Genomic DNA, 71,832 nt, shown 5'->3' with positions numbered 1-71,832 from the left:
CTAAGGCTTGAAACATGAGAGCAAATAGAAGAGGGTAGAAATCTAGGCAAAGAGAAGAGCTTTCAACAAGGCTCAGTGAGGAGAAAGACTGTAACTAGATCAGAGAAGACTGTGCTTCCTTGGTGGGCAGGAAGAGAGGACCAAGCCGTCAGGATGCCTCACGCAGTGGGCTGAGATAGATCGTAGGGGCCTGCAAGAGGAGCCACCCAGAGCACAGAGAATGCAGCTAGGCCCCTCCTGGTCCTCGTGCAAAGCAAGGGTGGGAAAGTCCATCAGTGCCTCTCAGGACGGTATCTTGAGCACCAGGCAGCGCAGTGAGGGACTGCAAAGGCAGGGGAAGTTCTGGGAGAGATTTTTCTGGGCCTGGCCCTGCCTCCTGCCTACACCATCATGGCTACTGTTACAGCACAGAACCCCCTCTGCTTCTGCGGGTCCACACATGGTTATTAAGCATGTGTTCAACCCCATTGCTCCAACCCTGCATGCTATGTCAGCACCACCCCTAAGACCAGGGGCTGGGAGGGTCCATGACCCTCTAGCCAACCATGGCTCTTCATGGCTGCTCATGAATGCCAGGTACATGGGCCTCAGTCATCCTACCTTTCACTGGAGCTCAGAAAGAGCATGGACACAGGGGCAGGAAGCCCTACTGGTAGATTCCCTTTGGCAGCACAAAAGCTCCTGTCAGAAGATGGACCGAGATGAGGTAGTGTAAACTTCCCCAGTGCTTTCCTCAGCTCTGGTTTCCAATTCATAGGATGGAGCAGGCTCACTGGCTCCACATGACTCCAGTGGAATTCTGAAACCAGAAACACTGGGGATCAGTGTGGTCTCCAAGAATTAAGCTTTCTTCACAGGGGGTAGAGACTATCCCAACTGCAAGGAGAGGGGATCCCCCTGGTTCTCCAGGGGGCAAGCATCCCTAATGCCTACAAGTGATAACTAAGTCAAGGTTATGCCTTTCCAGGGAGCTATAGCCTTGTGAGAAAGTGCACAGTAACCCAATGGTGAGGGGTGGACTTATGGAAGGGTACACTGCAAGAACTGGGCTTGGCCAACACAGGCTCTTGCTCAAGGCCTCTCCAAGGGCTCATCCCCATAACCAACAGGAGGAGACTTGGGGGACCCCAGCCTTCCTCAGGTGTCCCCTATGGCCTGGGGCTCTAGACTTCCCAGTGGGACCCCAGTCCTCCTCTACATGAACACTGGCTCCACAAGTTTGCTGGCAGCTTAGAGCAGGAGATGAAGAGCAAACACTCTTTCCAGCATGTTGAGCTTTGCTTTGCTTTAGCCTCCCTGGGTGGCCAGCTGGTTGACCTTACATGGTTGCCATGACTTGAGGCAACCTCCCTCATCCAGCTCAAATGCCCAGTTCTTCATGAATCTTCATATATTTTTTTAAATCCTGCTTTATCCTTTATCAAATGAGCTTAAATTTAATGGCATTATAATGAAAGGTTAGGGAGTGTGGGATGGCGAGGTCTGAACTGAATATCTCCTATGGGGCCCCAGTCATTCATTCGGGCATCTCCTGGAATCCCACAATCCACAGAAGTGTTAGAGGAATGAGACCCTGCTGACAGAGAAGGAAATCAAGCCAGAAAAGAGAGGAAATTTAAGTTCTATACAAGAGTGAATGACTTATCCACTCAAACCATATGACTCCAAAGTTCTATTTTATCAGTATTAGTGTGGCCCACCTGAAGAATAAAAAGATAAAGGTGGTATCTTTAAAAAAATTCTGTCTCTCTCTCCCTCTCTCCTCTCTCTTTCTGTCTTTGATTCCAAAAGCCGTAACCAAAAGCACAGCTTCAGGATCTCTCATCTTCCTTCCAATGTGGATGCTACGAAAAGAATCTGCACTGGCAAGAAGCTTCTGTGGAGGGAAGAAGGTGGATCCTCGTAGCCATGGAGTGTTCACCTGCTGGCGGGTGGGGAGAGTTTTCCTGCTTCACTCCCAGCATCCACTCAGAAAAGGCAGGAGGGGGTACAGGCTACAGGTAGCCCCCAGCCCAGCATGGAGAAGAGGAGCAGGAAACCATGCCATTGGGGTCTGGGAGTCCAGAGCACAGGAAGAAGCTGCCCAGCTCTCCATTCTCAGGGACCTAGCTTCCCCCAGAGGCCCATGGAAAGGGAGGAGGGGGGACAGGGAGCAAGTCGGAGTCTCAGTGCTGCAGCTGCTGCCACAATGGAGGCATTGAAGCGGGTGTGAGCAAAAGTGGGCAGGGACAGGGAAGAAGAGCACAGAGGGACAGGGCCGCCAGGAGAGCCCCCACAAGAGGGTCCGGTGTCCAAGGAGCCACAAAGAAGACACTGCACTCTGGGGGAAAGGGGCCTCCTGACCTTTAAGTCTGCCCTCAGTGCCACGAGGGGGGCAGGTCGGACCCCAAACAGCCCCCCTGGGCTCATGCATGCATCTCATTATCTGCCCTGCCTCCAGAATCATCAAATGCCCCTTGTTCTCAGATCCCCTACGCTGCCGCCTCTCAAGTCCTCGGCAGAAGCATGTGTTGCGGGCACAGTGAAGGTGGAAGAAAGACTGGATGCAGACCCACCCCACCCCCTCCCCATCCCCACCTCTACTCTTCCTCACACACCCAGATGCCCTCATACTCAGGGCCCAGGGGCATCAGTGCCCTGGAGGCTGGAGACTGGGCTCCTCTTCTCTCCCTGTCCCTGGATCCCATCCTGTGGCCCTTGAGCAGGAGCCAGCTCCATGGACAGGTGTCGTCACCAGGCCCCAGTGTGGTCCCCGAGAGTGGGCATTGGCCTCTGCACCTACCCTGCTGTGTGCCTCACACCAGTCCCCTCACACTCAGGCCCAAGGGTCTGTCCTGGTCTGCTCTTGTTTCTTTTAGGTGATTGCCAACAGTTGAACAGGCCCTCTGGCAGAGGCAGGTTTGTGTTTGCAACTCCTTCAACCTTTGAACATCCCTCAAATCTGTCCACTCCTTTCCTCTCCACCACCGACACCTTGCTTCTGGCTGGACCCTTGCCGTGCTCTCCAGACCTCAGGTCCTGACTCTCTAGTTCAGTCACATGGGAGGAAAAAAAAAAAAAAGCAAACCTGGTTGTATCACTCACATATTAAAATCACTTCAAAATTTCCCCATTGCTTTTGACCTGGAGACCCAACTCTTTCCCATGTCGCAGCTTTCAGTACCATCTTCTAGTACCTTCTTCACTTCTCTGCTCTCCCGTACAGACAATAAAGCCCTGAGGTCAGGGTCCATGTCTGGTTTGCTCTTTAGACTATTTCCAGTTGGTGACTTCATCCCGGGTTCAAGCAGTTGTAGGAAGGGAACAAGTAAATGAATGAATGAATGAGCACCTGATCAAAGAAGGAAGTTGTCTCTGGAAGGTAAAGAGGTAAAATTCTCCTTGCCCAAAGCACGCCCTCAGTCTGAGGATCAAAGTTCCTAGAAGCTGGATTAGATCCCTCCCAGGTATCTTTTCAACTCCACAGAGGGGCACAGTTCGCCCTCTCACAAACAAAGTCCTTGAACTCCATGCTCCACCGGCCCTTTGATTCTGCTGCTTCATGCGTCTGCAAGAAGGACCCATGTGTCTCAGGCCAGGACCACGTGTGAAGAGGGAGCCTGACGCTGGGCCACAAGGACACAGAAGAGCCTTTATTCTGGTGTACTCTTAATCCTTCACTCTGACTGAGCCCATTGGTGCACTGCATGGGGAGGGGGATAAAAAGAAAGGTCTTGAGGAATGCTGGGGAAGGAAGAGAAGCCGAGTGTCTGGACTATGTGACCCCGGGCTACAACGCTACAATGACTCTCAAAACATTCTCCTTTATCAAGAAGTTGGAAAGTGAGTCACACTCTGCACTCTCCCCCAAGGGTTTCTTTGCTGAGCAAAGGACTACAAATTGTTCAACTAATTGGACTACATTCTGAACTCAGCCTCAGAGCCTCAGGCCTCTGACACAGAGGACAGATTTACAGGGACTCCTGCCCTCTGTGGTCAGGAGAGCGAGCTGCAAGGGGGTAGATGCCAACATGAGGAAAGAGGAGCTCCCAGTCATTCAGTGGGGCCCAGGAGATAATGAATAAAAGGACAAGTGGTCCAGCATTGGTCAGTTCACAAAGATGTTACCATCTACAATAGTTGAATCCTTAAAACAATTCTGCTGCATGCCTGAGTGGCTCAGCAGTTGAGTGCCTCCCTTCGGCCTAGGACATGATCCTAGAGTCCCAGGATGGAGTCCCACATCAAGCTCCCTGCAAGGAGCCTGCTTCTCCCTCTGCCTGTGTCTCTGCCTCTCTGTGTATCTCTCATGAACAAAAAAAAATAAAAAAAAAAACTTTAAAGAAAAAGAAAAAAAAAATCCAGCTGAACAAGATCGTACAATCATTGTTTTGCATATAAAGACAATGAAGCTCAGATCTAGCCTACAATGTTCATGGTTGCAGAGTCAGGGGGCGGGGGGTAGGGGTGGGGGAAGCTGAGTCAGGTTGGCAGCATCCCTAGTGGGTGCTATCCCACTACAAGACACTGCCCTCTGGGGACTTATAAACTCCCCAGCAGAGGTTATGGGTAGATTGTGGGAATTCTTCACGAGGTTTTTAAAAAGCTATCATTGGTCTAAGTTGGTTTGATAAACATCCCTAGAAACAATAAGGAGAGCTAGATAAGCCATAGGCTAGTGGTAATTGCATGGAGCTCATACCAAAAGCCAAAGATAGCCAGAGAGATTAAGAGACATAAGACAGGAGCCCCAGACCTCTGTACCTGACATCAGGGCCTCTGTGGGCTACTGGGGAACAGCTGCAAACCCACCTCCCTCAAGACGCTAACCAGCCCAGCTAACAAGGATGGGCATCTTTGGACTAAAAGGAGGAACAAGGTGACAGATAGAAATGTTATTGGTGTACATTTATTTCCCACCAATGCTTGTATACCACCAGGCCTCCAGCCCGTCTTGGTGGAAGGAGAATTAGGAGCAATGTAGCAGGAACACAAGGGAATAAGATATTCAATATTCCATTTTTTGAACCTCTAAACCAGGCCTTAAAACTCACATATTAGACAATAGTGAGAAAAGCCAACACTTTTGATTTCAATAACCAAGTTGTGGTGCCAACTGTCGTAGGAGGGGTGACCCGCATACCATCAAGCACTGGGATACAGAACTGAGGATGATGGTAAAGTGAGCTGACGTTTGTGGCCTGCCAGGGACCTGCCACGCCTCACTGATGTTCTCCACACGTGCCCCCTCGCTCAATCCTCAGATGCCCTGAGAAGAAGTAGGTTTCCAGATAAGGAAAGAAAGGCTTGGAGCCAGGAGCCAAGCCTGATAAGCAGACAATCCAGGAAGGCACAACTGAGCTCCCTGAGAGGCAAGGTCGTTCAGGTCCTTTGCAGGCTTGCAATTCCATGATTCTATTTGTCTGTTGTCATGAGTACAAGAGAGTGAGCGTGTGCGTCTGAGGACACAGATGTGAACAGTAGTTTCCTGGTTACTTAATCCTGGTGAAATCACAGAACACAGAGGCTTAATGTCTACACGTATTCCCTCAGAGGCAACATTGTCTCTATTAAAATGAGAAAGAGCAAATGAATAAACAGAATGAACTAGTTTTGTAGAAGGGATTCAGAATGTTTGCATTTCTAGCTTCTAGGTTTGACATACTTGGAGCTTGCCTTTTTCTGAGCTTACACATCCATGTGCACATACGCACATGTGCACATATACGTGTGTACACACAGACAAGCATACACACACACACACACACACACAATATTCCGGGTAGCGTGCTGAGCTACTTCTGGCCCTGTCTTAGTCACATTCTTTCTTACAGAGCAATGCCCCCATCCCTTTCTGGGCTGATTGTCTTTCGTGATTAATGGATGAATAGTTTAAATACTCACAAATACTGCAGACTGGCTATGAAGAGCACTAAACAATCTCTCAGTTGCCCTCAGAATGGGCTTTAAAGTCTGCAAGGAGAAAGTGCACAGATGAAAGTGGGGAGACAGGGGTCCCAACACATTGTCCAGAGCCAGGCTACTGGGGTCCTAGTCATCTGACTCACTAGCTGTGTGACCTGAGGCAGGTGCCTTAGCCTCTCTGAACCTCAGTTTCTTCATTTGTAGCTGGTGATAGGATAGCATGTGCTTCCTAGAGTAGGTGTGGGGATTATATAGTTAGAACAGAGCAGTGTTTAGAACAGCATCTCTGATATGTAAGGCAGGAAATCCAGACCCTCCTTCTGCAGGCTCAGACCCCCAGGATCTAAGAGCGACCTGAGAGGAGGTTTGGATCTTTGTGCTCCCCAGCAGCCACACACCAGATTGAGTCTGGAGCCTTTGGTTTCCTGAGTCTTCAGTTTCTGGGTAGTTGGGGCTCCGAGTACTGGTTCCTTTATCAGTTTTCCAAGTGAAAGTTCCCTGTTAGGCCTGTGAACCGTGCCCTTGCACCCCAGCGCATCTGGTTCAGCATTGACTCCATATTTGCCCAGCTCAGGGGTCTGTCTCATTCCCATCTTTGTGCAGGAGCTGTTTCTCTAATACAGATCCTTCCAGATTTGCATTGCTACCATCCCTCAGACTAAGAGCATAACCCCTGTTCAGAGGCTCCTGTGGCCCCTAGCCATCCCCACCTGGAGAAAGAAGTAAGCCAGAGCAACCTCTTGAGACAGTTCAAAGACTAAGAAAACTATGCCATTTAACTCCCCTGGACAGAGTTTTAAATACAGTGGCCCCTGGAGAATGTCAAATTCTCATTGGGCCAAAAGTGGAGAAATGATCCTGCCCACCCTACATGCATCATGCACGTGGCACATTTGAATGTGTTGAGATTCACAGTAACTTGACAGAGACCTGAGAGTTGAATGGCCCAGCAGGATGCATCCTGGTGGTCCTGGCACACGTGCCTGTCATTCCCACTGACACCACAAGGCTACTGCAACTTTTCTGAAAGATGAGCATATTCTTGTTCTGCTTTTTAAATCTTTTAATGGCTTTCGACTTTCTTTTCAACACACAATAACAAAAACCTCACTAGCAACAAAATGTAATAATTTCAATGGCTTGAAATTATTGAAACCTGCATGCCCAGTCCTGTGCTAAGAACTTTATTTATGCGGCCTTGGCTAATGTTATATGATATACATTAAGCAAGGTGGTATTTTCACTCCACTTTACAGAGGAGGGAACTGAGACCTGGGGACATAGGCACACGGCCAATAAGTGGTGGAGGCAAGATACAAACCCAATTCCTTCTCCATAACTGATTTTTCTGGATTGCCTGTTGTCGTCAGCATCTCCTTGTCCCTACTGCATTGTCCTCTGCTTCTGGAGTCCCAGTATCACTGCTCCCCATCCCTTGGGTCCAGGCTAGGTCAGTCTGTGAGCACAGACGCAGGGATCTGGACTTCAGAAGTGGAGAAATAGTATGTTTCTTTGTCCTGCGGGGTGCAGTCACTGGCCTCTGGGTGCTGCAGGGGGGTGGCATCTGTGGATAGGCAGCTCTCAAGTATCCAGGCGTCCTCCTGGCAACATGTGCTTTGGCACTACAGGCCCTGTTGTCACTGGTAATGACTTCCCTTTGATTTCTGTTCTGGAAGTCCTGAGGAAGTCTTCCTGACCACCACTCCCCAGTCTCTCCCATGAGGGAAAAAGCCCCCAGTTGCCCATGTTCAATCTCTCTATACTCAGATGACCTAGCACGGTTCTGCTTCCCTACAAAACCCCGAGCAAAGCCCCTCAGTTATAGCTCACAGAGTCCGAGGCAGTACCAGCTGGAGAGACCATCCATACTCCTCCCCACACACCCTCTGCAGGAGATATCTTGCTCATACCAGTTACTCCCTGATGCCCAGCCCTTTCCACCTGCAGGCTGAGAGCTCATTTCTCCAGGAAGTTTTTCTTGACCCTCGGGTCCAGTTAGGTCTCCTCGCTTCAGGGTCGCTGCATCCTGAGCATTGAACATCCTGCTTGATGTCAAGCTCTGTGAATAAGCAATTATGTCTGTTTTGCACACCATTGTACCAGCACAGGGCCTAGATGTATATTATGCATTAACGAATCAATAAATGAAAAATGTTGAAAAGACTTTGAGATCGTGATGCCCCATATAGGGAAAGAGAATATATGCAGCTTAAAGCCCCTGAAATCTGCTAAAGAATGCATATTGGCATGGACTTTGAGCTGGGCGGGCTCCATGGGGTACAAAGGTGAACCCACCAGGAGCCCGCATCCAGGAGGTATGAACATGTAGAGGAGTCTGGTGGTCTCTGCAGCTACATTTGTTAAAGTTTCTGGTGACTCTGCCTCCTTTGTCCCGCTAGGATCCGTATTTGTGCTTGGAGAAAGAGCAGTGCCAGGAAGGAGACCACTCCCAGATGTCAGGGCTCAGCGGATCGCTTATTTTAGTTCCAAAACTTTCAGCAAGAGCAACCAATTGATATCAGTTCCTTGAACAGTGTACTTCAAGACTGAGTAGACAGCATTAATATTTTTATGTATTCCATCAAGGTCTTGGAAAGCAACCTTTTTTCTTTTCTTTTCTTTTCTTTCTTTTCTTTTTTCTTTTCTATACGTGGTGTAACGGTCCCACTTGGTCGTGGCTGTGTGTGCGGAGTTGGGTAGCTAGAGTTCCACTGGACCGCCAAGCCCTATTGAAGCCATGACCAGGTTTTAGCCTGCGAAGATCTGCAAACATGCTTTAAAACCGTACACGATTTTGTATAAATGACAGTGCAGGGCGGCGGGAAAACAAGCCTGTGCGCACCAGGCAGGCATCATCTGCGGCTGGTTGGCCCCTTTGTCCAGGGCTCTTTACCTGCTACCCCCGGCGGTGTCTCTAGGGCTGCTTCTCGGCCCACCACGCAGGAAGCACAGCCGGGGGCCACGAAGCTGAAAGCTGAGAAATCACAGGAGTGGACACGAATGCGGCGACAGGCCAGGAGCCAAGAACAAGGATCAAGTGTAAGAAGCCACGGGCGGGGCGGGGGGGAGCCCCCGGCTGACGGGAACACGCTGGACCTCTGCCGCCCCCTCGCGGACCTTCCGAGGAGGCCCTGAGGCTGGGCTCCTCGCAGACCCACCGGGGAGCTCGCGACTACGGTCCTGCGGAAGCTTTCTCATTTGTCGAGTGGAGGCGACACTAGTCCTTGCCTCCTATAAGACGTTCAGGAGGCTGGAACGGCCGGGATAGAGTAACCCGGGCTGGACCGCTCCTCCACCCGCCCCTGGAGGAAGCGCTGGCGGTGGGCGCGGGGGCGGGGGCGGCGGGGCGGGCGCGGGGGGGCGGCGGCTGGCCGAGATGTGAGACAGCAGCTGTGAGCGCGGGGCGCCCCCGGAAGTGCAGGGATCCCCAGACTAGGCCGTGACCCCGACCGGGCCGGGAGGGGAGTGGGGACCAGGGGCCCGGGGCAAACGCCGAAGACCTGAGCAGACGGAGCGGCGAGGAGACCCCCGCGCGAGCCCAGCGCTCCCGTCGCCAGCGCGTGCACTAAAATGGGGACGACGCACAGAGAACTAGCGTGGCCCCCGCGTAAACATCTGACCCGAAATTCGTGGAGCTCCAGAGACCTCCAGAGCAAGGGCCCCGAGTACGTAGCGGAGAAGCGGGCGGCGCGTGGGCAGAAGCCGGGCCCCGGCGGCGCGTCCTCCCTCCGGCCCGACCGAACCCTCGGCGAGCCCGAGCCGGGAGGTCCTAGGTGGAGTCTTGCCTCGGGGCAGGGAGCGATGACCCCCAGGGAGACACGGCTTCAGCCGCCCCTAGGAAACGTACACCGTGACCTGAGCGGGCCAAGCCGTCTCCAGGTAGCTTAACTACATCCCAGCCACCGTTGCGTCTCATTTGGGTAATTCAGGCCCTTTTCTGATTTCCCAGCTCCCATCCTCGCCTCCGCAGAACTGTCTGGAAACCAGAATATCCCTGTCACGTCAACTCTGACATCTCTCTTTTCTTTGCTCACAGCGCTGACCGGACTCCGAACACCACATCAAACAGTGCAATGGGCGTCCTGAGCTTATTCCTAATTTTGAAGAATATGAATCTAATGTTTCTCCATTAAATATTAGATTTTTATAGGATTTTGAATATATGACTTTTGCCAAGTTGAGAAAATTTTCTCCCATTCCTAGTTTGCTGTTTTTTAATCATGAAAGTTAAACTTTGTTAGATACTTTTCTACATTAATTTAAGTTGTCATGTGCTTTTCTTTAGAAGTATTTTAATGTGGGGGTGCCTGGGTGGTGCAGTTGGTTAAGCGACCAGCTCTTGGCTTCGACTCAGGTTGTTATCTCAGGGCCAAGAGATGGAGCCCCATGAACAGCACCGCACGAAACTGTCAGAAAACTAGGTATAGAAGGAACTTCCTCAATCTGATAAAGGACCTCTATAAAAAATCTACTGTAGGTAGGAGTATACTGTAGCAGGAGTGTGCTTGGGATTGTCTCTCCCTATCCCTGCCCTTCCTACTTATGCTCTCTCTCTCTCTCAAATAAATAAATAAATAATAATAAAAAGAAGTCTTTTAATGTCGTGGACATTGTTTTACCAAGAGGTTTTACGATGACTTTCTGGATGATGAACCACTCTTGTAGGTTACACTCTACTTGATCATGATATATTTTTTAAAGTATTATTTCATTCAGTTAGCTAAGATTTGAGGTTTTGCTTCTACAGTAATAGATAAAATTGGAGTACTGTTTTCTTTACATTTATTGTTTTTATATGAATTTTGAATTAAAAATTACATTAGACTTATGAAACAGACCAGAAAACTTTCTCTTTTGCTATTGATAGAATCACTTATAAAAATTAGGAATTAACTATTCCTTGAAAGTTTTGTAAAACTCACCAAAAACCCACCGGGACCTGAGGCTTTAAAGATAGGAAGTCTTTTTTTTTTTTTTTTTTAAGATTTTGTTTATTTATTCATGAGAGACACATTGAGAGAGAGAGAGAGAGAGAGAGGCAGAGACACAGGCAGAGGGAGAAGCAGGCTCCGTGCAGGGAGCCCGATGTAGGACTCGATCCCAGGACTTCAGGATCACAGCCTAGGCCGAAGGCAGGCACTAAACCGCTGAGCCATCCAGGGATCCCGAAAGTCTTTAAATACCACTTCAATTTCCTTAATGATTATTGTTTTCCATAACTTCTCTCATTTCTTTATGAACTAATTTTGGACCTTATTTCTCTAAAACTTCATTCATTGCATTTGGTTTTATAAAGTTATTAGCACAAGGAGCACCTGGGGGCTCAGTGGTTGAGTGTCTGCCTTCAGATCAGGTCATGATCTGCCTATGTCTCTGCCTCTCTCTGTGTGTCTCTCATGAGTAAATAAGTAAAATCTTTTAAAAAATAGAATAAAAAGTTATTAACAAAATTAGATATATAGTGCATGTTTCAAGGAACAAAAAGGTTTAGCCTTTTCAGGCTATGCTAAGTTCACTTGCCAACCCTTGCAGAGGCCAGTTTTCTTCACAGGTGTAAACATCATTTTCTTTGATAATGTTCATACATATTTCTAGAATTATGTACAACTTATAATATCTCCAACAGATTGTGCAGCCTATGTCCTCCTTTGAAAGTCTATATTATTTTAATGGCAATTTCAAGAACGTATGGCTTGCCTGGGTTCTTTCTACAATAAAATATGGATGGACCCTTCACACCCTTCTTCCTTGCCTTGGCATTTCATGCCACCAAAGACTGTTACTATGTCTTCCATGTTCTTAAGATTTATCCCTACCCCTTCAGTGCCTAGTGCATTGCCCAAATAACTGATAACAGTTGGAAGTGTTATCTCTGCTACATTACAGGATTAACCAGAGAGCAGTTGCCTAGAACTCCCAGTGACAGTAGTATCTCTCCAGGATACCCTCACTTTTAGAAGTAACCAGCTAAATAATAATAGCTATCAGTCACCAGATGCCTACTATCTGCTTGACATAAATTGGTGGTCTGGATATGCTAGAAGCTTTATTAAAGCCATTGAAGGAAAAAAATCTTACTAAGAAACTAAATGTTAGAAAGAAAATGTGGCTCACGTGTGACTTGCCTGAAGCCATCTAGTGAGTAAGTAACAGTAGGGACTCAAATTCAGATCCATTTGGTTCTAAACTGCTCACTGAGAACAGGAATTTTTTTCAATAAAGAAGCTTCCAAGGAATGACCCAAATCAAATGGTTTCTGCCAAATCAGGTAAACCTATAAAATTCTGAGCCCCTAGTTAATAATTTAATTCCAGGATAGCTATTAAGTTTCATGCTTATTGTAACTTTTGCCTAATAGAAGTAGCTATCCACAGTCTTGTACTGAGGAAAACTGTGCAGCTGATTTTGGGCTAAGAGAGAAAGATTGCAGAGAGTGGATTCTAATGCTGTTTGTATTAGTCAAAATTCTCTGGAGAAACAGAGCCAATGGGATGGATAGATTAACAGAGAGAGAAAGAAGGAGAGGGAGAGAAAGGGCTGCCTGGAAGACTGGAAATTCCAGCAGGAGGTGATGCTGGGGTCTTGAGTTCCAGGGCAATTTAGAGGCAGAATTTCTTCCTCCCCAGCGGAACTCAGTCTTTTCTCTTATGCCCTTCAACTGATTGAAAGAGGCCCACCCATATTATGAAAGCTAATCTCTTTACCCAAGGTCTACAGATTTAAGTCTAAAAAATACCTTCACAACAACATCTAAACAGGTGTTTAACCAACCAACTCGATGCCATGGCCTAGCCAAGTTGACGCATAAAATTAACCATCACAGTCATAGACCAGGAAGACAATCTTCTGAACAACAGTGGATCTCAAGCTTTGGCATGTATGGGAATCCCTTGGAGGGCTTGTGAAAACACAGGTCTTGGAGTCCCATCCTCTGAGCTTCTGATTCATTAGAGTGGGGCTGTCTTTATAGCAAGTTGCCTTGATGCTGCTGATGCTGGCCCAGGGACCATGCTGAGAATCCCCATTGCATAATGTTGCTACTTTGTTTGAAGTGATGACATTGAAGTATCATGAACCATCATCACAGAAATGTATATTTCTGATCTGTATTCTTTGTATAAATAACAATTATTTGAAGTTTTCCTAACATTAGTTTTCAGCAAGAAGGACTTTCTTAACCGCCAGAAAAATGTCCACCCAGCCCTGAGCCCCCCATACAATTATATTTTTAAAAATTACATGACTACTCACATACCTCTAATCAGTTAATCAACAATTTAATTAACTTAAATTTATTTAATTTATTCCAAAGCAGTGGAGACACATCTGTGCTGGTCAGCCTGGTCATGGCTGAAGTGCAGTGGAAGGACACCAAGACTCAGAACATTGGGTTGGTTAAGGTCATGGATCAGTTTGTAAAACTGATCCATGCCAGAGCTGTTGGTCCTTGCAGGTCTCTCCAGACCTAATTATCCTTCCACTCGGGTCTTACACATCTTCATTCAGTTCAGTACAGACACTCAGACAGTTACTGCTGTCGGAGGGGAAATGGGCGGCTCTGTAAGATAGGAGCTTCCCCATGAATGGGGAATACAAACAGGAGGATGCTTGGTGGGAACTTCATGGAGAGAATTCACAGAGAAGACTGGACATATCCTCCCCTCTCACACTGTAAAGTTCTATGAATCCCTGAATTCCAGCCCAAATTCCTGGGATGGAGTTTAAGAGAAACCCACCTTAAAGAAATACAAGAAGGTGCCATTGTTACTAGAATTATTATGGATACCCATTATAAAATATTAATCATACTCATGCACCTTATGTGCAGAAACCCAAAACCATGATGTTAAAGGGGTTTCAGAAAATAAATAAAGTAAATAAATAAAGTAAGTAAATAAGTAAAGAAAGTAAATAAATTAAGTAAGTAAAGTAATATCTCTACACCTGCAGGAAAACTGTTTCAACTTGGATTAATCTGGAACTGAATGTAACATTTAATCCTGCCAAGGCTTGGCAGGGCCCCAGGCAAGGAATGCTTTGCATTCCATCTAGAAAAGCAGCTTGGGTGCTGAAGAACCAATAGTCTCAGTGGGGCCCCACCAGGGTGGCCAGACCACGGTGTTTGGTGTTTCTCGAAGTGGGCTCATGTAACACAAGTGAGATGAGGGTCAGCCAGTCAGAATCCCAAAGGCGGTTCCCTACCCCTGGCCTCAGCCTGGCCCTGCTCATCCCTCTGGATAATGGGTATCCATAAACATACACATTTCCCTCAGAAATGTTACCAGCTTGTGCAGCAAAACAAAACTACATTTATTCCAACCAGAAGCTGTACCATATACAGGGCTAAGGCTCAGTGCCTGTGTTCTAAGAAATAGTGGACATAGCCTCAAACTCGGAGCCAGAGGACCTGGGATGAAGACCAGGCTCCACCCTTCAAACACCTGTGATTTAGGCAAGTCCAATCACCCTCCTGAGCCTTCACTTCCTCATCAGTTAACCAGGGATTATCAAGATGTAACCTATATTCTCACATTGTTCAATACTTACCTACAGGTCATGCAGTCCAAAGAAAGCTTCAGGTCCAGCTTGAATGGGTTTTATAGCATATGTCACAAAGATGGGAATATAGCATAAACTATTCATAACTTTTCCTCTCTGTCACCTTCAGTGGAAGCATGAGTAAAGGTGGGATCCTGAATCTTTTGTGACCTTCCGCCAGGGAACCAAGAGGATAACTGTAAAAAGGTGGGAAGTGGTAGTGAAACGGGAGCTGGCCAGAGCTTGGAGACCAGGAGAGGGAAAGTGGCCCATGACAGGGATGAGAGAGCAAGCGCTGGTGACAAGGACTGTAATGAAGCCTTATTCCTAAAGACAGCTGTGAGATCTTCTGCTGAGTGGCATGTTCCCCACAAGTTTCCAAAAGACTAAATTCAAGTCTTATGCTACTCTGCAGAGTTTTGGAATTAAAACTGCATTTCTTTTGATTCATCACAGTGCTGAAACTGCACCCTAAGGCCAGGCAGGCAGACTCAGATAGTTTTTGGTTGTGTGGACTTAAATGAAGAGTCAGTGCCAGAGTCATTTTGGGTGAAGGACATGGTTCCTAGATACACACATGTAAGTACAACGATCATAACGATGCTGACATTCCTATATATTCTATCATGTCCAAAATGTTTTCACATATTCCATACATTTTCATTCCATGTATTAGGCAAAGTAGAGATTTTATTCCCATGTAAGAGCTGAATGTTGAACACACAGGTCACTTTTCCTAAGCAGAGTGAGTCTAAGAACCTCATGTCTGATGAGAGCTGATAAGGGAGACTGAGTTGTCAGGTGACGGGAAAATGCTAAATCCTCCTGCCTATGTGAGAAAAGAATAAACTCTGATATCCGAGCTTGCATTGTGGTCATGTTTGTATGGTGACCTGCTCCCACATAGACATCAATGTGTGTTTCATCTTCTTACATAGATACATACATACACATACTGCTCAGTTAAGTAAACACAGCCTCATCTGGCTAGAGAGAGTGGTTTTGTCTCTCATGAGTTCTGCTCTTCCAGCATGCAGTGAGGATCGGCAAAGGTGAATTAATGAGGATAATGGTGCTGAGAAGAATGGTGGGCTTCTCCTGTGTTCCTAGACTGTTAGATGACACCAAAAGCCTTTGTCAGATGAGCCGTGTCTTCACAATGACATGAATGGCTTGAGGGAGGGAAGGCGACCAGCATTGTCTCATTGCAGAAAACGAGAGCTTTTATCCAGCTTTAAGAGAAGGCCTGGCCCCAGCCTGGTCCTCAGCCATGTCCGGGCCTTCATAACTGGGCTCTGGCTAAATCTCCCTCCCCTCTCTCCAAGGAATGATGTTCCTGTCATTACCTGAAGGCACTGTTTTCTCTTCCAATATGCACATACTTATGGTTCACCCCCATTCCAGCCCCACATCAGCCCAATTTGTCTAGAAACTGCCCTCTGGTATCTTCATATGACTTGAGAAAACACAACAGCAGCAGCTGGTGGTTGGTTACAGTAAGGAGAGAGAGGGAAAGACTTACAGTGTGGGAGGATGGAAACCAGCAGCACCACTGCAGGGTGCAAGCCTCTAGAATGTAGAGGAACATCATGGTCCCAAGAATGGGCCAGGAAGGGGAGGATGGACTCAGTGGGTGACTGGCTGAGGCCCTGACCTGGAAATGAAACCTCAGATTGCCCCTCTGGGAAAGGTGATGCCTCCCCACCAGGACGATGCCTGAAAAACACCCATTATTTGTGACCAGTCCTTGTCACTCCCTGAAAGTACGTGGATTGCGAAGCAAAAGCAAGAGAATCAACTGGGCGGATCTTCCTGCACACACTGGGCCAAACCATGTACAAAATGTGAGTATAAAATATAAACAACCACCACTGTGTCTGTGGAGATGCTGCCCAGTATGAGACGATGCTACTGGGTCAGGCAACTTCCACCTCCCCACGCCAGCAGGGTACTATTTCCTCTGCTCCCCACCATGTGCTCCACCACACCAGGGTGGCACAGGGTTCAAGGGCTTATGTCCAGCTCCGTGCACTGCAGCTCACAGTCATGTACAGAGTGGAAAGGCTTCTGTTCTGCATTGCCACCAGCAGTAAGCTTGTGACTGTGAGGGGGTCACTGCTCCTCGCTCTGGAGGATCTCTAGCACTCCCGTGTGGCCAAGGGGGACTGCCGGTGGAGTGTCCCATCCCAGCAGTGGGAGTGACAATGATCTGGGTCACAGGTTGTTTCACTTCTACAATGAAAGACATATAGAAAGTTGGCATTTCCCAGGATCCTCCCAAGAGGAAGGAAAAACTAGCAATTATCTTATTAACCATAGTACTAGGCAAATCAGAGAATTCACTAAAGCCATACTGAAGCCTGAATTATCATTGGGGAGAGACCAGTATTCCATCTGACCACAGCACATCAAGCAACTGGATAATTTTCAAGTGTGTATGTGTGGGGCTGGACCAAGATCTAGAAACTACCTCAATGAAAACAAATCCATCTGAACTTGACATTTTCCACTGACTGAATGGCTGGTCTGCATTTGATCCACTGATTGATTCCTCTTTAGGAGACAAGCAGAGAATTCCATGTAACAAGGTCTCTTGTCTTTCAGAGTGGTTATAGAATTTCCAGATAGCATGCTGGAAGGCACGACAAATGGAGGCAGGCCTGGAAATGAGATAAAACAAGGGTGCTTGAAGGCCAAAATTAGATGCCACACAGCAAGGTTTGACTTAATAGCTGTGCCGGAAACAAAACAACCCCTTGTGACTGTGCTGGGTTGAGAAAACAGCCAGGTCACAGGACCCATTCCTGTAGGCCCTAGAGCAATCAACAGCTGGGAATGTGCTAGAAACCTGGGAGGGAGCAGTCTGGTGCCATTGAAAGGCCAGTGCAGAGGAGGTGGGGAAGGCCCCCCCAACCCTGCCCATGCTGCCCACCCAGCTGCAGATATGGGATGTCCAAGGTGGAGCCTGGGCACACCTGGGCTGGATGGGAAAGTCACCTTGATGCAGCAACACCTCTGTCCAGGGCAAATGACCCCTTGGCCAAGAAAGTCAAGTCCTTGACCACCCCCAGGCTCTCTGAGCCTCAGGTCCTGAATCCATATGCAGAGAGGCTGCATGGAGAACAGCACAAATGACCTTGAAGCACAGAACTCTGTGCTCAGATCCCAGGGTCCCATTTTCTAGCTATGACATTGACCAAGGTCTCAATCTTTCCAAGTCGGATGTCCTCATCGGTGAGGGGGACAGTGACATCTACCTCACAGAGGACCCAGAACAACCTAGCACTCAATAGGCTCACCTACTTGCATCTTCTCCTATCGGTTGCCCTTAAATCTCCCAGCCTATCTCAGGGCCCCTGCCAGCCTGAGAACACTGAGGACAGGTCTGGGGCTCATTCCTCTGGCTCCTCTAGTCCCCAGTGTGGCTGAGGTTAAGTGTTCTTGGAGAACTTCTTCCTGCCTACACTGAGGCTTCAAATCCCCCACACAAAACCCCAGAGCCCACGCAACTCAAGATTGTTCCCCAGGAACCACCTCTCACCCTCTGCTTCAAATCTCTGACATCATTCTGGATTCTAACCACTTGTGAAATCTAATGTGGCCTCCTGCCCACCTTCCCCTCTTTCCTCCTTGTGTATGTATCTTCCTTTCTTCCTCCTTTGTCACTTCTCCACTCCCTGTCTCCCTGTCCCTCTTCCTTCCTCCCTCCCCATTGCCCCTTGCCTTGCTTCTCCATTGAGGACTGTTTGCATGGCCTTCCAAGCTTTGATTTTATTTGCCCCCCAAAGACACTGCCCATTGTCTCATCCCCTTACTCCCAAACTCTTCACTGAGGGCCCTGGGAAGTCATGCCTTCAGCAAGTTCTGCTCCCTTACCTCCTAGACACTGTCACACAGTTGGCAACTGTAGTGGACATTCTATTTCAAAAGTAAAGTGGGGGGATGCGGGTATATTCTCTCCAGTGAGACCCTCACATCTTGCCAGCTGTCCCTTCAATCCTGTGGGCAAATGAGGTCCCTTCTGTTTAGGACTGATCCCTGTTGCTTCCAATCAGAGAACTCTTACTGCATGAGCCAACAGAGGAAAAGGCACTCAGGACATCAGCTGCAGGGGAACCTTGTCTGAGCCTATTCCAGTTGCAGCAGTGAGAATGTTTACTGCCCAACCAGAGGCAAGAGCAGTGTGTGCACAGAGAAGGAGATGGATCACAGAGCTATTAAGAAGGCAAGGGTACTGGAATTAGATGTAGAGGAGGAGCCCACCACCAAGCTCTAGCTCAGGGAGTTAGGTGGAAGGTGAAGCACTTGCAAAGCTAGCAGGTAAGGGATGAGAGGTAATATGATCTGTTTCAGGCACAGAAGGACTGATCTACCTGTAGAACACTGAGGCAAGAAATCCCAGGAGCAGGGGCCTGTATGGTTCTGAAAACCACCCCAATAACAGATTATTTGCCAAGGATGTTGAGCAGATGTTGAGCCCAGATGCCTGGGCTTCCAGTGCAGAACAGGTAGTTAGTTGGTGGGGAACTTTGGTGCTGAGGCTGAACAAGGAGCCAGAGTGAGATGGCAGAAATCCCGGAGGAAAAGCCTGAAGGCCTGGCTTTGAGTCAGGATCTCCACCACCCTGTGGTCTCAAAGGCAAACTAATTACTGCCTCTGAACATCAGTCTGCCCATCTGTAGAATGCGGAGAAAACAGCCCTCCCATCCTCTCTCAGGGGGAATGAGGAAAGTGGGAGGGCTCTATGGGAATAGAGATGGTCCTGCAGGTTAAGTCAGGTCATGGGCAAGGACCAGCAACTTTAGATCAGGGCTCAGGCTGCAGAGAGGAAGAGGAGGAAGCTGAGGACCCTTAACATACACAGTGCTATCCTATCATTTCACTGAGCATGGCCTGCCTTGAGTAACATAGCACAGACTACTTCTTCTCTTCTCAACTAAATGCAAAAGCTCATCAGATATTTGCTCTAGCCTCCAAGTTCTTATGGAACCTCTGTTTTTCTCTCTAATTTTCAGATTTAAATGTAAGCCAAAGAAAGTCTGGTTAAAGACAGGTTTGCTCTGATCTCTGGGATTGGGAACTGGAAGAGCCCCGGACAGTAGCAAAGTCTCATTGACAGCCAGGGATGTTCCCTTCTGAGACTGGCTGCCTGAGGCTGAAAAACTTCTCTGTGTCTGGAGGACCATGCAGTTCCCCAGCCCACATGTGGCACAGGAGACTCTGTGGAAGATACTGCAACATGTGATGAAACAGAAGGCACCTGTTGATGAAGCTGCAGATGCTGTAGGTGAAAGGAAGGCATGATGGACTGCTGTCACCCTGAAACAGCGGTGTTCCTTGTGTGGCATCCACTTTTCAGAGCTATAGTAAAGCCTAGAGGAAATGGAGGCACATAATTCAGGACCAGCCTGAGCATCCCCCGCAAGGACAAGAGGGAAAGGACCTTGGTTGATCAGGGACCCGTCTTAGAGCAGCCAACACGTTCTAGAATACTGAGGCTGGAAAGACCCCAAATCATATCATTGCTTGGTCAACGATAAGTGAGACTGTCCAAACTGGAGTGAAGGCAGCATTTACAGAGCCTGTCCACATGCCAGAAACCCACGCACTTGACCTCTGACCTTAGAGAACTCGCCTCACTTTTCTGGGGCTCAGTTTACTTCTCTCCTATGGCTGGGTATTCAGAAAGCATTGGCAGAGTGCTGACACGTGGTAAGTGCTCAGTAGATGGTAGCTTTCATTTCCTGACATTACTATTCTATCTTTGTCCTTCTCTCTAGCAGCAAAAGCCCAAGGAGATGGGGTTCTCCTCCCCTTCTTTGCTGGTGACAAGCTAGACTTAACTAGTACTTTACCTCTTCAGGTTTAGCTTCTTGTCTACCAATGAGTGGTGAAAACAGATGATGTATAGGGCCCCTCTCTGCAAAAATTTACAGAACTATGAGCCCAACACTGTGTGGTTCTCTGCAATACATGCTTATGTATGTACCTGTGGAGTCTCAATGTGCCAGGAGTTCCCCTGGTACTTTCCTGGGCACATAACTGAAAGTGCTGTCTTAGCAGCTTGGCCTGATTACCTAGATATCCTGGTGATAAAGTCAGCTTCAGAGCCTAAACTGCAACAGACTCTGGGCTCAACAACTCAGTTTGAGAGACGAAGTCCTAGGCCTTCTGGGAAAACATCACTTCTGGAAAAACTAAAGCTAGAAAATAGTCTAAATAACATTAATGGATATTTTTGATGAAAGAAATCAAGAGTGTCCCTCCGTTCCTGTTATTAGTACTTTAAAATGCACAACATATTTTTAAAAATCACGAAGTGTCACCCCATTGCCATCTAGTCTTGCTTGTTGATGACATCTCCATTCCTATGAGAATATTCGTACAAGGCTTCTCCATATCATCTTCTTCAATTCACGGTTGGCAGCTTATATTGTCTATTTCTCCTCCTTGGCTCTGTGACAGACTCTGGAATTCAGCCCTCCCAAGAGCCAGTCCTGAGAAACCTGATAAATAGCATCTGGCTAATTCATGGAGATGTCCGCTTTTATCATGAGAATGTTTTTAACACAAGCATCGGTGCTTTTCACACAGCTCCACAAGGGCTCTCTCACCACTCTTCAGTCCTAACACTGGCAGGTCCCACCTTTTAAAGGACATCTTAGTATTATGTGCCCACAGAAAACAGAGAAACAGTCAGAGGAGTAACTAAGGGCCAACCTGTGGGGTTTTTCTCACGTAGCATACAACATTTCAAAACTGATTCTCAGATTCACCAACATCAGCTGGAGATCCAACATTTCAATTCAATTCTGACACTACCCAGAGCTAGTGTAGACCCCACAAGTTAAGAGATCAGTCCCACCACAGAGATCCCAGCTACAAATGGAGTCCCCAGGCAACCTGCACTTCTGCCCAGCCAACTATAAACACAGGGTTCCCACAATGCCCCTCAGGCTTGATAATTTGCTAGAATGATTCACATAACTCAGGAAAGCAACTCTAATTACAGTTACAGTTTTATTATAAAGGATACAAAGGAACAGCCAAGTGAAAGAGCTGCATAGGTAGAGTAAGGAATGTAGATGGGGTGTGCAGAACCTCCACCCCTTCTTTGGATGTGCTACTTCCCCTGCAGAAGCTCTGTTAGCCTCATTGTTCCAGAGTTTTTAACCCGAGTATTTTTTAATCAATTATTTCTTTATTTTTAAATTTATGATGGATTACATTATGGCCATTGGTGATTAAAGTCAATCTCCAGCCCCTCTCTTCTCTGGAGGTCAGGGGGTGGGGCTGAAAATTCTAATCCTCTAATCCCTCCCCACCCTGTTGGTTGCTCTGGCAACGAGCCCCCATCCTGAGGCTTTCTAGAGAACTGCCAAGATTCATCTCCTTTAGCGGAACTCAGGAAAGTTCAAAAGTAGGGACTCCTTATGAACAATAAAAGACACTCCTACCACTCAGGAAATTCCAAGTATTCTAGGAGTTCTGTGCCAGGAACCAGGGACAAAGATCAAATATCTAGTTTTTATTGTAAACCACACAGCCATAGCTGGAGGGGAATGCTAACTCTGCCTTGTATCACCTAGATTACTGGCCAACCATCAGCTTCCTGAGCTGTAAATATCCCATGAAATCCTCAAACCTACCTAACAAGTAGGCTGTGTGCATCTAGGACTGTGTAAAAGGAGCCAAACCAGTGCAGCAAACAAGTTAAAACTCTCCACAATGAGATACTATTTCACAAGCACTAGTGTTGCTAGAATCAGAATCAGCCAGAGCTGGCCTTCACATAAAAGTATAGGTTGGCACACCCACTAAGGAGACATGTTCGTTAGTTTCTATAAAGTTACACACATCTACGCTATGAATCAGCAATACCACTCATAGGTATTTACCACAAGAAATAAAAACCCATGTCTACAAAAAGAACTGCACTGCATGATAATTATAGGGTATTTACTACAAATCCAACATTATATCAGCCACTGGACCAAGGGGACTAGGGTATATTAAATATGATCTCTGCCTCCCAGGAGCTCCGAGTACAAAGGGTAGAGGGACATAGACATAAAAGCAACTCAAATTGCCCAGCTCCATGCTTTTCACCTTGCAAGGACTCACAAATACTAGTAGCCATGATGATGATGACAATGATGACATTATAGTGTGGTAAGGGCACCCATAGAGGTATGGATGAGGTTTTCTGGCAGCATAGAAAATGAATGACCAAAGTCTGTCAGGATGGTCGGGGAAGGGGTGTTCAAGGTGGTGAGGATACAGGGGACCAGAAAAAGGTCCCAGCCAACTGCAAAGGCCCTGTGAAGACTTCTAGGAGCTCAAAGTCTCTTATGGAGAACTGAAGGGATCGTCCAAGAACCCAGAATCCTGACCCAAGGATTAAGCCAGTTCACAAACGAGCTTGCGGCTGCACCACTGCTGTGAGCAGCCTTTAGGGAACACTATGTGGTTATTTTTTTCCCTCCTTGAAAGGGAATCCTTCCATTTCAGCTCCAGATCTGAAATGACGATCAGAAATGAAGGGTGACTGACAACAAGGAAAAATTCTTCTACAGTGATCTGTGCGATGCCAACTATAAATCTCACCAACCCCTTGGACTCCACATAATGAAAAACCACAGACTGATTTCTGGCATTCTGTCAGACTTTCTATCAGGGGCTTTCCGATGCCATCTGCACTTTGTTTTCCATAAGTGAAAAGGATGCATGGATTAAAGTTTGAATATTGAGTATGTGATGCCTTATAATTCAATTCCACAGATAGCTTTCTCGATCCGGACATTCTGGGATGATCTGTACCTTCAGGCTCTCAGACTCTGGAATATGCCTCTAGCACTTACTTCTGTCTGAATCCAAATCAGAGTATAGCTTACCAAGTGTGGACAAGCCCAGAGGAGGATAAGACCAACCAGGTAGAACTCGGTCATCAGAAACCAGGGAAGAATCCATGTACAAGCTGATAAGGCTCAACTCCCAAGCCAATAGTTCTTCATTACAGCCCCAGTCAAGGCAGAAACCAGCTGACTCACAGGCAGTTATGTGCTCGAGTTGACTTGTGTAGTCTTGTGGGAGCTAATGGTTAAATTTCCAGGTATTTAAAGAGCTCACTGTTAAAGCCACCATTTAAAATTAAACTTTGTTCAAGTAAATATATAGTGATATGTAAAAATATTCAAAACTCATCACATTCTAATTAATTTATTACATTTTACTCTCATCTCTGTTCTTGAAGTCATTAGCAGCCACTGGAGCTGCACCCAGGAGACACTGCATAACGGTGTCCTACCAGGTATCTCTTCCCAGCTCTGCATTCAATGGCATCACATTAGTAGCTTGAAACCAGCCATGGTGGGAGTATTTACACCACAGAAATTGGCAAATGCTACAAATAAGAGAGCCTTCTCTGCACGCCACCCCACCTCCATCCCACCACCAATAACTGTTGTTGAACATTAACCAGCCAGCTCGTTATAGTCCCTAAGCCTGGTGAGAACTGCGTATGTGTCATGCAGCAATTGCTGAGATTTTACTCTGGGGAATGATGTGATTCATTCTGTGTCTCTGAATGACCCCCTCTGGCTGTGGTGTTGCATCTGGAATGGCCAGAGGAGGTGCCAGAGGGACCAGAGACACTAGCAGCTGATGGCCAACACCAGAGGGTCAACAGGCAGGCCCCTGGGGCTGGCACAGCTGCAGGGATGTTAAGAAGCAAACTGGGAACCACAAGGCTTACACTGCACTGGGAAGGACTGAAGGGGAGCTGGGAGCAAAAGTTGGCACTGGATTTTTGGCTTTTTGTTTGTGTTTTAAATTACTATTGAACAGATCTCATACTCCTCAAAACCTCTCACTCAAGGGGAGGTGTGTGTATAGTCCAAAGGCCCTGGCTTTGGAGTCAGATAAGTCAGGGTTCATATTGGATTTGGCTTGTTTGTTTGTTTGTTTTAATTAGAGAGGGGAGGTAGGGTCTCCTACCTCTCTCTCAAAAGGGAGAGAGAGAGAGAATCCTAAGCTGACTTCACACCCAGGGTGGAGCTTGACACGGACCTCCATCTCATGACCCTCTGCAATCATGACCTGAGCCAAAACCAAGAGTCTGATGCTTAACCGACTAAGCCACCCAGGCACCCCAACTCTAGGGGTCTAAGCCTGAGTGATCCATAGATACTGATGTCATTGGCCAAGTTAGAAGTCTCAGAAGGAGGCTTCAACCAAGGATCAGGACTGAGAAACGATGAGTCCCTTTGAGCTGTTTTGAAGCGGAAACAATAGGTGCTGCCCTATGACCCTGACCTGAGGGTGTTGGCTAGGCAGAGATTGGAGGAAAGACTTCTGCGTCCTTGGCTAGAGATTAGTGCTGCCTCCCTTGCTCAGCAAGTTTTTGCTTCATTTTACAATCTGAGGGTGTCAGAGCTGGAAGGATGTTTGTGACCCTCAGACCCTGTCACTTCATCATACATATGAGATCATCATGGCCAGGGGTTTGAGGAAGGTAAGCAGGCCCCAAACCTGTCATTCCCAGATAGCCCCTGCAGCCCTGACATGCCCCAAACCCAGAGGAGGGACTGGGGTCTATTAGGGACTCTACCTGCCATTCAGTGGGGGGAAACCTGATTTACAGTCAACCTTGACAGGACGGCTCACTGTGCTGGAGACGGGGTGAGAACCAAGTAGCAACCGTGGCCCCAGGTTGCTCTGGGCAGGAAGAAAGCACTAGAGTGAACGAATGGGGAGAAGGCTGCTGCAAGGAGCTGAGGGCACACTGCAGAGGAGGTGAAAGCTGACCCTGCTGCGAGCATGCTGGAGCAGAGAGGGTGGGCTAGGGCAGCAAACCAGGAGGAATTCCAGCCGAGAAAATGGGGCGACCCCAGGGGGAAGCCCCGCAGCCATCAAGAGAGTGTTTGTGCTCAGAATGCAGCTCTGTGCAGGCCACTTATGCCACCTTGGAGCAGGAGAGGCCGTCACGATTATGGGGTCCCCACTCGCCCATCCAGGCAGCCTGAGATGACAGAAAACACAGGGAGCTGGAGCCAGAGGACTAGGCGCATCTTCTGTATCTGCTCCCTGCCAGCTTCACATTCAGCATCGAGGCCTTTTGTGTACCAAGTACTGTTCAGTACTGGGTGAGCAGTTCCTCATAGTCCCTGTCCGGGGGATGCACATCCCAGTGGAGGGAGAACGAACAGGAAGCAGACACACAAATGAGAATTCATGTGTGTGAGCTATGAAGAAACTACAGAGAATAATAGACCCTGAGCAAATTCCCTGGGCCCTGGGCCCTGGGTCCTATCTACTCATTTCTAAAGTGAGACTGAGGCGGCCGCTGACTTCCCCATCTGGTGAAGCGCAGATGGGACCTGCTGGTGTCTGCGGCAGGGCAGGGTGAACAAGCCGAATTCAACCACAGGTGCTTTTGTCCTCCTTTTTTCTTTTTCTTCTTCTTCTTCTTCTTTTTTCTTTTTTCTTTTTTCTTTTTTCTTTTCTTTTCTTTTTTTTTTTTTTGTTAATTGTGAGAAAATAAACATGAATTTACTAGTTTAACCATTCTTAAGAGGCCTTAAGTACATTCACAATGTGATGAAACTATCACCACCATCTGCCGTCCCAGGACTTTTTCATCATCCTGAACAGAGCCTCTGCACCCATGAAACCTCAACTCCCCATTCCTCCTGCCTCCAGCCCCTGATAACCCTTGATTTACTTTCCTTCTCTATGAATGTGCCTTTTGTAGGTACCTCGCATAAATGGAAACACACAGTATGTGTCCTTTCATGTTGGACTCATTTCAATTAGCCTCACCTAGAAGTGGAATTACTGGATCATGTGATAATCTATGTTTAGCTTTTTGAGGGCCTGCCGGACTGTTTTCCAAAGTGCACTATTCTCCATCCCTGCCAGCAATGCATGAGGGTTCTCATTTCTCCACCAGATATTTTCCATTTTTCTAGTAACAGTCATCCTAACGGATGTGCTCTCTTGCTCTCTTTTACATAACGACAATGAGATATCATCTGATTGCATCCTGCATGTATGCCCATTACACATTCTCCATGGCTCTCTACATTATTTATTTATAGGACACATTTTTGTATAGGGTTGTATATCCCAATCTAGGTACTTTGTGCCCTATGGCCAATTTAAGGCATCATCAAAGGTAATCATAACAAATTTATAACCGTGTCTATGTTTCTTCCCATAGCAAGAATGGTGACGGGGACTGGCAGCCTGTCTAGAAAGCTTGTGATGGGTCCCAATCAGATCTAGGAAGTCTAGGAGTCAGTTCCAGCCCTTTTTCCTCCTTTCCTCCCCACAGCGCAAGCCGTGTACATGTCACAAACCAGTGTCTGGGAGGATGGCAGGACCAAGGGCAACATGAACAGCTTTCACACTCAGATTTATGGGCCAGTTTATGCTCAGTTTCAAAATGACCAGAACCAATGAGTGGATAAATACAAGGAAATAATAATACAAGGTCTGTAAAGTGTCCCTAGCCAGACTGACCTGGTTGCCCAAATCTGATCCTCCACGTTTCTTAACCTCTAACAGTAAATAACTCGTGTCCTGGAATGGAAGACATGGGAGTAATTTATATCTCCAAATCCAAATAAGTGGCAAACTGCGGTCAATTCTATGAATATAAATCTTGCTTTGTTCATATGCTGACTCTCCATGGTCTGAAAAAGAATAACGGGCAGGAAGGTGCTTTCCTCAGAATTCCAAATAGTCAGGTCTTGAACTGGAGCACTTTTAGGGTCTTCAGCAAGGGTCAGGCAGAGATTGGAGGAAAGATGTCTGTGTTCTTGGCTAGAGATCATCCCCCCTCCTTAACAAGTTTTCACCTCGTTTTATACTCTGAGGGTGTCAGAGTTGGAAGAATGTTTGTGACCTTCAGACCCTGTCACCTCATCATACAGATGAAATCATCATGGCCAGGGTTGATGTGAGGTAAGCAGGCCCCAAGCCTGTCACTCCCAACCAGCCCTCAGGCCTGGCATGTCCCCTGAGCTCTATTAAGAGCAGTATCTGCCATGCTGTCCTAGGCTGAGAACCCGCAGAGAGAGTGTAGGGGGGCAAATAACTCTTGACTCTGGGCATGAGTTGGATTCTTTTCAGAAAGTAGCAGCAGTTCTATCTCACTCTGCAGTCTCAGAGTGGGGAAGGCCACTCCGCCAGCTGTGACTAACACCCCACAACTAAGTGATTTAAAACACAACCACTTATTATCTTATAACTCTGTGGGTTGCAGCTTGAGCTGGGCTCAAATACATGATTTTCTCTTCTGTTGTTGGGGCGGCTGGGGGCTGGCTAGTCTGAGATGGCCTCAACTAGAACAACTCATCTTAGCTCCGGTCCTCCAGCAGACTGGCCGGGGCATGCTTCAACAGCAGATGGGTGCTCTAGCCCTGGATGAATTCAGAGAAAGAGAGAACATGGAAGTATGTAAGACCCTGAGGTCCAGAGCTGGCCCACCTTCATTTCCACCATGTTCCGTTGGCCATAGCAAGACACAGGGCAGCCCAGATCTGGGAAGAAGAGAAGCTACTGCAAAGGCACATTGCAAAAAGCCTGGATATAAGGAAGGAGTCCAGGACTGTGGCCATTCTTATACTCTGCCACCAGCCCCATGACTTGGTACAGATGATTCAGAACCACTTGCCTTTGAGAAACTTGAGAGTTTGAACAAAGAGAATTTCAGTGGGGATTAGTGTGGAATGAACACCAAAGGGCTTCTTCTGAGTGTTTGGGCTATTTAAATCCCCCACCCCCTTACTCAATTCTATGGAGACAATGGTCCTCCAACTGGACAGAATGCATCATCTACTGGCTTAGTCGTTAGAAGCTGGTACAGGTTATCTACTTTGGAGAAATGTGACAAATCTTGAGTGTTATGGACTGACATCTTACCAAAAACAGCTGCAAGTGACAAAGGCCCAGAGAGATAGTAACTTGCCTAGGGTCACACAGCTAGTAAGTAGCTAAACCCTGAACTGCCTGCCAGCCTTGCTTATCAAGCATACTACATGATAACCTCAGTGCCTGTAGCTGTAGGAAAATGGTCCACTGACTGGGAAAGCTATAGAATGAACCGCTCCAGAGAGAAAGTCTCTGGGAGACTCCCAGCAACCGGTCAGGAAGAAAGGAGCACTGGGAACTGGGTGTCTAGCCCCTGCCACCTCACCTCCTTCCCCAGACAGAGACTTGGAAAGTATGTGTGGCTTCTGTGTTGTCTTATCTGCAATCCCTGAGGAGTAGCCAGTTTTTCTGTTCTATTGTCAGGTTTCTCTGTATGTTATATAGAACTGCCAGAACAGAAAAGCAGAGAAGAGAAAATGAGAAACAATTTTTGCAATCCATCAAAATATAAGTTACTAGATCTTCACCTTAAAAAAAAAAAAAAGAGTTTTGACTAAAACCAATCTCAGATTATATGGGTCACCTTGGGACACCTCTCAGGTCTTGTGTGGGGCCCACCCCTTTCTTCTAATACAGATTTCCTTGCTAGACATGAGGAAGAGCCAATCTAATAAAGGACAAACAGACCTTGACTGAGTGCTGCCATGTGCCAAAGCTGGGCCAGGTGCTGCAGATCTTGAAAGTAAATGGTGAGGACCCTACCCAACAAATGGGTGGTTGGTGAGAGGCACACACACCACCAAGAGATAGCACTGCTCTCATTAGACCTGGGCTTTCATTCTGGCTGAACCCTACTGGAACCCCCTGGGGAATTCTAACACAAACAGTGCTCCAGCTGGCCTCCCCAAAGACTGGTCTAGGGCACGGAGTGTCCTGCTTTTCATTCGTTTGTTTCCCAGTTGATTTTAATGTGTGGTCAGGATTAAGAGCCACTGTGTTAGATGTGTTCTCAACATTGCCTGCATGTTACGGCTAGGGAGCTTTAAAAAAGGAATGGAGCCTGGGTCCCACCCACAGACATTCTGATTAAATTAGTTGGAGTTGTGACCTGGGCATCAGGACCTTTTGAGCCTCCCCAGGTGATTCCTATGAACTGTCAAGTTAAGATCCACTGTCTTAGGAACTGAACTTAGGGAAAGAGTGAGCCTGGATTTCTCAGAAAGGTCAAAAGACCCCATCACCTGGGTGTTTCACCACACAGGGACTCACCCACACCATTCTCTGGGGTCATAATCTCTGGTTTCACTGACTCCTCAAACATCCCGCACACAGAGAACCCATCCAGCAGCACTCCAGAGCTCAGGCTGTCCTGTGTCATGCACCAGAGCTATCTCGGAGGCTCTTCCCCTGCAGTCCTGACTTCCCACGCCCCCGTCTGAGTTGTGAGCCCCGCTGCTTTCCCAGAAGACTCTGCAGAGGCTTTCAGTTCTTCCTGGTCAATTTTCTGGGTCATGTTACCTTTGCAGGGAATTAGCAGCCTGACTTCTGAGGAAATCGAGTTCCCATTTCTCCAAGGAGGCCCCAGAGTGGCTGGGGAGCACTTGAAGCCTAAGAAGAAGAAGCCCTTAGTAGCCAAGCACAGTGCAGAGAGGGAGATTCAGCATAAGGCCATGCGATGGGCCAGCTCAGAAACCACAATGAGGCAGGGAAAGATAATTATTCTGGAACAGGGTTCCAAACCCCAGATTGCTGGGCCCCACCCCAAGAGTTTCTGATTCAGTAGGTCTAGGTGGGACCCCTAAATGTGCATCTCTAGTAAATCTCTGGTAATACTAATTCTGCTGGTCCAGAGAGCATCCTCTGCAAACAGCTGATCCAAAGGCTTGCTGGTTTCCACCTTTACCACTGTTGCAACTTTTCCTCTCACAGGATTCTCTGCAAGGCTAAATAAAATACCTCAAACAACATTGTGAGACTTGTCCCTGACAAGTTAATATTTAGGTCTTCTCTGGGCTACTCACACTCTCCAGGAAAAGTCCTCCAGCTGCCTCTTTGGGGACACAGGTCAGTCTGCTCTTGTTCTAGAGTCAAATCAGGGAAAGAGCTAAGGAACCCACATTCAGCACAAGTCTGATGTTAATGCCTGTCCTCTGTCCCCTGCTTCACCTAGCCTCCCAGAGCCTGACACATCACCATTCAGTTCATCTGGATAATAAACCTGTGATCTCCATTGAAGGGAGAAGCTGGAGACAAGCAGGGTAGAAAAGAGGATGGGAGTGGGGTAGGGAAAGGATCTGAGAGTCCAACTGCTTCAGTTTCCAGACTTTTAACTATTCCCTCATTTTTAGCCCCAAGCCTGACCCTAGCTCCTTGCTCCTTACTGTTCCTGGGTACTGAGCCTTTCAGGAAATACCTACTGTGGGCAAGTAGTTCAAACCTCACTATGTTCTGCAAAAGCAGGTGCCACTCTTCCATCCCCCTTCACTTGAATGTCCCCTGTCTGCTCTTCTCTTGGAGTAAACAGCTTTTACATTCTCACGCTCTATCTTAGTGGGGAGGAGCCAAATGCTTACCATTCTTAAAAATGCAACATTCACCTGGAAGCCCCTGTGTTTTCAAAACTAAACCTGTGTGCTTGTTTGTTTAGTTATATCAGAAAAAAAATGTTTTTGGTATGTGAACTAGCAATTGGGTGATGGTGGATGAATGAAAGGAATCAAATGAGTAAAATATGATTTTAGCACTTAGCGATAATTAAAATGACTTTGTTTGACTTCTAAACAAAATTCACCAACAGGATTTTCATTTTTCCTGACAGAGCCGTAGACTCTTTTGCCAATTAATTTAAACCAAAAAGTCAAAATGTTCAGAGACACTATCATGAAAAGCGCTGACATGGAAGGAAAAATTGTAGCTTCCCCTCCTAATTTCACCCCTGCCCTTACATTTCACAGCGGGTGTGGTTTTCTGGGAGAGCACAGCCAGGACCCTCACGAAGGAGCCTGTGTTCTTTCTCCTGAGCCCCCCCTGGGGCTCTGATTGATGAGGAAACCCCTTCCTCACAGCAACAACAGAGGGGGATCTTGTCTGCAGCAACTCGGCGCCTTTGACTAAAATATTATTTCCTCCACATGTTGGAGTTCACTCCTGGGAGCATTGGGGATTTAACCTTCTAAATGCTACAAACCTGGGTAGGTATTTAGTCTCACTGTGTCCCCTGGGAGGACTGATGTCAGAGACCAATTTCCCAAAATCTGTGGTCATCAAGAGGGCAAAGCCCGTGAAATGTTTACAATCTCCTATGGCCCCACACTGTAAATCTGTGTCTCGACAGATGATCCCAGGAGAGCCAGCTGCACTAGCAGGGCCGTCTGACCACATCCAGTGAGGCTTGCTCAGCAGAGCAGGTGGTCCCCGTGTCAGGCCCCCATCAGGTACGGCAATCCCTCACCTGTCATTCTACTCTTTCAAGACAGCTTAATTGAAATAGAGTTCAGAGTTATAAAGACCACAGCCTTAGTGACTTGGAAAGATCTGAAGGGTTCAACTGCTTCATTAGAAGCACAGAAAACCCAATCCCCAAGAAGTATGACCTGTCCTAGTTCACACTGACCATTAGAGGCAAGTTCACCCCCAGGTAACCTGGTCTGAAGACCACTGAACCATCCTCTCTGCCAGAACCAGGGTGCTAAAATAACAGTCACAAAGCCCTTCCCTGAGCTGTAGCAGGGAAGACCCAGTGGGCTCAGTAGTGCTCCCACCCATCCAAAGCAGGTGTTTCACCCTGCCCTGTACAGATCAGCACCTGGTGGAGCCTGGGCAGCTCTGCCTCCCTGTGAGCTGAAGACTGTGTGATACCCACATCACACTGGTGAATAGAGCAGCAGGGTCCCTAGCACTCTGCTTCATGTACTACTGTAATCTGAGGCTCCCTTCTTGCTCTTCGGAGTACTTCCTACACTCTATGCAGGTCCCTCACAGCCATCTGCCATCTGGATCCTTCCCTCCATTCTTTCTCAAGCCTCTTAGAAGCAGAGTTCCCCAGGCAGTCCCCCAGTTTCTCGGGAAGATGCCCCTTTCTTTTTCCTCTGGGCCCATTGGTGACTACAAAGTCAGACTTTGATGTCTGGGAACTTCACCACCTTCACAGTCAGCTTCTATTTCAGGGCCTCTGGCCCTTGGTTCCTGGAACTCTTTTCTCTGAATTCTGAGATGTCTGAGGATCTTGTCTGCCAGCCAGATTTCTCCTTTCCCCATGAAGCTCCACAAATGGCTTGATGGTAGTAAAAGGGGCAAGAAGCTCTGCCAGAGTCCTCTTAACAGTCTCTTCAAGATGACACACACTGGGGTTCCTCTACACTGTGCTTCTGCAACAAGCTATACCCTGCTCTCACCATTAGTCCAATACTCTGCTTCCGTCCATCTTAGCGGGCAGCCCTTGAGAAGCAGAAGTACCGTCGGGTGGAGCTCTTTGGTTCTAAGTCTTTCCAACCCAAGTCTGGTATGCAAGAAAGAGCTTCCTGCAGAAAAGTCTTGGCAAGAACTCAGTTCAGGCATGACCCACCATGTTAGGCAAAATGCTTTGAGCTATAACCCAAACCTAGGTCAACTGGCTTAACAACAAGGAACAGGTAAGTTTAGCAACTCACTAAGGACAACGGGTGCCCAGTGTTGCTGCCATATCACTGGCCAGACTCCAGATGCTGATTGTGCCCTTAGCCTTGACCCTCTCATCTAGAGAGAGCTGCCCGTCCCTGATACAGGTGCACCCAAAGAGAGGGAGCCCACCCCGTCCTCAGGCCCCTTGTTAAAAGTGAGGGACACTTCCCCAAAAGTGCATCAGCACATGCTCCTTCCAGGCTGTTTGACCAGAACTGAGACCAATGCTCATTCCTAAAACAAAGGCATGAAGCAGGGGAGGCTATAATCAGGACTGAACTAAACAGACCTTGTAAAACAAGGCCTGGAAGGACTCTACATCTTTTGAGCAAGGAGATGTCAGATACTCAAGAAAACTAGCTGCTGTGATCAAGGAGGAAGCAAGGCATGCTGTGGGGGCTGACCAGAGCTTCCCAAAGAGTTCAAAGAGAACGGGATCCCACAGGGCATGGAGCCACAGGACTACTAACCCTGGCCTCCAGGAACAACATCTGTCTGCTTCAGTGTCTGCCACAGAGACCCAGGTACCAGCACGCGGGAGAAACGATGCATAGATGCACAGGTGCCAAGACCTGTAAAAAACTGGGAAATTTGGGGTTGCTAAACACAGTCTGCTGTTAAACACAGTCAGCTGACCCAAGAAATAAACAGGTCAAAACACACATTTTTTAACTTGATCACATGAATAAAGAGATTCTTAAACTCATTCAAGGGGGGAGATGAAAAAAATGATAGTTTTTATGGAATATTAATAAATCTTGATCAAATTAATCACATTGGGATAACTTTTTTTTTCATCATAAGTATTTAATTCCCATCTTCCATTTCCCCTATCCCTCCATCCACCTCCCTCTGGTAACCATCAGTTTGTTCTCTACTGCTAAGAGTCTGTTTTTTGGCTTGTGTCTCTCTTTTTTTTTTTCTTTTGCTCATTGGTTTTGTTTCTTAAATTCCACATATGAGCAAGATCACATGGTACTCATCTTTCTCTGACTGACTTATTTCACTTAGCATAATACTCTAGTTCTATCCACATTGCTGCAAATGGCAAGACTTCACTCTTTTTATGGCTGAGTAATAATCCATTGTATATACTTACCACATCTTCTTTATCCATTCATCAGTCAATGGACACTTGGGCTGCTTCCGTATTGTAAATAATGCTGCTATAAACATAGGGGTGCTGTAGCCCTTTGAATTAGTGTTTTTGTATTTGGAGGCTAAATACCCAGTAGTGTGCTTTCTGGATGACAAGGTAGTTCTATTTTTACTTTGTTTCGAAAAGCCTCCATATTATTTTCCAGAGTACTGCACCAGTTTGCATTCCCACCAACAGTGCATCCCTCACCACATCCTCACCAACACCTATTGTTTCTTGTGTTTTTTATTTTAGCCATTCTGACAGGTGTAAGGTGATATCTCCTTGTGGTTTTGATTTGCATTTCCCTGATGATGAGTGATATTTAGCATCTTTTCATGTATCTGTTCGCCATCTGGATGTCTTCTTTGGAGATATGTCTGTTCATGCCTTCTACCCATTTTTAATTGGATTATTTGTTTTGGGGGTGTTGAGTTGTATCAGTTCTTTATATATTTTAGATACTAACACTTTATCAGACATGTCATTTGCAAATATATTATTCCATTATTTTTAGTTTTGTTGTTTGTTTCTGTCTCTGGAAACCTAGAATAATTTTAATAAAGAAAAATATCTATTCATTATATGAGGGCATATGATCCTCACAAAGCAATAAGCAAAACGGATTATGCCTGAGCTTTTCATTATTATTATTATTAGAATTTGGTTTTGGGTTTTTTTGTTTTTTGTTTTGTTTTGTTTTTTACCTAATGTGGTTGTTTTGCTGTCTATCCCATTTGAGCATAGGATAAACGATTTCAGAAAAATGCCTGAGAGGAACCCTAAAACTTGATATCCTTCAATTCCTTGTATCAATGAGTAAATTGAGAATTTAATTGAGTAAAATCCCACAATTGTCAGCTTTACAAGGCTGGGCTTCTTGGAGCAGCTCTCAGAATATACTTTGAGATCCACCAATCCAGCCAAATCCTCTCATTTATTTTCTGCAAAATTACTAAGGATCACAAATATCTTTGGCTTTCCCCAAGGTCACACAGTTAATTATTGACATAGAAAGAACCCTCCCAAAGAATCATAGTGATTTCCCACGTTACACATCAGGATGCATGTCAGGGAGAAAGGAGGGTCCGTGTGTGGCATCAGCCTGAGCTAGGTTCTCTATTGTTAAGAGTCTGTTTTTTGGCTTGTGTCACTCTTTTTTTTTTTTTTCTTTTGCTCATTGGTTTTGTTTCTTAAATTCCACATATGAGCAAGATCACATGGTACTCATCTTTCTCTGACTGACTTATTTCACTAGGTATGTCTGGTCGAGTCCAAATCCAAGACTGCAGAGCTTTCTAATCCTCCTATATGCAGAAGAATAGAAGCTTAGAACTTATTTCAAAAGCTGTTTCTGCTAGTAATTTAAAGACACATCTTTTTCTCCTACACACAGACCACCACAGACCTGTCACCTCTAGACGCCAACCGTCCTAGACCTTGTGGGCCTGAAGCCCAGGTGTGACTTTCTCAAAGCTGACCTGTAAGAAAGGGCCGGATCTGGCTCCTCGACTCTCCTCCCACCCAGAAATGGTTAATTGCCAGCTCCAGGCTTCCTCCAGCCCAGCCCTAATTGGCCCGATCTCAAGCGGCTGGCCGTGCTGGAGCTGCAGCAGCTCCAAGCCAGGCTGGAGCTGCACAGAGCAGCAGGGGCATTCTTCCAAGGTAATGATTAAGCCAAGTGTCTGGCAAGGGCACAGGCAGCAAAGCCGGGAAGGTGAGCCCTATTCACACCTCAGCCAGGCTGAGGTGGCCAGGACTGGTTTGGAAGGCAGGGCCCCAGGGCACGGGGGCCCAGAGCCGACAGCCACAGCCTCCCTCTGCACACGGGCATCCAGGAGTATCTCAGGCTGAAGCCTCCACTGCCTGCCCCACTGGGACCCTGCCCTCAACCCTGGCACCATGAAGCTGCAGATGTTCTGGACTGGTCTGGAATACACCTGCCGGCTCCTGGGCATCACCACTGCTGCAGGTAAGACCCGCCTCCCAGCTGCCATCCCCTATGCCTGGGCACTGTCACCCAGGCTGCTTGAGGGGTGGGAGCCAGCCGGCTGGGACAGATGGACACCTCTGGCCACATCTGCCCTCACTTTTGTTCCCAGTGCCTCCAGAAACACTACTCTGCAGGGCAGCAGCAGGTGCAGTGGGGTGAGCCTGGGTGATGGAAGCACTCTCCACTTGGCAAGCCAGCACCCATGTGACCTTGGGAGCCTCAGTGTCCTAATCTGGAAAATGAGTTGAGAAGATCTGCACTACCTCCTTGAGGGCTCTTATGAGGTGGATATAGGAGCTGAAGGTGGAGGTATAAAAGGCCAAGACAAATGTGAGAATCAGTCACCTCACTGTATAGTTTTGAAGATGGTCAACAGAGATCATCATGTTTTATACAGACCACAGCTCCATTTTATGGAAAGAGAATTCTCAGTACTTAGGACAGGCCAAGCTCTAGCACTGGCCATGGAGATCCTGAGCTTCCCTTGGCCCACGTCCACCTCATTAACAGAAAGTCCTGTAGAAACCCAGACCCCCTCTCTGTGGCCTGACTGCAAGAACACACTGGGTTTGGAGTAGAAACGGTTCCCTCTGCTGGGCTTCTCTCCCTCATCCAGCCTGAGGCTGCTCAACTCCCAGAGATGAACCAGAGCAACCACAATCCTGAGTTATGCCTGCTTACTTCCCCAGCCCAGACCCTTACCTTTAGCCCCCCAGGACCCCACATGGCCAGGGTCTGCATGCAGGAAGTGAGAAGACAGCATTCTGAGCTCTTAGCTCTGGGCCCCATGTCCCTTGGGAACATGGAAGAGACACACATTGCTCACCAAGTCCATCCTCACCATTGGACAAAATCTAATATCAGTCTTGGCAAATGGGAAATGTCCCCCAGCTCAGACTCCAGTCAGGCTGGTTCCTGCCCCCACCCTGTCATTTGCTGATGTGTGACTTTGGGACAGCTGAGCCACCCAGACCCTCTGTGATGCCACTCTCTGATCTGGACCTGCTGACCAGGTGTTTTGGAGGATCAAGGATGCACAAACTGAGCAGAGCTCAATGGAATTAGGAGAAGCCTGTGTGACCTGGTTCAGAGCTTGGTGGGGAGGCTGGCCAGTGGGCTCTTCTAGTGTCTAGGTCCTCAGCACAAAAACTTAGCTGTTGGAGAAGATCTAATGCCACCCCTCCTGTTACAAGATGGAACACTTGGGCCCAAATACAGTCAATAACCTTGTCCAAGGTCACACTGCAGATCAGAGGGACAGCTGATCTGGAGCCCAGGTGCCTCAATTTTTTAAAGGGCCAGGACTCTGGCCAAAGAACGCCCTGCTTCCCAGACTAGGAAACCCCACCCAGTGGACACCAGGAAGGGTCTGGAATTTCTCTGCTGAGGGCTCTGAGTAAATGGGCTTGTGGGGGAGCCCATTCCAGCCTCTGCCAGAACCATCTTATCACCTACATGTAAGGGAATGCCTGCCAAGACCCACAACTTCTCATCTGAGGATAAGAAGGTAAACCTAAATAGGGTTTCTGTGTCTGGGGTTCAAGTCCTATTGTACCCCTGTTGATCTGAGCACACCCAGCTCTCCTATAGGCCTTGGCTTCCAGAGAGGTAAAATGCACCCTTTTCAGCTATCAGGTATCTTGGTAATAATTTCCCTTGCTACATTCTGCTCAGAGCTGAGGACTGCCTCCTGTCAGAAAGCTGTTTTTAAGATACATGTGTTTTTCTAATAGCCTAGCAAAAGACAGTTTAAAAGTTTGATTTATCTTCAGACACACACACACACACACACACACACACACACACACACACACAATTCCTCTTAACCACAACTCTTATCTCTGTGCAGAGGGCTGCCGTTAATGCTGAAGATGGGCCTTCTGCTTGGTTTTGATATAGGATCCAGGCTAAAAATAGGGCATCAGTTGCCTTTTAATGGCCAGGCTTTCCAATAATCTTGTTTGAGCTTTCTAGAGTGCTGGGAGCAAGTGGGAAGCTAGAGAGAGGGGCTTTGATACTCATGGGCAAATCTCAAGTTTCTTCCAGCATCACTAAATTCCTGGACTGTTTCCAGCGGGTAAGATTTGCAAATTCCTTATTCCCTTAAGCCTCTTGTTGTTGAAATCTCTGTTGAAAATCTGGGCCTCATTTATAGTGGCATTGCTACTAGAAAGGAAGTAAGACTTGAGACAGAGGCTGTCATTTTGCAGAAACCCCAGGAGACCTAAGGTAGCCCCTGGTCCTTCTATGAGAAGAAGTATTAGATTCTCCAGAAGCTAGGAAAAGTATGTGGCCCAAGGTTACCCAGAGTGTCACATGCAGGAACCAAGCAGCTGCTAATCCAGCAGCTTCTTCTCTGGATCCCTTTCCCCTCTGTGGATGGAATCTAGGACTGTTACAGATCCCAAGGGTATCAAACCCTAGAAGACTCCACCAGGATGGCAAGGCCCAGTGGTGATGGCCTGGCTGGATGAGTTCATCTCTTCTTCTCCTCCCAGCCACTCTGGATGAAGCTTCATCAGGATGTCCAGTTGTCCCATGGGCCATTGCTGCCCCAGCCCCATGCCCAGCCCCATACCAACAGTGGGCACAGAGCATTGCCACTGCTAAACAGAGGAAGACAGGCCACAAACAGATAGCACCCACTGAAGCACTGAAAGTGTTTCTAAAATTAGAAAATTGTCTCCCATTAGACCTTTTTTGTGACTTTGAGCCAGTTATAAGATTTCCAGGTCATGACAGAGCTTCTCCCCAACATTTGTCTTACACTTGGCTAGCTTCACTCATTTGTATTACCTCTCTGGTATGGAAGACTCTGTGTGTGTGTGTGTGTGTGTGTGTGTGTGTGTGTGTGTGTGTGTTAATGCACACATGTGTGACCACTAGTGTCTCTCCGGCTGAGATGTGGCTCCAGGAATCACCCAAAGAGACAAACACAACTGGGGAACTACAAACAGATTGTGAGTGCTCCACACCTCCCTGTGCCAGACTCCCACTTGTCCAACCTTCAAAGCAGGTTCTCACTGTGTCCACATAAAGGCAAGGCCATGACATCCTGAGTTAGAGACTCGGGCCTCAAAGGATGCTCAGCCCTGTGATGTATTTTCACTACAAATCAACCATCAGAGAAGGGAACCTGGGAAGTGGGTTTTAACTGAGATGGGAGCACAGAGGTATGGGGTACCCTTTCTCTGTCCCACAGGACTAGTCCCCATCCCTGTTCTTAGAAAGCAGAATTGGCTTCCCTTTGAACTTCCACAATCCTCTTAATCCCTGAGGGACAATCTCCATGAAGTAGCTCGCCACTCCTCAGCCCCAGTCCCAAGTCTGTGGGGAAGAGAATGGAAAGAACCCACTGTGTCAGCCCTTTGTTGAGACTCTTGCAACTTTCTCAGAGCCAGGGTACTCAAGACTGAGGTTCTTACTGCCAGCACTTGAGGGATTTCTTCACTCTTCCAACTCTACTCCGGGGTAATAACTGATAACGACTATTATTTGAGTATTCACTGTGAGTCAAGCTCTGACTGCATGTTTCAAATGTAGTATTTCCTTTTACCCTCATAACTACCCTTTGAATCATCATCATGCTCATTGTCACCCCCACTGTATGTGAGGGGAATCTGAGGCTTGGTAAGGTGAAACATCTTGCTCGGGGTCTCACAACAACCAGGAACAAAATGGCAAGACTAACTGATAAGGATCTATTCCTGAGATCTTACTCTTAATCAATGTGTCCTCCACCTAAATCAGGCTAAAGGATATGTCTTTCTATGTCTTGGCAACCCCAAGATACAAGATACAAAACACACAAAGGGTACCAAGGAGGCTTGTCTGAGACCATACCAAACACAGGCTCAAGCAGGTAGGGTCATGGTGAGGTTGGGCACAGTTACACTGAAGGATAGTAAGCATGATCAAATACTTCCTAAATCTAAAGACACTGATATTTGATCCATATGCTCATTTTCTCTCTCTGAATAATTGCTGTGCATACTTTGACTGGCACTACCGTAACCATCCAGCCAAATCCTCTCCTGGACCTCATCAGAGGACAGACAAATCTGTTCACATTTCCAGAGGGAACTATCACATCAGGATCTTCTATTTGTGGGTCCAGAGATGCATAACTGAGAACAACAGTAAGATAAAGTAATAATCTGGCTAAAACCCTACCAGTGTCTATGAGGGCCAAATGCTGATCTTGGTACTATTTTACAAGTGAGAAAACTAAAGATCAGAATGTTCAAGTAGCTTGACACAGGTCGCACAGCCAGTAGACAGCAGATCTGGTGTTGGAGGTCCAGTCTGCCCACTCACAGGGCAGTGATGCAGGGGCACATCCGGGGACTGTCAGCATACTGCTCCCAGAGAAGGGCACTACACAGCCAACAGGGAAATGGGCTGTGGAGACAAAGTCATTTTGAACGAGCCCCATTTGCCAGGCTAACGTGCTCTTTCTCACAAATCAACTATTTTAGAGCAACCTGGAATCACTTAGGGGTTTTGTTTTGTTCCAGGTTTTTGACCCATTAACTTCTTTTCTACATAAAGGACAGAACCACATTCCCAACAGCCCCACTCCTTGCCAACACTCAGTTTGAAATGGAGATTTGCCTTATTAATATAGCCTAAGACAAAAGAAACATTTAAAACCAGATGTTCTCATTATTTTTTAAAGAGTACAGCAAATGCATAGTTTGACCTTAGCCCTATCAAAGCCTTAAACAAAAAAAAACCTAATGCTTCTGAGGCAACCACTTTCGGCCTTCTATGCTAACTTCCATCCTTCTTAAATGTATCCCCGTGATGATCTCTTGCCATCTAAGGAAACTTCAATGTACTTCAACGTGTCCATCAGTGGATTTATTACCCAAGCAAGACCATTGTTTTCAGATCCTCCAAATGGATGTTGACTGTTTTTCTTTTCCAGTCTGATTGTCTCAATAAGTAAATGAAATATCTCTACCTCTCTTCCACTGTCTTACCACTGGTTTTGTTCAAACATTTTTTTCTTTACTTCCTTGTGCCTATGTCTTTCTTAGATTTAGAACAAGGAAACTACATTTAGGACTCATTTATTCAACAAACATTTGCTGAGTTCCCATTTTGTGTAATGTAAACACATAGATTAGGATAGTGTGACCCCTACCCTTGAGAAGCACATGATATGACCAAGAAGACAAGCTCCAAAAATACATCCCAGCACAAAGCACTGCAGTTCAGAGTTTGGAGGAGTGAATTTGTGTCCTACTAATTGTGAGATGTGTGACCTTAGGCATGTGACCTAACCAGTTTAAACATCAGTTTTTTCACCTATGAAATGGGGATAATGAGTGTATCTACCTGCTGGGGTTGTGAGAATTCAACGAAACAATGACTCAAGCAGCAAACTGCCTGGCACATAGATTCTCAGTCAGTGCTGGTTAATTTTTAGAGGAAATATGTAGAACACAGGGACTATGTAGCATGAGTGATGAGCTCTTCCAGAAGAAAGACCAGAGGAAAGGAACAAAGCAGGCTATGACCCTTGAAGCTGCAAAGTGAGGAAGGAGTTAGAATGTGAAGTCTTTTGCTGAGTAACATTTTTCTTCACATTTCAAGGTTGGGTCATTATCAGCCCTCAGGAAATTGATTACTTCTATACTACATACAGTAACCAAATCAGAAGGAAGATGGTAGCTTCATTTTTTTATGGCCAGACAATTCTCTTAAAATTGTCCTTAGTTCTAAACAACCAAAGAGGGCTATTATCCAAAAGGAATGTCCTTAGATATAAGTGGCAGATGCTGAAGTGAGAGAGCCTTCTGTGGGCTCCACCTGAACCTTCCTAGATTGCAGATACCAGGTGAAGATCTGATGAAGACACATGGCTCATGCGGCATAGAAGGAGAGTAACTGGAGGCATAGTCATTGTTTCTGGCACCAGGAAATCTGTCATGTGAAAGAGTGATCAGATGCATTATTTTTGAATGAGAAAGAATAAGAAGCAAATACCTTGGGCTAATACTCTGACCTGAAATTAAGACCTAGAAGAAATTTTCCCCGTAGGTCCTTGCCAGAAAGATGCTATTCTGTGTTACAGGCAATATCCTTAATAGTATCAGTGAACCCTGCAGGGCTGTAAAAATCTCATCATCAAAAAGTAGCATATCAGCATACTATTTATTCTACACAAACTTTCCTGAAGTCTGAAAAGGAAAGAATACTTTTCAACTCATTCTATAGGACTAACATTACTCTAATACCAAAACCAGACAAAAGCATCATAAAGAAACTACAGACATATATCCCCCAAAACACAGTGGTAAAAATCCAAACAATGTTTTAGCAAATCAAAAAAAATATATATGTTAAGTGGATAGTATATCATAAACAAGTGACATTTATCCAGAAATTAAAGTTGCTTTATTTTTAAAAAATATTATTTATTTATTTATTCATGAGAGACACAGAGAGAAAGGCAGAGACATAGGCAGAGGGAGAAGTAGGCTCCATGCAGGGAGCCCAATGTGGGACTCGATCCCCAGACCCCAGGATAATGCCCTGAGCCAAAGGCAGACGCTCACCCATTGAGCACCCGGTCGTCCCATTAAAGTTGCTTTAATATTTGAAAATCAATATAACTCACCATGTTAACAAACTAAAAAAGAAAAGCTTTTTATACTTTATATATTTATTTATATTATTATCAGAATAGACACAGAGAAGGTATTTTACAAAATTCAGCATTGTTTCCTGACAAAAATCATCATCAAACTGGGAATAGAAGAAAACTTTCTCAACTTAGAAACGGCATTAAAAAAAAAAACAAAAAAACCTACAAGTACTTACAAGTAAAAGATCAAATGTTCTTCCCCTGAATTAGTAATAAGACAAGGATGTTCACTCTTGCCACTTCTAGCAAACTCTGTATTAAAGATTCTAGCCAGCAAAATAAGGCAAGAAAAAGAAATAAAATGCATACAGACCAGCAAGGAAGAAGCAAAACTTGTTATTCACAGAAAACATGATCATCTATGGAAAATCTGATGGACTCTACCAGAAAAGCTACTAGATCCAATAAAGGGTTTAGTAAGGTTGCAGAAGACAAAATCAATACACAACAGCCAATCATATTTCTATATACTAGCAACAAAAAATTAGAAAATGAAAACTTTTAAATACAATTTACAATAGAATCAAAAATATAAAGTACTTGGGGATAAATATGACCCCAAATGTGTAAATAAAGTTTCCTGTACACTGGAAACTAAAAAATCGCTGAAAGGTAGTTTTTACTAAAATAAATGGCCTTAAAAAATGGAGAAATATACCCTGCTCATGGGTCAGAAGACTCAACATTGTTAAGAGGTCAATTCCTCCCAAAACTGCTGTATGGTTTAAATGCAAACCCAATCAAAATCCCAATAGAGTCTTTTCTAGTGCTCGCTTCGGCAGCACATATACCAATAGAGTCTTTTCTAAAACTTGAAGGTCTTTCTAAAATTCACATAGAAATGCAAAGTTCCTAATACAACTAAAACAATTTTGCAATCAAAGAGCAAAGTTAAGACATTAACACTACCTGATATCACTTACTAGAAGTCTACAAAATCAAGGCAATACAGTATTGTAACAAAGAAAGACGAATAAATTAATGGAACAGAATAGAGTACAAAAATAAACCTATACATATATAAACAACAGACTTTTGACAAAAATATGGAGACAATTTAGTGTAGAAAGGATAACTTTTTCAACAAATGGTACTGAACAATATCCATTTACCAAAAAAAAAGTCTATTTATACCTTATACCATACACAAAGAAAGACTAAAATGGATTCTAGACCTAAATGTGAAACCTAAAACTAGAAAATGTTTATTTTTCTAAAGCTTTTAGTTTATCTATCTATCTATCTATCTATCTATCTATCTATCTATTTATTTGAGAGAGAGAGAGACAGAGGGCAGAGGGAGGAGCAGAGGGAGGGCGACAAACAGACTCTGTGATAAGCCTGGAGCCGAACTTGGGGCTCAATCCCATGGCCCCGAGAGCATGACTTGAGCCTAAATCAAGAGTTGCACATTTACCCAACTGAGCCACCCAGGAGCCCCTAAAACTACAAAATTTTAGATAATAAACCCTAAGTAATGAGTTAGGCAGCTATTTCCTATTTATAATATCAAAAGTTCAATCCACAAAACAACAAATTGATAAATTGCATGCCATCAAAATTTAAAACTTCCCGTTTTGAAATACAACGTTAAAGAGAATGAAAAAACAAGTTAACAAAGTGATATGATGGCAAATAAGCCCATGAAAAGATGTTCCACATCATTAGTCATCAAGGAAATGCAAATCAAAAGTAAAATGAGCTACGACTACATAGTACTAGAATGGCTTAAAATAAAGAAACTTACCATATCAAGTGCTGAATGTTGGCAAGGATGTGGAACTCTCATATACTACTGATGGTAATGTAAACTGGTGCACTCACTTTGGGAATGATTTTGGCAGTTTCTTAAAAAATTAGACATATACCGGGGCACCTGGGTGGCTCAGTGGTTGAGCATCTGTCTTTGGCTCAAGTTGTGATCCCGGGGTCCTGGGATTGAGTCCCACATCAGGCTCCCCACAGAGAGTCTGCTTCTCTCCCTGACTATGTCTCTGCCTCTCTCCATGTGTCTCTCACGAATAAATAAAATCTAAAAAAAAAAAAAAAAATTAGACATATACCTACCATATAATCCAATCATTCCCCTCCAGCTATTTATATGATCTAATCATTCTGCTCCTAGCTATTTATACCCAAGAGAAAAGAAAGCAAAGTCCAACAAAAGTTGTACATGAAAGTTCATAGCATCTTTATTTGTAATAGCCAGAAGCTAGAGAAAATTCAAATGCCCGCCAACAGGTGAGTTATAAAATAACTAAGGCATTCCATACTACTTACAATAGAAAGGCATCGCTACTGATACATGCTACCACATGGATAAACCTCAATATAATCATACTGATTGAAAGTAGATAGGAAAAAAAAAAAAAGAGTACATACTCTATGACTCCATTTTTGTAAACGTCTAGAAAATGCAAACTAATCTCTAGTGACCAAAAGCAGATGGGTGGTTGTCTGGGGGTGGATAGAAGCATGAGAAGGTATTATTATAAGGATACAAGGGCCATTCTGCTTTCTGATGTCCCTCCATGTTTGGCTCAGGTAGAGGTGCATGATAATGGCAGGTGCAGGAGAGAGCAGGCCCAGTTCATGAACCCATTTCACATTTTTGCTTGCACGGTGCCTGATCATATCCTCTTCCCAAAGCAAGTCAACATTGCTAAGCTCAGATTCAAGGGATGGGGAAACAGGCTTCACTTTAGTGAGGGGGACTGCAAACATAACAAAGAGTGTGGACATAGAGAGAGGCATTATTACAATCTACCACAAGGCCTCCTTCAAGTCCAAACAAAATAAATCTCCTCGCTGGTCAACTTTGGTCTATAGCTCATGTTTGGAGAATCAAGTTTAGAGAATCCAAACTGGTGCACTCTCTTGCCTCCAGGAAATTCTCCCTACACAAGCTTGTGAGAGGTGCTGGGGTACTGAGTGCCACACTATACTCTAAAATATCTTCTACTTGAATACCTAGTATTTTCTACTATAAAATCATGGCATTTTCTCACAGTGCCTCTGAACCCTGGCTCATACGCATCAGCTAGACCTTTCTGCCATGCTTAGACTCTGTCACAGCTTCTCCCGAGTTAAGAAGCCTACAACTACTACTTTATTATCTCAATGGGTTCTTAGCCACTGGTTCCAACATCTTCATGTTCTTAGAAATGGCGCAAACCTAGCTTTTACCTCTATAAGCAGCCTTGACTCTTTCAGAACCTAAACTATCCCCAGCCATTGTCATCAGCTGGTATATCCTTACCTGAAATGTCCTTAAAGACCCCAAGACCTGTAGGAGACACACTATACTTGAGGATGAAGAGGAGCAATGATTATAATAACAGGATGAGTTATGAGGCTGCCCTCAACAGCAGTGAATATGACATTCTCACCCTTCCCCCAGGCATCCAGAGCCAACATCACTGCCTGGTATGAAAAGCGGGAACTGTGACCTCTAGTGACCTCTGTTGCCCGCAGAGCAGTGCACTAAATGTAAGACGGACATTAAAACTCAACCTAGTGATGAAATAAGAACCAACCATGAGGCCAGTCACGGGACGAAAGCAGCAAAGGACCGGAGGCCACCAGGATAGCCTCTTGGCAGTCAGCACCATGACAGGCCACATCCTCATGAGCACACCAGCCTAAGCCCTTGGCATCCCTAGCAGCTTGCACAGAGGACATGACACAAGAGATGTTGAAGTGGATGGGGCTTTGGACTCTTGACATCCCAATCAGGCCTGCAGAAGGGACCTAAGACAAGAAATCAATGAACAACATCAGTGTATAAAGAAGAACCCTTTAACCATAATAAAAATGCGCATTAATGGAGGAAAGGATGAGAATAAACCCTCTCCTCCCCCTTGAGAATGCTTGCCTCTCTCAAGCAGGAACAACCTTCTTTTCCTGATAATTCTATTATCAGGAAATAATAGAATTTAGATAATAGAATAGATAATTCTCATCATCTACATTTGCACAGTACTCTATCATTTACTAAGACTGAATGTTCACAGCCATTTACGCATGCTTTTATTATCCCCATTTTCTGGAAGAGGAAGCAGATGAGACAGTTATGATTTGCTTGAGGAACCAGGACTCGGCTTTCCTGATCAAGCTGTGATCTCTCTCTGCTACAGCACAGCACCCTTGAAGCTTCCACCCACATTCTGAGACCAGAGCTTCAGGATGCCCAGGAGGATGCACGGAAGGTGGTGCACCATGGGGTCTTGGTCCAGAATCTCTGCTCCCTGCTAACCTGAACTAGAACAAGCCACTCAGGAAGGTTATTCAGAAGAAAGCCCTGGCCCCTAGGAGAAGAAAATGTTGTGCCTCGACCCAGACAAGAGGGATAGAGAGTAGAGGGAAGGGGACAAAAGGAGGAGGCCAGGCTTATGCACAAATGTTTGTGGAGGAAGAGCTGGCTTTGACTGGCACCAAGTAAGAAGCCTACCAGGGGGCTGTGCAGGAGGAGTGAGACAGAAGAGCAGGGCAGATGGCACCAGAGTGGGCTCATAACGTGGTTCTGGGATGAGGAATAACAGGACCCCAAGAGACAGATAATAAGGACAGATGGAAGGAGTCAATGGGCCACTTAATGGTGGTATAAAAGCAGCTACCTTGCAACTCTACCCAGGACCCCTCCCACCTGCAGTGCAATCAAACAAACAAAAACAAAAACAAAACAAAACAAACAACAACAACAAAAAAAAAAACAAAACAAAACAGGGCAGCCCGGGTGGTTCAGTTAAAGGTTTAGTGCCGCCTTCGGCCCAGGGCATGATCCTGGAGACCCAAGATCGAGTCCCACGTCGTGCTCCCTGCATGGAGCCTGCTTCTCCCTCTGCCTGTGTCTCTGCTGCTGTCTCTCAGTCTATGTCTCTCATGAATAAATAAATAAAATCTTAAAAAAAAAAAACGCACATCTAGGAATCATGACTGTCCTTGGGGGCAATTTTTTCTTACCAAGAATTTATTATAATGAAGCCCTGATTCTGGGGCCATGTATAATATTTGTTTCCACTGTCAAACTCTCAACTCCTCTGTCTCCATGCCCAGCTCTGGGAAAAGGCCTTGGAGTCATTTGTTGAAGTGAATTGTTGGTACAGATTGCTCACACTGAACTAGAGTCCTAAGGAGGCAGAGTTTCAGAGATACCAGCCAGGCTGTCTTGTAAGGAGGAAGGAGGACCAGAAGTACAAGCCAAATTCCATGAGCAGCCAGAGGCTCCTGATCTCTGGGCCATGAACATCTCCAGAGGCCTCGGCTGGAAGCAACCATTCTGGTGGTCACCAAAGGGCCAATGCTGCCACTGCATGCCCTAGGAGTGAACACCTCCTTCCATGTAGGTTGAGCGCCTCTTTAAATTTATGGTGTGCCCCTTCTAATTTAGAGTGAGTACCTTTTTAAATTTAGAGTGAGCACCTCTTTGAACTTTCTGCCCAGGTGCCCTGCTCACTTCACCTTAGTCCTGGCTCTGCCGGACACAAAAACTTCTCTGTGTCTTACAGACAGCCCTGCCTCAATCTGGAAACCTGGCAGGATTTCCAGGTCCAATTCCACAAAGCAGAGACTGTACCCATTCTCATCCATGGGAACAGGAGGCCTCTGAGAGAGCAAGTGGTCTACATGTGCAGTCCTGGGGAGACAGACACACAGGAGACAGGATAAATGTCTTCTCCCAACCCAGTCCCATTTTTCACCTAACGCTCCTCCTTCCAATTTAAGGCCACACATCATGGTCATTTCGTGGCTTCTGAAATACTCCAGTTCTGGAAACTAGTCCCCTGGAAAAACATTTAGGAAACTGCAGACCCCCAGTCAAACAGTCTTGGGGTCCTATATCTATGTCATGTGGAACTCTAGTGCCTTCCAAAGATAGTTCATTCCCAGCACAGTTCAGTGAGAACAGCAGGCTAAGAGCTTCCATGGCAACGGCCGCTGTGGTTGTCCTGGCTGAGTAGTGGATACAATTCACAAAATTCTCCTAGAGTAGGGGGTCTCAATTTTTGCTTTCCTCACTTTTTCCACTGGGAATCTTCGTAAAATGAATCTGTAGAAAGGAGCTGCTCTATATTAGGCAAAGCCTCATAGATCCTACATGCAATCCTAACGTATTATACCACCAGTCGGATTCTACAGCCCAAAAGTAGTCGCCAGGAGCCACCCTGCTCCTGGGAGACTGCATCTCTCAGGCTGTGCCTGAATCTGAGCAGGAGGAGAGGTGCTGCAGGACCTAGGAGCCCACAGGCTGGCTTTCTGACAACCAAGCTGGGGACCAGTGAGAAGAGCCAAAAGCCCAAGGGGTCCTGAGGGCATGCTCACTGCTGAGAGTCAGAATATAGACCAGACACAGGGGCTTCTAGTCCAAAAATCTCAGGTAGTTAAGAGGATAGGATAAACTGCTTTTCCAGTTACCTGTGGCTGTGTTATAAAACCACTCTGAACCTGAATGACTTACAGCTACATCAATTTTATGATGCTTGAAATGTTGTGGCTTGGGAATTCAGTCAGGGAACAGTGGAGATGGCGCATCTCAGCTAGATGAGGGCTGGGATCTCAGGCGGAGTGGCTGCAATGGGTCCTCTAGGGCCAGACATCTGAGCCAGCTGGAGCTGGCTGTGCATCTCCGCCCACCCCACCCCACCCCCATCTCTTTCTCTAGCATTCTCTCTGCATGGTTCACTTGGGCTTCCTCGCACATGGTGGTCTCACGAGCATCAGACTTCTTAGGTGAAAGGGAGAGTGGCTGCCCCCAGAACAAGTAAAGAGGGCTGGGCAGAAACTTTGTGAATTAGCAGTGTAAACTCCTGACCTACATCATTCTACTGGACAAACCAGTCACTAAGCCCAGCCAACATTCAAGGGGAGGGGAGTTAGACTCTACCTCTTGATGAGGGGAGTTGCAAAGAATTTATGGGTAGCTACCATCTAATGCATCCTACTGTATTGCTATAATTAGGGGTATCTCTGTTACCTAACAGTGGAAAGTACCTGGGGGTCGATTCTTATTTTCTGCCACAGAGCCACCAATTACCTTACTAGGTCTGGTCTCTGGAAGTGTCGGCACCCCCAGGGAGCAGCAGGAATATCTTCACAAGGAGACCATTCCTGGCTCACTTACTTTAGTCATGGCAACTGGTGTGACATTCCGAAGCCCAGGAGACCTTTGAGGTTGAAAAGTGCTGGGGAGGAGAGTGAGTGCTCATGGAAGCAGGTCCAATCCCCAGGCTGATTGTCTGTACCCGGACTGTGGCATTAGAGGTTTCCCCGGCACCACCGGGCAGAGCTTTCTCCATGGACTTGGCTCCCTGAAGGCACAGCAGGAAGTTGCAAGGTGCAAGGAGACTTGAGGGTGTGGGCCCTGGAAGCCACACTGTCACTGCCCCAGGGTCGGACCAGTGATCTTACCCGGTTTCAGGAAGTGCACAGAGAAGCCCACAGAGCCACGGCTGCAGCAGCGGTTGCAGACTCTTATTCCTGCCACTCCGTGCTCCCGGCAGCACCTTGCCTTCCTTCTAGGGGAGGGGGGCGGGCTGTCTTCAGTTTACAGACAGAATGGAGCCTGCACTCAGCCTGCTCACAGGGTGTGTGGCCTCTTCCCTCCCTCCACAGCTCTTCATTTCCTGCATCCACAACAGTCTGCCCAAGCTTCAGCACGTAGCTCCTTTAACCTCCCACTCGTGCTTTACCCAGGCCTGGCACATGGGATGTGCCATAAATGAGGGTGCAGGCTGACTGCTGGGGACTTCGGACCCTGGCTTGCCAGAACAAGTCTTGGGTTGCCGGGTGGAACTGCCCTGGGCAAGGAGATCGCCTGTGGCTACTTCTGACATTCAAAAGAGAATTCTGTTCAGGCTGGGTGAGAAGCCCTGGGAGAGGGACAGGTGGGCGGTCACCACACTCACCTGCAGCTTAGCCTCTGGACAGGTCAGCAAGGCAGTGAAGTGGGAGTTTCCTGGCTCATTCTACGGCAGACATTACAGAAACCCATTCATAGCTGGGCTTGGGGGACACAGTGGTCCACTGCCCATGGCAACAAGGGTCTCATCCGTGTGACACCCCTCGCCACCCACCCCCCCGGGCCTTGGAGCCTCTGGACATCAGTCCTGGTCCGGGCTTCCCTCTGCCCTTGACCGCCAGCATGCTTTGGGCTGGGTGCTGCACTTCCAAGAGGCTTGTTGAGATTCTTCTATAAATAATATGGGGTTGATGACTCCCCCCTTGAGGGATGCAGCACAGACTAGACAAGATGCATGGGGGACTAGTGCAGAATACGGCACATGCTGGGACTTCGTTGAAAGGCAGCTGGGCTGGCATGCCCAGGGGGCTTCCAAATCCAAATGCCTTCTAGTCCCACACTTCTGCCTTCCACTACCCCCCTCCCAAAAAAAAAAAAAAAAAAACCCAGGATGCAATGGTGAGGCATGCCCTTCTCTGTGCCTGTGAAGCCTCCTTGTCGGAGCCCCCAGACAGAACCCACCCTCTCCTCCTGAGTCCCTGTGCCTACTGGCAGCCTAGCATGAAACACATGGACAAGGTCACCAGGGCAGAGCATCAGGAGCCACAACCAGAACTTTGCTTCAAACCCATGTGCTGGAGATGGGGAGGCCAGGGAGAGGCCAGGAACACCCCGGAGCACACCTTGTGTCTGCTGCTTAATCTCAGCCAAATATCGCCAAAGCCTCTTAACCTGTAGCCTGGGGTCAGGTCGCTCAGCCTCTCCACTCAAGGCCCTCCCTACCCATCCTTTTTTTTTTTTTTTTTAATTTTTTTTTCCTCCCTGCCCATCCTGCAGAGGCTGCTATTTAAAGACTCACTCTCCCGACTACCCCACAGGGACTGCCTATTGCCCCTTTCTGTGCTAAGTACCAAGGTAAGAACACACAAAATAGAGATTCCAACTCAGCTCTCTCTTCTCCGCTGTTTCACTGACTTTTTTTTAACTGCAAACCAGTGCTGCCGCTGCAGCATTCCTAGAATGCCCCTTTGACTATAGGCCTTTTGTTTCCACCAGAAGTCATCAAAATAAGTCTCCACACAAATTCAGTAAAGGGGCTGAGTTCCCAAGACCCTCTCCTGCCACCTGCTGGCCACTCACCACAAGGCCTTGCAAATCTCCAAAGAAGGCCCGGGAATGAAGCCCCTGCCACAAGCAAGCAAGGGACTGAGCACCTGCTATGTACTTGGCATCAGTCAGCTTATTGAATCCTTATAACCATTATGTGCAAGAAAGGATAAGGAGGATTCTGAGGCTCAGAGAGGCCTGGTGACTCAGCTACTAACCGGCAGATGTAAGACTACAATGCTGGAATGACTTAGGTTTGTTTTGCCTACACTCTCGGCGCCTGTTTCCCTTCTGTAAAATGAGGATCACATCGTAGTTTCATGTAAGATTGTTGTGATGGTTTAAAGAGCTAATAAATGCGAAGTGTTGAGAACAGGACAGGATATATAGTGAAAACTAAGTAGATGGGCATCTGCCCGCAGTACGTACACACAGCCCGCACACATCACACACACCACACATATATGCATATGTCACATACACATGCACACATCACATGCCCATCACACACATCACACACATATACACACATCACATACCATGCATGTACACATCACACACCACACATGCACTTATCATATACCCATCACACACACACATGCACACACACATCACACACTACAATGCCACACATACACACCACACACACACAAACACTAGTAGTGGAAATCAGGAAACTCAAGACTCTGTATCCAGAGTCTTGAATTTGGTCTGCAGGTCCTTTACTGTCTGATGTGTCCTTGGAAGAACTACACAAGGTGACTCGATTTCCTCCTCATAAAATAGGAAGCATAGATCTCCCCATGTCTCAGGGATGCTACAGGGAGCCAGGATGAGCATGACCCCTGTGTATGAAGCATGAAGTGCTCTACAGGTCATGCTGACCCTCTGGAAGTGTGTGTGGCTGACCAGCACTCCCGGCGCTTGCCTGGTACAAGGCAGTGAAGCTCTAGCCCCTGGAGAGGGCAGAGGCACAGTGTCCTCCACCCAAACCTCCTCCAGACCAAGCCCAGTGGGGCACTGGAGCCCTCTGGGGCCCCCTGACACTAAGCATACTTAGGCACCTCCCTCTCTTCCTAGATTGAAGCATTCTGTCCCCTTCTTCCTAAAGTCCTTCCACAACCCAGTCCCCTCAAAAGTGGGGGGGGGGGGTGCTGGTGGCTTAAGTGAGGAGCTCTGCACTGCTGCTCAGGAGGGAGGGAGAATTTCCACAGGGGATAAAGGGCTCAGGACACCCCGGCCAGAAGTTTACATTGTGTCTCTGCCAGGGAGGAGAGGAGTCATCAGACCCAGGGAAGCAGTCTCCCAGACAGCAGAGATGAAGGGGCCACCTACAGGCCACCAGATACCACAGCCTAGCCCCACCGTCTTGATTTTCTGGGAAGGACACATGGTGGAGCCATAATTCAGCCAATACCAGGGTGTGTCATCTGAGCCCAGAGAGAAATGTAGGATGCGTGCAGTGTAATCAGGTAGGACCGGAAAGAACTCAAGTTAGTGGGCCACGCAGCCTTGCAGGAGGGTTTCAGGACACCTCCATGCTGTCTACAGAATGTTCCCATCGGTGAGTGGATGGGGTCTGAGTCATAGCTCATTGAGTGGCACAAAGAGAGCAAGGGGATCCCTGTGAGAGGACAGCCCAGATCCAGCAAAGTCTGGAAAGGTAGATCCAGGACAAAATTCACCCCAGACAAATGGAAGGTCAGGTGCTTGAGCACAAACACCAACTGCCAAGAAAGGACAAGAGGAGAGATGAAGTTGATCAGAGCAAACCCTCAGGTGCTTAACCAGCACTGGGTCCAGAGCCAGGAGCCAGGAGCGAGTTACACAGCCACCCAACCAGCAAGTGGAAAGATGGCCACAGAAACAGCTAGAACAGTGATCTGGGCAAGGGAATGGGGGTTGGGAAGGTCCCATCCATGGCCAACCACTGACCCCAGACACACAGCACATATGCATATGGACTGCAGGACAGTGAGGGCCCTTGAAGCGGTGACATGAGGAGGACAGCTGTGGAACAGAGGGGCTGGTGGCCTGTTAGCACAAGTTGTCTCTGGGGACACCAGGGGTGGTGGCATGCCCAATGTGGGCAGAGAAGCAAAGGCATCTGTGCTCTGGGGGCTGGATTAAAAGACCTCTGGATTCTTCCTGAAACCCCTCTGGTTTCAAGAGACCAGTCCAGAAGTCTCCTGCTCTCTTACATTTTCCCAGCCACCAATCCCAGTGTCGTGTGCAGAAGAGCCTACCCTGATTCTCAGGCCTGAGGCAGAAGGCTCACTCCACAGCCGGGGAACCTTCCGCAGGGCCACATGTGGCTAGAGCACCTGAGCCCACTCTCTCTTCTCTTCCCCTCTTAGTGTTGATCGGCGTGGGCACTGAGACCTTCCTCCAGGGGCAGTTCAAAAGCCTGGCTTTTTATTTGCTGTGAGTATGTTTGCATGGGCCCCTCCTTGCCTGAGTGTTGTGCTCTGGCTCCCCCTGAGTCTGTCTTGTCAGACTAACACAGAGCAGCCCCCTACCCCTTTCCCACGCTAACTCTATCATGTCCCACAGGTGGAAGAAGCAGAGGGGGCTTCTAGGATATTGTCTTAGTTTGGGCAGGGCTTTGGTCAGATCACTACCTAAATAAAATAATTATCCTCCCATCCATCCACCTACTCACCCATCCTCCCATCCATCCATTCAACCGCCAGCCATCCATCTACCTGCCTATCCATCCACCCAGCCCAGCCAGCCAGCCATTGACTACTATCTATCCAGCCAGCCATCTGTCCATCCATCCATCTTTTCCATCATTTCTTTGTCAGCAAATATTAACTGAGCTCTTATTTTAAAGAGAGAGGAATCAGCTCAAGACTATGTATTTGAGCCCTTCTGCATGTCAAGCACAGAAAAATGTTTTATTTACATTGTGTCCTTTAACTGACAGCACTGTAGAAGTGCATACTGACCTAGTTTTTCAGATTAGGAACTTCAGAGGGAATAAGCAGCTCAGCCCATGTCAACAAACTTATGAGCAACAGGGCCCAGACTCAGGCCTGGGGCCACTGAGTTCCCTAGCCTCTATCCTTTCTTCCCTGCCAGCCGCGTCCACAAATGCCTGCCAGTGGGAAGGAGATCACTGGGCTGTGGCGGCCTGAAGAGGGAGGAAAGCTTGGGGTCCCTGCCAGCTCTGACCAACCAGCTTCTCCAGCAGCCCCCTTCTGAGAGACACAGAGTTCCTGTGCTTCTGGGCCATGGTTTGCCTATAGGGTCCCCAGGATGCCTCCTTCCCAACAACATCCACCTCCATCCCTGCCTCCCTGCTCAGGGCAGCTCTTTGATTTGCTCAGTGGATCACACCCACTATCTCCCAGCAGTCTTCCACCCTCCTAGCGCATTTCCACACTACCACAAAGTTAGCCACCTAGAAATGCAGGGCTATTCCGGACAGCCCCTGCCACGGCCTCCAGGCCATATTTTTCTGCCATTTTCCAGCCTCCACTTTATTTCTGGTCACTGAACTTACACACACCTCAGGAGCTTCTGACTCTTCTTCAAACTCACCTACATCACCTCACCTCCAAGCCGTCGCTCATCCCATCGAGCACCTGGGGTGACTTACCACCCACCTCGACATTGCCAAAGCCTGATATTCCTTCCTGGCATTCTGCCCTGGGAAGCCTGCCCCAAGCCTGGAGCCCCTGCTGCCTGAAAGTGACTTCTCTTCGCTCTGAACTCCTTCCGTGTCTTACTGAGCCTGTCCACAGCTGCCGTGCACTGTCTCCCTGGAATCCAGAAGCAAGCCTGGTCTTCCTCTTTTCTCTCATCCTCTCTTTCTACCTAGCTTCCCCACAAATGTCACTTCAGGTAAGGGGTAAGTGTGATTGTCTTACTGTAACAGGTCAGTTCCATAGCCAGTTAATGCAAACTGCATCCTGCCCAGAAGCCTGCCCCTTCCTCATTGTTCTGTCCCTGTCCCGAGGGCCCATCTGATCACCTTGTGGCCCAGGCCTGGAAGACATTATTTCTAGCCTCAGGAACCCCCAGCCCTCACTGTGCAGTAGTTTATGTACTGCTTCAGCCCCCCACGGGATGGGCAGCCACTGCCCGCCTGCCCATCCCTCCTGCACTCACACTCACTCCTCAAGGGCCATCTCAGCATCCTGCTTCCCTCTTCCCTCACCATCTCCTGCCCTTCCTTACACACATGCAGTCTCCTCTGCAGATCTCAGACTCCTGCCTCTGTGTTCCCTCACACTCAGAGTGTAGCACACTCTCAATTGTAGCACACCCCTGTAGGGCTGTCACTCCCTGCACTGTATCCCGGGGACCCAGCAGGGCCGAGGCCAAGAGCAGGCTCCAGTAGGAACTGAGCTATCACTGGTTTTGTCTTTGTTCTTCTCTACTTCTCTACACACCAGCTTCCTCTCCTGTCATTCTCCTTCCTGCGGGAATCCCTCACCCGCCTTCCTCACACTCACCCCAAACAGCAGACACACCATTGGCTGAAGAGTCTGAGTGGCTAGTGTGGTGCCCCAGGGCAGAGACCGTGGTTCGTAGGATCTTGCAACCACAGCAGGGCTCTCGGCTTGGATTCACTGCCCCGCCTGAGCGACCAGACTTTCCGGGCCTCAAAAGGCACAGCCTCTATAGCACCAGACAGGACACCTGCCAAGTCACTCTACTGCCCAAGCCTCAGTTTCCTCCTGGTCCCCCATCCCAGGATGTACAAAAAGGTGATGACACTTGTTTTACAAAGTACGTGCCCTGGTGTGCTTGTGAGGAATACAGGCTCAGGAGTCTAGGTGCTGGGTTCAAATATTGCCCCTGCTTGTGATCTGCTGTGTGACCACAGCAAGGAGCCTGACCTTTCTGTGCCTCAGTGCCCATAGCTGTAGGCTGAGGGTTATTACAGTGCTTTAACAATAAAATTGTTAGAAGGACTAAATGAATTGATACTTCTAAAGTCCTTAGAACATGCTTGGCACAGAGTGCTCATTATGTAATGTCAGTTATTCAATCTAAAAGTTGAGGGATAAGGGTTAAGGAGATACTGAGAGAGAGAGTAAGAGAGAATAGGGATTAAGTACTAAATGCTCATGGAGAAAGAGAAAAAAACGATAATAACTAACATTTATCTAATGAGCACTATGTGCCACATTTGAGAGGCTTTACAAACATCTATTCATTCATTCACTCATTTATTCACTCTAGTGATGTCCATGGAGCACTTAACAATAAGCCATTCCCAGAGTGGGCCTGGGCTGTAGAGAAGAATTAGAGAGGGAACTGCCAAAATGAGTTCACAGACTGGTAGCTCAGGTCACACCAAGCAAGAGGGTACCAGACAGACAAAAGGAGGAAAGAGGAGTCCTTCCTAGAGGAACTAGCTTGTGCAAAGTCCCTGTGGCACCTGGTAGCTTCCTGAGTATTCGGAGAACTATAGAAGTTCATGTAAGGCTTTAAAGGCATGCTAAGAAATTTCAATTTTATAGGCCAGTGGGATCCTCCAATAAAGCATGTAAGTTCCATTCCTGAACATTCTGATGTATCATGACATGAGGCTAGCACAGAAATATATGATTTTACATATTTTCCAGAAGATTCTGATTGGAAGTTCCCTGTACCACACTTGGAACATGAGGAGTTTGAGGCTTTCTGGACTGGGGAGAATATCATCACATTCAGGTGTCAGAAGGAGCCCTCAGGACAGCCAGGGACAGATAGAGGGGCAGGAGAGGAGAGCAGATGGCAGGGCATTAGGGAGGCAGAAAAGGAGAGATGAGTGCAGGGCTCAAGGGGGCAGTACCCAAACTCAGGTCATATAGGTGAAGTCAGAAACTGTTTGGATAGTGGGAAAAGGGGGAGAAGGAAGGAGTCTGGAACAGATCCAAACTTAAGGTTGGCACAACCAAGTAGTGAATGTTATCCTCATGACAGAAGGGAGAAAGACGTGCCTGCCTCTAGCCACACAGGGGCTGGGATCAAGGCAGCCTCCCCTGCTGGCCTGTACTCCCTCACCCATCTCTGGGCCCTGGCTCCCACCCCTCCACTGAGGCCCAACCCAGCACAGGTCCTGGCATCAAGGCAACTCCTGGAAGATGCTGGCTGGGCGGCAGCATTAGGTCAGGAAACTCCTGGTCAGTTTGTTGGCCATAGATGGCCAGGAGCCCCAAATGCTATGAGGAAACAGGCCATGGGAGAGTGAAGGGCAGATCGGATGACAGCAGACTTCCCTTATCTGTATCCACCACAGGTTTATAGGAGCTGTCATCTCCGTGTGTGAAGGGGCCTACTTTGTGTCTCAGCTGCTGGCCATCTGCTTCCAGTAAGTAGCCTCAAGAGCAGCCCTTCCATCACCTCCTAGCCCCAGACACCCCCAGACCCCTCCTTCCGTGAGGCCACATCCCCCTGTGATGTCCCGCTCCCAAAGAAGCTGCAGATGGGTTCCCTCCCTGCAGCACAGCTAGCCCCTGCCTGGACATGGGCTCAGCTCTGCAGGGTTCAGCAGTCCCCTTGCTCTGCTCCCAATCAGGGGAGTGGAGTGAAGCATTCACACAGGGCCTATCCCCACCTAGCATCCCCTGCAGAGGCCATCCCCACCTCCAGGAACAGCCCACAGCTGCATGTGCCACCCCAGGCACCCATGGAGAGGTGATGGCCCTGCAGAAGGCCGGGTGGTCTTGGAGTAAGCAGAGTTAGATTTGGGAACTGGCTCTTTTTCCTGCTAGGACCCAGGCACAAGTCAAGGGCTACAAGGATCTTGGGAAGCCACATGGCCATGGAGGCCCATACTTGCTGTCCAGCAGTGCTCAGTTCATAGAAACTGTCAGCAGGGTGGCCAAGGGCTGTCCCTGGACCACAACTCTCAGAACCCAAACAGTTGTGCCTCTCAGTAGTCAGAGAAAGAGCCAGGCCTCAAATCCAGCTGTCCTAGTACCTTGCAAGACGATCAGCTGCCTCCCAAGTTTCCCAGCCCTGAGGCAACAGGCTTCCTCCTTTCTGATGAATGTCACTGCCAAGGAATCTTAGCAACTTCTCCAGCACAGAGGAAGGAGGAACACTGAGTCCAAAGAGGCATTTCACCCAGCTCTGGACTCCCTCCTCTCTCAGCCAGGGTCTGGTCACAAAAGTGTCCACCAGAGGGCACCAATGAGCCATAGCTATGGTGCCTGGAAGGAGGACTGTGCTCTGGACCAGCCCATCATCCTCCAACCCCCACCACTGCCCCCAAACCAGCCTAGACAGACCCCTGCTCCAGACCAATTCAGAGGATGAAGGAGACAAAGCTAAAGGCAGGTCCTTTCCTCCTCTGAAGCCTGGAGGCAAAACTCCTGAGGAAACCTCCTCAACATCAGTCCTCTGCCAGGCCCAAGTGTGATCCCTCCAGGCCAGTTCACAAAGAAGCCCCTCTGGGCTGATGCCATCTTATGGCTAGGTGAGGCTCTGTGAGCAAGGTGGACCTGGGTTCCAGCCAGTTCACTCAGGTGGCCAGGCAGCTTGTGTGGTGCACCGTCCACACAACTGTCCCCAGCCAGCTGTTTCCCATACTGTGTGCCTTCTCCACTGGGGACCTCCAAATGGGCCCCTGAGTCTCCTATTCTTCTCACTGACTTTGTTGAATCATGGTATCATTTAGATCCCTTCACCATTATAGAAAGACAGGATTAGGCAGGCTTTCAGAAAAACTGTGGGCCCTCTGGAAGGACTCAGGAAACACCCCTAACTGTGGAACCCAGGATGAGGACCCTAGCCCCTGGGGAGTGTTCAGCCAGAGGCCACTAAAGATAACGTGGGCTTGGCAGATCCCAATCCCAGCCTCTAATCGCTGCACATGTTGCTGGGGCTTTTCTGGGTTGTTTCCTGTTTCCTGCTAATCCTGGACTCCCTCCCACCAGGTGTCAGCCAGAGTCCCTGGCCTACAGAGCAAGGGAGAAAGCCCGCTGGTTAGGCTGCTTCCAGAAGTTCCTGGCATACGTGCTGCTGTCCGTGGCCTGCTTTCTCCACCCTGTCCTGGTCTGGCACGTGACCATCCCAGGTAGGAGCTCCAGGAATTAGTGAAGGCAGGGATCCCCCACCACAGGGGGCTCTGAGCAGGAGAGGCTGAATCCCTCCTCTCCAGGCCTCAGTGACACTGGCTCCAGGGCCCCACTGGCTCCACTGACTTCTCTGGCCTAGGTCATGGGGATGAGGAAGTATCAGATATCCTGCTGACCAAGAGGCAGGAATGTCCCTTCATGTAGGCCCCGAGGCTGCACCCACAAACGGAGACTTTTCACCCAATGCTTATGTGTGATCTGAGCCTTCAGAGAGTGTGAGCTAGTCACCTCTCTGTCCAAACCCCTCCATGGCTCCCCAGTGCCTACCCATTCAGGTCTAAAACTCCTCAGCCTGGTTTAGAAGGCATGCCATGATGGGACCCCGGGCATCCCCTCAGAGCCTCCTCATCTCCCGCTCTACCTCAGAGGTCGTGCCAGTCAGCTAGAAGCCAGGACTCAGTGCTCCCAGCCCTGGGTTTTGTCCACAACCTCTCCAGCTAGTACCCTTCTGTTCCCAGACTCCCTAGCTGTGAAAACCATGTCCCTCCCCATGACCTGCCTAAAATGCCAGGAAGCCCAGTGGGCAGAGAGGCAAAGTTGAAAGGCAGAGCCTCCTCCTCTTTCCTGCGGTTTCTTTTAATGTACCTGTCACAGCATCAAGGCCACTCTGCCCAGCCTTCAGTGGACTCCAGAGGATTCAGCATTGCTGAGATCAAAGCAAGCCACAACCTCCCACTCCTTAGAGAAGGAGAGATGCCCAGAGGCTTCCTCTGGATAGGACAGGTCTCCTGACAGGAGACCCAGAGCAGAACAATGTCAGCCTGAGACAGAGGGACCTCTGACTTAGAGACCAGGGGTCGAGGGGGTGAGGTTGTAGGGAGTACACATAAGAGAGGCACCCAGGCTAGGCCAGCCCCACCCAATAGGATTTACACTTTCCTCCATGTTTATTAGGGAAGCTGAGGAAAGAGCATCTCCCCACTTCTGGGAATGGAAGGAAGCCCAGTTCAGCAGTGGATGTCCAGTATCCAAAATAGAGTGCAGGCCCACTGCAGGCACTGCAGCCCCAACCCAACATATTATCCTAAGAGTATGGCCAAGCATGGTGATGAGAGGCCAAGCAGGCAGCACCAGGGTTGGCTGTCAACAGGCAGGGGGCCTCAGGCACAGGGTCCCCAGCTAACCATCAGGCTGAGGGCCCCAGCACAACTCTGGCCCCATTGACATCCCTTAGCCAGACATCAGGCCAGCCCCCTGAATCTGAAGTGGGTATGTGAGAACAGATTAGATGCACAGGCTGGAGCCCAGAGGGCCTGAGTGTGCCACGGTGGCCCTTTGGAATGGTGGGCTTGGACAGCCTCTGGCTCTTCTCTGACACATGTCTAGCATCCTGACCTCCCACATCCCTTCCAGGTTCCATGCTCATCATCACTGGCTTGGCCTACTTCCTGCTGAGCAAACAGAAGAAAAGCAAAGCTGACCCAGAGGTGCTGGCTCCTGCAGAGCAGTACACGGACCCTTCCAGCAGTGCCGTGAGCACCACTGGCTCGGGGGACACTGAGCAAACCTACACCTTCCACGGAGCCCTCAAAGAGGGGACCGGCTCCCTCCTCATCCACATGAAGAGCATTCTGAAGGGGACCAAGAAGCCCAATGCCCTCCAGCACCCAGACACTCTGACCGAGCTGACGCTGGAGCCAGCTGACTCATTGGTCAAGAAGAAGCAGGTACACTTTGAAGACAGTATGGTCAGAATCATCCCATCTCTCACCGAAAACCCGGATGATGGGGACAGTGAGCCTGAGGAGACCACCTCTGACACCACCCCTATCATCCCTCCCCCACAAGCCCCTATCTTCCTATCTTCTCTCACAGACACCAACCTATTCTGAGTGACTTGCTCCAGCCTCAGGGAAACTCAGCAAGGGGTCTGCATTGATTGATGGCCCTGCCTGCAGTTTCCTGGTGTCTGGGGGCCCTCCAGGGAGATTGGGGTTCTCACAAGTTAGTGCTTCAAGGGGTGACCAGATATCCCCATGGCTTCCGGGACCATCGAGTGGCATGGCAGGTCCTACAGAGGCCTCAAGGAAGGCACAAATGAAGCTAATGTTGCCTCAAGCCAATAGAGCTTCCTCCTTCCCAGACGTGGAGTCGGGGAGATCCTTGTGCTTTGCATAAGGCCCCTTCAGCCCCAGAAGCCAATGGACTTCTCTTGCTCCTGACATGGGGGCCCAGCACTCAGCAAGGACTCATCATCCATCCCATCTCTGAGGCAACAATCCAGCTCCGAAGGCCCAAGGACGTGTTGACTCCTTAAGCATCTCAAAGACAGGTGTGGAAGGTGGCCCTAGATCCCAACCCCCTGGTGAGATTGCTCCTAAGGGAAGCAAGGCTGCAAGCCCCGAAGGATGGGAGCAGCAGGAGCAGTGGGCCGCATTCTCTGCATGCCTGGGGCTGGTGCTGGGCAGCAGGAGTTACAGAGCCCTTCAGGGAACAATGCCACTCTGTTCTCACTGCAGGGAAAAGCAAGCTCATTCCAGAAGCATCACTGAGGACTCCCCACATCCCCACCACATGAACTTTCCTGAGAGATTCCATGCAGATGATGTAAACTAAAAGATCTTGGAAGGCAACAACGATTCAGCAATGAGAGCCCCAGCACAGCACAGCACAGCACACAGAGCCTGTGGTGTGGGGGGTGGGCAGGGAAACGGTGCTCCGGAGACACACAGCCCAGAGAAGTGGCTGTACCATGCCTACTGGCCTGGTGGCAGAATAGGTGATAAGTACACATTTGTTTAAAATGTAAGGGAGAGAAGGGGAGGGGAAGAGGGGAGATAGGAGGGAAGTGGGCAGGCAGGCTAACTCTCTGCCACTGGACTACAGAAGTGACCATTAACCTAGAACAAACAAAGAAATTTGAATCAGAAATTCCTTCAAAGGTTTTCAAAAAAGTGTCATTTGGCCCGTGGGATTATTGCATAGAAGACCAGACACATTATTCTTCATAGGCAATCTCAGTGAATGGGTGATCTGTAGAAACAGTGATAGTGTTTCCCAGTGTGTGTGTGAGAGAGCAAGCACCCCAGTTCCACAGAGCAACCCTTAGAGCACATAATTTAAGGACTAGGTAATAAACATGTGTTCATTCCTGACATTTTTAGACATCCCCTAGGAGTTACTTTGCAAACATGTGGGAATAACGGCCAGATGATCAGTCTGGTGCCTAAATTCAACAGGTGTCCCAAATGAGCAGCCCTCTTCCCGTTCTTCCTGTAAAACCAAGAGAGAACAAACAAATAAATATGTTCTCATGAGCCCTTGATAATGGAAGTGGCGAAACTGCTTATCTGCCACCAGAGAAGAGCTTCAGAATCTGAGAGTCCACACAGTAATAACAGAATGTGGGTATTGGTAGACAGGAATGGCGCCCAGTTCCTAATGGGCCAGATATCCCAGGCAGGCCCCTTGGCGCAGAAGAAGCCTATGTGGGGAGGAGCCAGGGGTTCTGCACCTGTCACATGCGTTAGGGGAATTCGATAGACACAGGCACCCTCACAGAACAGGCATGGGAGGCTGCTCTGCTCTGTTCTCGGTTCTCAGAACCCCAGCCAGCAGGGTGGGGACGGATGACCAGTTCACAAGAAGCAAACCCTGAAGTGCAGTATCAGAGCTGTTTAATAAACACTTCTGTAAACCCAAGGAGCAGAGCATTGTTTGGAATGGGTCTTAGAGGGGAGGCACATGTCAAGAGTTCCAGGTGATATGATGCTCCTGCCCTCCTGAGACATCTGGACTTCCCGGTGTCCATCATCAGTAAAGCGAGAGTTTGCTGGCTATGCTTTAGGGGCTCAAACAATTATGATCTTCCCTAACTTAGCAAAATAATTCTATCAAACATGCTGTTGCTGCCAACAAAAACAACAACAGCACAGCTGGGATGAGATCATTAAACAGCCTGGAGCCCCTCACCTCTGTCAGTAGACCAGACAAGAAAGTGGCACCTCCTGATGAGCAGATGAACACCACATGTCATCATTTGATTCTCAGCCCAAGACATTCTACCAGCGCATCCCTACCCACAGCTAGCCCGTAAAGATGTTGTAATAACCCTTTTCCCTGATGAGAAACGAAGACCAGAATGGCTGATCCTATCCTGTTCTTTTCCCTTTCCCAGCAGAAAGTGGAGCAGACATTTTGTAGACATGGAACAGAGCAATTGGAAGTAGAAAGAACATTGGGCTGGGATCATTGGCTCTGCTTCTAACCTGCTGATAGACCTTGGCCAACCTTCAACTTCTCTGGTTTCAGGTTCCCCTATTATGTGGGAATAACAGCACTTCTCTCAGGATTGGTGCAGTGATTCAACCAAAAGGATGGGGAAAGTGCTGTTCAGGTTACAAAATCATCCAGGCCAGTGTGAGTGCATGTCCCAATCACTGCAAGGGCCTCATGCCATGTGTGAGTGCCCTGCAAGGAAGACACAATGTAAGGAAGCACTGAGGAAGCAAGATATGTCTCAGTGGCAAGGCCAGTGCAGGTCCAAAAATTCCTTTCTCCACTCCAGATTCCAGGGCTTGAGCCTTGGAAAAGTGTAGCCACCACCGTCCAGCTTAGACAGAGAGCCACAGCAGATCATCAATCATGAGGATATACTTGGGGGGGGGGGGTTGTGTGTGTGCAATCCAGTAGATCCAGTATATCCATTCTGTCTCCTTCCTTCCTTCCTTTCTTTCTTTCTTTCTTTCTTTCTTTCTTTCTTTCTTTCTTTCTTTCTTTCTTTCTTCTTTTTCTTTCTTTCTTCTCTTTTTTGTTTTTAAAACATACTTACTGAGATATGTTTCACAAACCATAAAATTCACCAATTTAAAGTGCACAATTAAATTATTTTTAGTATACTCATAATCAAGTTCATCACAATCTAAGTTCACAATATTTTCATCACTCCTAAAAAAAACCTGGTACCCATTAACAATCACAACCCCAACGCCATCCAAAAGAACCATTTATCTACTTTCTCTCTTTATAGATTCTCCTATTCTTGCATTTCATATAAGTGGAATCATATAATATGTGGCCTTTTGTTATTTGCTTTGTTCACTTAACATAATATTTTCAAGGTTCATCCATGTTGTAACATGTATCCTTATGTTCCTCCTTTTTGTGGCTGAACAATATTCCATTATAGGTATATGCCACATTGTGTTTATCTCTTCATTTGCTGATGGACATTTGGGTTGTTTAGACTTTGTGCCTATCATGAACAATGTTGCTATGAACATTCATATTTTGAGGTGGATATATATTTTCATTTCTCTTTGACATCTGCATAGGGGTGGAATCACTGGATCAAATAGTAACTCAAGGTCTAACTTCTTATAAAACTGCCAAATGTTTTCCAAAGGTGCTACATCATTTTACATTGCCACTAACAATGATTTCTCCACATCCTCACCAACATTTGTTAATGTCCTTTTCATTATTGTCATCCATTCATTGTGGTTTTTACATTCATTTCTCTAATGTCTCACAGGGTAGAGCATCTTTTCATGTCATTGTTGACCATTTGTGTATCTTCTTTGAGAAATGTCTATTCAAATTCTTTGCCTTTTTGAAACTGGGTTGTCTTTTGAGTTGTTAAAGTTTCTTATATCTTCATATACTAGGCCCTTACCAGATACTTGATTTACAAATATTTTCTTCCATCCCATGGGTTGCCTTTTCACTTTCTTGGTAGTGCCCTTTGAAATACAAAAGATTACATTTTGGTGAAGTCCAGCTTATCTATTTCTTTTCTTTTGTTGCTTATTGTTTTGTGGCCAAATCTAAGAGGCCATTGCCTAACCAAAGGTCATGAAGGTTTATTCCTATATTTTTTCTAAGAGTTTTATAGTTTGGGTTCTTAAATTTAGAAATAACAGTTGGGGGTGATTTTTGTGCATGGTGTAATGTGGAGTCTAAATTAATTATTTCACTTGTGGATATCCAGTTGGCCCAGCACCATTTATTGAATTAAATTGTTTTGCCTCCTTTGTTGAAAATTTATAGACCATAAATTTCTGCACTTGCAGCTCTATTCCATTGATCTGTGTATCTGTCCTTATGGCATTAGCACAGATAACTGTACCTTTGTAGTAAGTATATTTTGAAATTAGGAAGTATAAGCCCCCAACTTTATTCTTTTTCAAGATGGTTTGGTTTTCAAGGTCCTTCATATTTCCATATGATAAAGGATCAGCTTGTCAATATTTGAAAAAAAAAAGCCAGCTGGAATTTTGATAGGGATTTATTTCATGGACTCTGCAGATCAGTTTTGAGAGCATTGCCATCTTCACAATGTAAATTCTTCCATCCCATCAATGTATGGTGCCTTTCTATTTATTTAGATTGTCTTCAAACTCTTTCTTTTTTTTTTTTTTTTTTTTTTTTTTTTTTTTTAAATTTTTTTTTTTTTTTTTTTAATTTATTTATGATAGTCACAGAGAGAGAAAGAGGGAGAGGCAGAGACACAGGCAGAGGGAGAAGCAGGCTCCATGCACCGAGAGCCCGATGTGGGATTCGATCCCGGGTCTCCAGGATCGCGCCCTGGGCCAAAGGCAGGCGCCAAACCGCTGCGCCACCCAGGGATCCCGTCTTCAAACTCTTTCAATGTTATGTGCAAGCTTTACCCTTCTTTGTAAAATTATTCCTAAGTATTTTGTTCTTTTTTCATGCTTCTGTAAATGGAATCATTTTCCTTTTTTCTCAGCTTTATTGAGGTATAATTGACAAATAAAATTATATATATTTAAGTGTACAATGTGAAATTTAATTTACACATTCATTGTAAAATGATTTCCACAACCAAGTTACTTAGCACATCTATCACCATTTTAGGAATTTGTCCATTTCATCCAAGTTATCTAATTTGTTGGTGTCATATTGTTCATAATACTATGCTACAGTCCCTTTCATTTCTGTAATTTGAGTCTTTTCCCTGTTCTGCCTGGTCATCCTAGCTAAAAGATTGTCAATTTTGTTGAACTTTATTTTTTTAAAGATTTTATTTATTTATTTATGATATACACAGAGAAAGAGGCAGAGACACAGAAGAGGGAAAAGCAGGCTCCATACAGGGAGCTGGATGTGGGACTCGATCCTGGGTCTCCAGACCACACCCAGGGCTGAAGGCAGCGCTAAACCGCTGAGCCACCCGGGCTGCTCTTTTGTTGAACTTTAAAAAAAAAATCCAATGTTTGGTTTCATTGATTTTTTTTATGGTGTTTATATTTTCTCTTTCATGTATTTCTCTTCTAATCTTTCACCTTTCTCTTCTTATACTTATTTTGCTTTTAGTTTGCTCTTCTTTTTGTTCAGGTAGAAGTTAGGTTGTTGATAGGAGGTATTTCTCATTTTTTAATATATAAATTTACAGCTATCCATTTCTTTCTGAGTGCAGCTCAAGCTGCATCCCATATGATTTAATACATGGAGTTTTTGTTTTTACTCATCTGAAAGTATTTTCTAGTTTTCTTTTATTTCCTCTTTGGCCCATTTAGGAATATGTTATTTATTCTAGTTAAACTCCATTGTGGTTGGAAAACACATTTGGTATGATTTCAATTTTTTCCATTTATTCCTTTGAACATATTTATGATAGTTGCCTGCAAGTCTTTGTCACCAAGTCCCGCTTCTGGACCCCCTCAAACACTGTGTCAATTGTCTGCTTTTTCGCATGTTCTTTCATTGCATATCTCAAAAATTTTGTTAGCTAAACATTTCAGATAATATATAGTAACTACCTCAGATACTCCTTCTCCCCCTTCCCTGCCTAGGTCTCTAGTTGTTTATTCATTTGTTTATCCTCTTGCCATTGTTTGGCTACTAACTTAGCTGGACTAATTCTGTGAAGTCAATCAGTTTTCCCCTCTTTATGTCCCTGTTCAGATTTTTTTCATTGTGTTTAATTTTTTATCCTGTTCCGCAGGATTCTCCCCAGGCCAGCATAAGCCATTAATTGGTCAAAAGCTGTGATTATGTGCCTTTGACCAATTAGATACTTACCCTTCACCAGCGTGTGTGTGAGACTTGGAGACTTCTATCACAGTTCAGAAATTTACATTTTTTCCCCACATTTAGCCAGGGACTAGTAGCTTGGATGTTTCCTTCCTAATCACTCCTGAGAGAGAACAAATTTGGACACACAGAGCTGTGTGCCTAGCTGTGCCAGGCTATCAGGCATATGAGTGACTATATTTTTGAGACTGGCTTTCTAGGAGTTCCTTCTAGCCCAGTATTTGGTGCTTAAGTCTCTTGTGCCAGTGAGACATCTACCATTCATTGATGGATCTGTGCTGTGAACTGAAGAATGATTTCAAGTCTGCCCTACCTCCTGCTAATCATGTCTGAGCAGGTACAGCCTAACAATTTCACCCAGCCTTCCCGATTCCCAGAATTGACTGAGATCCCAAGACGGTTCTTCTTGGCTGTCTCTTTACCCAATTCTCTAGTGAACTCCTAGCTATTCCTCTCTTTTGCTTGTTGCTGCTAATGGCATGGAGTTATGAGCATCGTTTTAATTGCTCTCTACCAAGATCACCATCGTTTTCAATAGCTGTCCCACCCGCCATGCATGGACCTCTCCACATTCTGTTCTACATAAAGTCAGTCACCTGAGGCAGAGCTGTGAGTTCTTCAGCCTCACTGTCTGCTTTCTCCCCAGGTAGAACATCTGTAGCACTACACAAGAGACAGAGATGGGGGCACATTTTTGCTTCCCCAGAGTGACATTCCATTCTATAAGTAGGTACTGAGATGGAAACAGCCCCAAAACTCAGCTTGCCTCTCCCAGCACAGAGCCCCCATCCTGGGGTGAGTGAGGTTTGGCATTTTCAGACCACTCTACCTGGACCAGATTGCTTCTGCTGTGGGAGTGAGGGCTCTATGGGAGAAAGGGGCCTTAGTCATCTTGGCCATGGCTCCTCAGAATAGAACTTCTGCAACACAGGGCTGTGAGGATGAGAAATGCCAGCATCTTGCCCCTTTGGAGGCTATAATGTAGACTGGGACCTGTAGTGAGAGGGAGGCCCTGTGCTACTGGCCGTACTTGCCCAGAGTAGAGCACCAGCATAGAGCTTCCACGAGATAGAGCTGAGGGGTGGGTAAGAGAAAGGGTCATGGTTCAAATGCCACAGACCCTCCCAGTTCTCACCAAGATTTAGTAGATTTTCTTAAATGAATGTTTCTCCATTTGCTGTATGCCTTTAAGACAATTCCCAGAGATTTTAAATAATCGATATTTATAATATTCTCCAGTTAAATAGCTGTTTCATGGGGGAGAGGGTCCCCTGAGCTCCTCAAACTGCCAGTCCAGAAGCCTAGCTCCTAATTTTTTTCTTTGCCATGATCTTGAAGAAATAGAGTGCATTGATGAGAACATTGTCCATCAAGTTCACAGGACCTAGGTTTGAACCCTAGATCTACTTTTCACCAGCTATGTGGCCAGAGTTTATATAACCCCTCTGAGCCTCCACTTCCCTATTTGTAAAGAGGGGATAATAATTGTACCTACTTCCAAGAATGGACTGGCAGCTGGCAATGACTCAGTAAACATCACCCCTCTGGTCCCCCTTGAATGCTCCTTTCCTGGAACATGGGTTGTCTACAGGGGCTCTGGTATCCTCTGTTCCCTCCTTAGTCAACTCTGCTAGGAGGTAGCTCTCTCTGTGGGCTCCTTAGCCCCATCTACTCCTTTCAGCTCAGCCTGGAGCCATCCCTTGCCAATGATTTTTATCTTAGGAACAAACTTGAGCCTCTTCCTAGGGTTCTATGCAATCCCACTCCTCATTAATCTCTCAAAGGAAACATAGTTGTTAGTCAGTCCAAATGGGAAATGGGAAAACCTCTTGCCCCATCCCCTGTCTGAACAAAATGTCAAGCTTTCTCTGTAGACTGCTCAGTCTTCCAGCCTCCTGTATCTTCTCCTCAAAGCTCTGGGCTCAGCCAGAGTCTAGACAGCTGTGGGCCATCTGACAGAGTCAGTTGTTTGACCATCCGGAGAGGGAAGAAAATGTAATGCTCTTGGGAGACACAAAGGGACTGTCTTATTGTCCCATGGGATCTGCCTGGCTGGTTATCTTACCACTGTTCTGAGATTGAGGAAGAACTGATAAGTCAAGACCTTTGCACAGAAGAGAAGGGGAATTTGGAGAAGCCAAGTTTCATTTAAGTGAAAGATTACACTTTCAATTTCACATTATGACATGGATGAAAAGAGCTTCATAGAAAGAAGCTTCCATGAGACCAAGAGTATATTCCCATGGGGCTCTGCTGAGATTTGGGGCCTGAGGGAATTAGGTCATCTCCAAAGCCAGCTCCATAAAGGAGAGACGCCCAGCTGTGCACATTAGTAAGGAGCATTTGCCCAGACCTCAGAGCATGCCCAAGGGAAATCCAATTCTGAGTCTAAAGATAGGCTGTGTGATGTTGTGTACATTGTGGGTTTCTGGAAATTTGCATAATCTCTTAGGACAGTGATCTGGGAAAGAGGAGAGCATTAGAACTGGAAAAGTATCCTGGGAATATACTGGGGCAGATGCAAGAGCCCCTCCGATGGAATGTTTAGCACTTAATGGATACTGAAAGCCTCTGCAAGCCTCATATCAAATTTCCTTTAAAGAGAAGATAACAAGCAAAGTGGGTGGGCAATGGCTGTGATGATTCATTTGTCCCCAAACAGCTGCTTCTGTGTGAGGTTTCACATGGCTCTGAGTGGGGTGAGGGTGCAACAGCTTACTATCACTTCAGTTTCCAGTTTCCAGAAAACTCACTGAGATATTCATAGCCCCGAAGTCTTGGGTTCCTCATTCCAGAGTGCAACATAGCTCCTTACTTTGAAACCAGTAGCACCAGTAGAAACTTAAGAAATAGGTCATTAGAGACAAAGGTCTATTTAACTCAACAAATGCTCATTAAACACCTACTTACTAGTGAACCAAGCACCATGCAAAGTGCTGGGCCAAAGTGAGTCAGACATGCTGTCCCATCCCATAGATGGACCGTAAGTGTAGCTGCCATGAGGCAAATATAAGCATAACAAGGAAATTGCAAACAATGTGCCATGAGAGGTGAATTCAGAAGGCAATCTATGAAGGTAGATTTGTGGTGAGCTTCAAAAATAGAGCTAGAATATTATCAGGCTTATAATCATCCATCCTGAGACAAGGGAAGCGTGGTAAGTCCATCAGAATCTGAAGCCTGCAGATGTATTTTCCATACATAACAAAGAAGATTTCTGTGCAGCAGAAAGAGTATAAGGTAAAGAATAGTATCAACAACAATGAACTGAGACCCGAGTGTGTGCCAGGCATTCAGTGCATTGTGGTTTCCATGTCCTCTGACCTTCACAGCCTTTATGTTATGATCATATATTATAGACTAGAAACCACAGCATGAAGAATTTAGTATCTCGCACACTACCATACAGCTAAAACACAATAGAGTCAGCATCCACTCCACTCTGGAGTCTGAATTCTCAGTGACATCAGGAAACCAAAGTCTGAGACTGGACATAGACCTCACAGCCTGTGGCCTTGATCATATCCCTTCTTCTGGGTCTCTCCCCACTTATCTTCTGAATGAGAAGAGTATTAACCAGATGACCCTAAGCTAAGATCTCTTCCAACTAAGTCATCTGAAACTAATTTTTCTCTGGAGTTGAAGGAGAGGAGGCAAGGGACAGGGAGGGATCAAGAAAGTCAGAGAATGGTGAGAACTGGCTCAGGTGGAACAAGGCAGAAAACCAGCTCCCTACTTTGGTTGTGCTGGGTTTATCTTGTTTTTCACACTTTCTCACATGTCCAGGTGTGGTTTCCCTTGTGAGCACTAAGCACCCTCAGTGTGTTATGTTGTGTACAGCATGGGTTTCTGGAGTTAGTCTGCTCTAAAGCTGTCTTGATAAACTATTCTGACAGTTAGAATCCCTTCAGGGGATGCCAGGTTTTATTC

The 71,832-nt window shown here is 47.0% G+C and overlaps 1 protein-coding gene across 2 annotated transcripts; it reads left to right on the top strand.

The window, feature by feature from the left end:
- Window positions 1-35,745: 35,745 nt before the first annotated feature.
- Window positions 35,746-66,246, top strand: TMEM72 (transmembrane protein 72). 2 transcript variants are annotated; one of them, XM_025466414.3, is made up of 5 exons: window positions 35,746-36,086; window positions 54,184-54,250; window positions 58,065-58,136; window positions 59,707-59,846; window positions 61,261-66,246. In XM_025466414.3, the coding sequence occupies exons 1-5, from the start codon at window positions 36,017-36,019 to the stop codon at window positions 61,737-61,739; spliced, it is 828 nt and encodes a 275-aa protein (XP_025322199.1). In that variant the 5' UTR covers window positions 35,746-36,016; the 3' UTR covers window positions 61,740-66,246. The 2 variants fall into 2 exon arrangements, with proteins under 2 accessions (XP_025322199.1, XP_048959362.1); XM_049103405.1 differs by lacking the exon at window positions 35,746-36,086 and adding an exon at window positions 51,594-51,634.
- Window positions 66,247-71,832: the final 5,586 nt, after the last annotated feature.

The sequence above is a fragment of the Canis lupus genome, chromosome 28 (assembly GCF_003254725.2).
Source record: "Canis lupus dingo isolate Sandy chromosome 28, ASM325472v2, whole genome shotgun sequence".
Lineage (NCBI taxonomy): Eukaryota > Metazoa > Chordata > Mammalia > Carnivora > Canidae > Canis > Canis lupus.
The sequence above is the reverse complement of the archived record's forward strand: the minus strand, read 5'-3'. Positions and strand labels throughout refer to the sequence as shown.

Bases quoted from the DNA above. Each gene is read 5' to 3' on its own strand.
- TMEM72 (XM_025466414.3), top strand. From the start codon at position 36,017: ATGAAGCTGCAGATGTTCTGGACTGGTCTGGAATACACCTGCCGGCTC. The intron at 36,087-54,183 runs GTAAGACCCGCC...TTCCCCTCTTAG, and splicing joins GGGCATCACCACTGCTGCAG to TGTTGATCGGCGTGGGCACT. The intron at 58,137-59,706 runs GTAAGTAGCCTC...CCCTCCCACCAG, and splicing joins CTGCTGGCCATCTGCTTCCA to GTGTCAGCCAGAGTCCCTGG.